Raw genomic sequence first — 63,527 nt, 5'->3', positions numbered from 1 at the left:
TCTGGTCACTAAAAGATATCACAAACCACATCTCTGAAACAGTACTCTTGCTTTTCCTTTCTTCCCCCAGTCTTCTTTGTCTCAGAAATGATACCACCATCTGCCCAATTGCTCAGGCCTAAAAACTAGGGGTCATCCTTGTCTCCTTTCTTTCTCTCAATCTTTACAAACCCCATCCAAACAATCTATAATACCTGTCAATTTTACTTTCAAAATGTATTCTCAATCTATCTCCCTGTGTCCATGTCCACTAACACCACTTTAGACTAAGCCAAATCATGATTCATTCATTCTTTCTTTCTTTCTGGCCGCGTTGGGTCTTCATTGCCGCACGTGGGCTTTCTCTAGTTGTGGTGAGCGGGGACTATGGAGATAAAGAACATCTTTATCAAATACCAAATACACACAGTGTGTGTGTGTGTGTTGTCTATTAAATTGTTGGTCTATTATTATATCCATCTAACATTTGATCCTAGCTTTATAGCACATCTTAATAAATGCAGTACAAGTTATCACTCATTTATTTTTTTCTAAACTTTCTTGGTAGTTATCACCTGTTTATTCTCAGTTGAAGCTTTATAATTTAACTCTACTCCTTTGAGTCCCAGATGTACTTCCTTCAGTTGGATTCTGTGAGGCTTATCCAATCACTTCATAATTCATTCCTTTTTTTAAAATAAATTTATTTTATTTATTTATTTTTGGCTGCATTGGGTCTTCGTTGCTGCACGCGGGCTTTCTCTAATTGTGGCGAGCGGGGGCTACTCTTCGTTGCGGTGCACAGGCTTCTCATTGCAGTGGCTTCTCTTGTGAGCATGGGCTCTAGGTGCGCGGCTTCAGTAGTTGTGGCACATGGGCTCAGTAGTTGTGGCTCTCGGGCTCTAGAGCACAGGCTCAGTAGTTGTGGCGCACGGGCTTAGTTGCTCTGCAGCATGTGGGATCTTCCCGGACCAGGGCTCGAGCCCGTGTCCCCTGCATTGGCAGGCAGATTCTTAACCACTGCGTCACCAGGGAAGTCCCCATGGTCATTTCTTGGTTGGTCAACTGCAACAGCTTCCAAATTGTTACCCCTGTTTATACACTTGATGCCTTATAGTCTATTCTATGCAACATCTGGAGTAAAACTTTTCAGAACTGAGGACACCGCCCCTATAAACACTACAGTGTTGCCCTCTCATACCTAGAATAAAATTCAGTCTTCTTAATAATTGCTTCTGAGGTCATGCAAGATGACGCTCTTGTCTATGTTTCCAACATCATGTCGTTCACTCCCTTCCTAACTTATCATGCTCTCGCCACACTGGAATCTTTTCTATTCCTTGAAGATTTGAAGCTTTTCTACACCAAGCCTTTTGCCTCTGGAGTTCTGGGTCTCAGTTCAAATGTCACTTTCTCATAGAGACCTTCCCTAAATTCCTTATTTATAGGGGACAACCTTAAACCCCTGTGTAGTCCCTACCTCCCACATCAACTTATATATATATATATATATATATATATATATATTTTTTTTTTTTTTTTTTTTTTTTTTGCGGTACGCGGACCTCTCACTGTTGTGGCCTCTCCCGTTGCGGACCACAGGCTCTGGACGCGCAGGCTCAGCAGCCATGGCTCACGGGCGCAGCCGCTCCGCGGCATGTGGGATCTTCCCGGACCAGGGCACGAACCCATGTCCCCTGCATCGGCAGGTGGACTCTCAACCACTGCGCCACCGGGGGAGCCCCAACTTATATATTAACTTGATAGCACATATCAATTTATAATTACCTTGCTTATTTATTTATTTATTTATTTAATATTTCATCAACAGTATACTTTTCAATATTTTTTTTCACTGCTTTTTGTCAAGTGACTCTACTCTGTGTTCAATAGCTACATATGAAAGGAATAAAAACGTATGTATCTGATGTTTACGAGAGATGTCTAAGTTGGAAATACTTAGACTTGTGATAGAGGTAGTATTTAAAATTACAGGAGTGGGGGACTTCCCTGGTGGCACAATGGTTAAGAATCCACCTGCCAATGCAGGGGACATGGGTTCGATCCCTGGTCTGGGAAGATCCCACATGCCACGGAGCAATTAAGCCTGCGAGCCACAACTACTGAGCCCACGTGCCACAACCATGGAAGTCTGTGCGCCTAGAGCCTGTGGTCCACAACAAAAGAAGCCACCACAATGAGAAGCCTTCACACTGCAATGAGGAGTAGCCCCCGCTCGCTGCAACTAGAGAAAGCCCGTGCGCAGCAATGAAGACCCAACGCAGCCAAAAACAATAAAATAAAATAAAATTACGGGGGTGGGATCGGGCCAACTCACCTCTTCTCACGGGCACATCAAAATTACAATGATTTACAGAACACCTATCAATGAAAAAGACCAGAACCTACAAGAAAACATCTTCTACAACTAAAGATATAAATAAGAAACCACAACAAGATGGGTAGGAGGGGCAGAGTCACAATACAATCAAGTCCCATACCCCCGGGTGGGCGACACACAAAAGGGAGAATAATTACAACTGCAGAGGTTCTCCCCAAGGAGCGAGAGGTCTGAGCCCCAAATTGGGCTCCCCAGCCCAGGGGTCCTGCACCAGGAAGATGAGCCCCCAGAACATTTGGCTTTGAAGCCCAGTGGGGCTTACTTTCAGGAGAGCCAGAGGGCTGTGGGAAATAGAGACTCCACTCTTAAAAGGTGCACACAAAATCTCACATGCTCCAGGACCCAGGGCAGAAGCAGTAATTTGAAAGGAGCCTGGGTCAGACCTACCTGCTGATCTGAAGAATCTCCTGGAGAGGCAAGAGGCAACTACAGCTCACCCTGGGGACATAGACACTGGTGGCAGCCATTTCTGAGAGCTCTTTCTACCATGTTGACACTGGTGCTGGCAAGCACCATTTTGGAATCCTCCCTCTAGCTTATTAGCCTCAGGACCCAGTCCCGCCCATGCCCACCAGCCTGTAGGCCCAGTACTGGGACACCTCAGGCCAAGCAACTAACTGGGAGGGGACACAGCCCTACCAACTAGCAGACAGGTTGCCTTAAGACGCCCTAAGCCCACAACCACCCCTAGACAAGGCCCTGCCCACTAGAGGGCCCAGAAGCAGGCCCCACACACCAGCACATGCAGCAGATCTGGGACCACCAGGTTCCTGTGGCCAGAGACCCTGGGACCAAGCTCCACCCAACAGTGGGCAGACACCGGCCTCAGAATCCCAGGCCCTGCCCACCAGCAAGCATGCTGTAGCCCAGGGAACAGCCTCACCCACCAGCAAGAGGACACCAGCCCCACTAAAACCAAAGCCCCACAACCTGTATACCCAAGTCACTCACCAGCAGGCCAGCTCCAGCCCTAGTACTAGCTGGGGCCTGGCCCTGCCCACCAGCAAACTTCCTCTAGCCTCAAGACAAGCCTCACCCTCCAGCAGGTGGACACTAGCCCCAGGAAAACCACAGCCCTGCAGCCTGCAGACCCAGACCAACCACCAGCAGGACAACACCAGCCCTGGGACCAGCTGGGCCCTGGTCCCACCCACAAGCAGGTCAATACAAGCTTCAGGGCACTCTGGGACCTGCTGCTAGCTCTGTCAGGAACCAGCTCTGGGACCTGAGGCCCTGCAGCCAGATGCCAGGACCTGGCTTTACCCACCAATGGGCTGGCGCTAGCTCCAGGACCTTGCTTCATGCACTGGTGGGTGAGCACCAGCCCCAGGATCTCCTGGACCCCAACTCCACCCACCAGTGAGCCAGCACTAGCCCCAGGGGCCCACAGGGTTCTGCAGCCAGCCACCTTGTGACCTAGCCCCACCAAGCAATGGCCAGCAGCCTCTACAAAAGGCAGGGTCTGGCAACCAACTGGATCAGGGGCCAGCCAAGCCTACTGGACCACCCACAGTAGCCACAACAGAAGGACCCAAGCAGCCCCACATAGGGGGCGCCCCTAGAACATATAGCTCTAGTGACCAGAGGGAAGTGTGCTGCTGGGATGCATAAGACATCTCCTATAAAAGGCCACTTCTCCAAGGTAAGGAAACATAACCAACGTAACAGGCACATAGAAATAAAAATGCAAGTTAGGCAAAATAAAGCAACAGAGGAACATGTCCCAAATGAAGGAACAAGATAAAACCCCAGAAGAAGAACTAAGTGAAGTAGAGACAGCCAATCTACCTGAGAAAGTTCAAGGTAATGATCATATAGATGATCAAAGAACTCAGAAGAATGGATGCACAGAGTGAGAAGTTAGAAGTTTTTAACAAAGAGTTAGAAAATATAAAGAACAACCAAACAGAGATGAAGAATACAATAACTGAAATGAAAAATACACTAGAAGGAATCAACAATAGACTAAATGATACAGAGGAACAGATCAGCGAGCTGGAAGACAGAGTAGTGGAAATCACTGAAGGTGAACAGAAAAAAGAAAAAAAAGAATCAAAGGAAATGAGGAGAGTTTAAGAGACCTCTGAGACAATGAGACAACATCACTGTTTGCAGATGACATGATACTACACGTATAAAATCCTAAAGATGCCACCAAAAAATTACTACAGCTAATCAATGAATTCAGTAAAGTTGCAGGATACAAAACTAATATACAGAAATCTGTTTCATCTCTATACACTAACAACAAACTATCAGAAAGAGAAATTAAGGAAACAATCCCGTTTACAATTGCATCAAAAAGAATAAAATACCTAGGAATAAACCTACCTAAGGAGGTAAAAGACCTGTACATGGAAAACTATAAGACACTGATGAAAAAAATTGAAGATGACACAAACAGATGGAAAGATACTATGTTCTTAGATTGGGAGAATTAATATTGTTAAAATAACCATACTACCCAAGACAATCTACAGATTCAATGTAATCCCTATCAAAATACCAAGGGCATTTTTCACAGAAAAAGAACAAAGAATTTCAAAATTTGTATGAAAACACAAAAGACCTCAAATAGCCAAAACAACCTTGAGAAAGAAGAACAGAACTGGAGGTATCATGCTCCCTGACTTCAGACTATACTACAAAGCTACAGTAATCAAAAGAGCATGGTACTGGCACAAAAACAGATACTTAGATCAATGGAACAGAATAGAGAGCTCAGAAATAAACCCACAAACTTATGGCCAATTAATCTACAACAAAGGAGGCAAGAATATACAATAGAGAAAAGACAGTCTCTTCAGTAAGTGGTGCTGGGAAAACTAGACAGCTACATCTAAAACAATGAGATTAGAACATTTTCTCACACATATATAAAAATAAACTCAAAATGGATTAAAGACCTAAATGCAAGACCTAAAACCATAAAACTCCTAGAAGAAAACATAGGTGGAACACTCTTTGACATAAATCATAGCATTATTTTGAATCTGTCTCCTAATGCAAAAGAACAGAAAGCAAAATAAATAAATGGGACCTAATTAAACTTAAAAGCTTTTTCACAGCAAAGGAAACCACTAGCAAAATGAAAAGACAACCTACTGAATGGGAGAAAATATTTGCAAATGATATGACTGATAAGGGGTTAATACCCAAAATATATAAATAGCTCATACAACTCAATATCAAAAAAACAAACAACTTGATTTAAAAATGGGCAGAAAACCTGAACAGACATTTTTCCAGAGGAGACATACAGATGGCAAACAGGCACATGAAAAGATGTTCAACAGCACTCATCATCAGAGAAATGCAAATCAAAACAACAATGAGATATCACCTCACACCTGTCAGAATGGCCATCATCAAAAAGGCCACAAATAACAAGTGTTGGTGAGGATGTGGAGCAAAAGGAACCCTTGTACACTGTTGGTGGGAATGTAAATTGGTGCAGCTACTGTGGAAAACAGTATAGAGGTTTCTCAACTAAAAATGGAACTGCCATATGATCCAGCAACTCCACTCCTTGGTATATATCTGAAGAAAATGAAAACACTAATTTGAAAAGATACATGCACCTCAATGTTCACAGCAGCATTATTTAAAATTATTTACAATAGCCAAGATACTGTAGCAACGTAAGTGTCCATCAACAGACAAATGGATAAAGAAGGTCTGAGATGGACTTCCCTGGTGGTCCAGTGGTTAAGACTTTGCCTTCCAATGCAGGGGGTGCAGGTTCAACCCCTGGTCAGGGAGCTAAGATCCCACATGCCTCAGGGCCCAAAAACCAAAACATAAAACAGAAGCAATACTGTAACTAATTCAGTAAAGACTTTAAAAATGGTCCACATCAAACAAACAAACAAAATCTTAAAAAATAAAGAAGATCTGAGATACACATACACACACACACACACACACACACACACACAGGAATATGACTCACTTATAAAAAAGAATGAAATTTTGTCATCTGCAACAACATAGGTGAACCTGGAGGGTATCACGCTTAGTGAAATAAGTCAGACAGAGAAAGGCAAATACTGCATATTATCACTTATATGTGGAATCTAAAAAATAAGACAAACTAGTGAATATAACAATAAAGAAACAGACTCACAGATATAGACCACAAACTAGTGTTTACCAGTGGGGAGAGGGAAGGGGGAAAGGAAAGATATGAGTAGGGGATCAAGAGGTACAAACTACTATGTATAAAATAAGCTATAAGGATATATTGTACAGTACAGGGAACATAGCCAATATTTTATAACTATAAATGGAGTATAATCTATAGAAATTTTGAATCACTATGTTGTACACCTGAAACTAATATAGTTTTGTAAATTAACTCTCTCTCTACATATATATGTATGTGTGTGTGTGTGTGTGTGTGTGTGTGTGTGTGTGTGTGTGTGTGTGTGTATAATATAACCAGACAGGATCTGGGGCTGTGATTGGGCACAGACTGTTAGAACTATGACTCCACACCACCACTATTATGACTTCTCTTAGCAGCAACTATCTAATCATTGCAATAAGAATTAACATATTATAAACACTTTATAGATTACCATATTTAATCTTCACAACCCTATAAAGTAGGTCCTATATTCCCATTTTACAGCTGATGGAATTGAAGCCCAGAGGAAAAAAGTAAAAGTAAAATAAAATTATAGGAGTGAATAAGCTCATCCAAGGAGAACATATAGAATGAAAAGAGGAGGGGTCTGAAGACAAAACTGGGAAAATACTAACTTTGGAGCTGTGGGAAGAAGAAGAATAAATAGTTCAAAGAAACAGAAAGATAAGCCAGAGGAATAGGAGGAACATCAGAAGAATTTGATGTCACAGAAACCAAGACAGTATTGAGTGTCAAGGACGGAATGGGAAAGAGAATCAAACCCTACTGAAAAATCACGTGAAAACTAACTTTCAAAGTATCCACTCGCTTTTGTACTGAGGTAGGGACTGCTGGTGACCTTATCAGAGAATTTTCACTGAAGTTTTGGGGGATGAAAACCAAAGTGCAGCAGGTTGAAGGGTTAAGGGAGCACAGTAAAGTGGACATAGTGTAGACTATTCTCTAATGAGAAGAGAGAAAGGCCAGGACTTGGGTTAGAGGGAGGAAATTATTCCAAGTACAGAGAGAACTTGAACAGGTTTACCCTCTGGGAGAAAAATATCCAGTAGCACAGGAGGGGGGAGGGGCGGCAGAGAGGCAGGAAATACAGGGGAAATAAGATGTAATGAAGTCCCTGAGGAAATGGAATAGGAGGGACTGGGATCTAGAGCATGAAGGTAGGGTTTAGCAAGGAAAACTGAGGGGCTTCATGGCTCAGCAACTTGATTTTCTTGATGAGACGAACTCCAAGGTTGTCTGCTTTAGGATGAGGTAAGAGAGCAGACAGCTTGAGACCATATAGAAAGTTTGAGATAGCAGCTGACAGTTAAGCGAGAGGGAGCTGAACCAAAAGAACCCCCCCACGCCCACTCACCTGACTTCCGGGTTTGAAATTTGTTGCGCCGTATCCAGGTGCCGTCCTTCAGAAGCTCTTGGAAACGAGAATCATTGTGAGGCGCACTGCGGTCCCTGGGAGCACAGTCACCAGCCAGCCTGCCCTGTAGGAGGTTCTGTGCCAAGGAGAGCGCGTCCCAGGTGGACCCTGGAGCAGTCACCCAACTTGCCCGCCCAACAGGGGCCGCTGGGTAGAGTACGGTGGTTCCCAACATGCTTTGCGGCGTGAGTCGGAGCCCACATCTCAGAAGTGCTAGCTCATCGCCCTGAGGGGGTTTGGTATGGCGAGTGGGTGGCTTCACTCTTTGTTAGGAGAACTCACGGGTGAGAGGGGAAGGAGGCTGAGGAGGAGGCCAGGACTGAGCTAGGGCTGAAGGAGGACTGAGTGAGGAGCAGAGAGGCGGATCGGTTGAGGGCCACCGCTCACCACAGAGGCAGTGGCTCTGCCGACGAGGCCACGGCGGCCATGGCCGTGGACTTCAGAGACCCCAGCAGCGGTTTCCGCCACAACGAGGTAGTTATGTTCATCAACGAAGAGGTGCTCAGTAATGGAGGCGGCCCAGACTTCTACTTGACCTTCCGCTCACGGCCCTGGAACGAGATCGAGGACGAGCTGCAGTCCATCCTGGCCAACCTGTAGGTACCACTGGCCATCAAGAGGGCCTGCGCCTGGAGTGTGCTGGCCTTGAGCGTGCGTGTGGCCACGAGGCACCAGGATCAGCAGGCCCGCCAGGTCCAGCGGCTGCAGGAGCAGGTGGGGCAGCGGGAGACGGCCACCTGGGCTCTGACCTCTCAGCTGCAGCGCCTGCGCGAGCGCGAGGCGCGCGAGGCGCGCGAGGCACGCGAGGCGATTGTCAGGCGGTTGCGTTGCACCCGCAGCTACCTGCAGCAGATGCTGAAAGAGCACGAGGCCCTGCGTAAGCAGCTGCTCCAGGCCGAGATGCAGCCTCAGGAGTTCGTATCCCGGTCTGAAGCCCAGCAGCTCTGGGCTGACATGTGGCCCCTGACCCCAGAGGAGCGAAACACGTTGCTGGTCTCGATGTCGCAGCGCAGGCAGATGGAGGAGGCCCAGAATGCCTCGGCAGGTGGTGTGCTTTACGTGCCGCTACCCCCGAGTTCCTGGCCCCACGTTGTTCAGCCCCCTCCTCCCATGCCGTTACACATGCCATTCCCATACCCACCACCTCCCGCACCTAGGGTAGTCTCAAAAGCAGAAGCAGCAGCCGCAGCAGCAGCATTCCCACACCAGATGCCTGCTGGGGGGATCTACCAACCTGGCATGCAGCCTGCAGTCGTGTCCCAGGAGGAGGTAGCCCTGCAGTGGGACCTGAGGATCCAAGGCCAAGAGGAAGGTCCTGTGAGGCCCCCACTTCGTAAATCCCTCGGGGCACAGCTGGAGCCAAGAAGACCCAATGAAGCAACAACCTCAGGAACAGACGCCCAGGCCACCAGAGGTAAGAAAGCCTTTAAACCCCAGCAAGAGGAGAAACCTGCCCCAGACCTCAGGAGGAGGGATTGGGACTGCCTAAGGTATAGAGTGGGATTAATTTTTCCTGATACTTGCCTTGCAATAAATGCCAGAAAATCTAGATACTAAGTGAGGTGGAAAGTCTTGGCCAAAACAAGCTCCTCATTAAATTCAGGGATGGGATGTAGAAAAAGAATGGACACATAGTCTAAAGAGAAATCAATTTCTGGAGGCCCTCTTCTGCTCAAAAACTAACTCTTTTATTTACATCATAAAAAATTTGAAAATCCATCAAACAAAAATTTTCATTATCCTACCATCAAGCAATAACAGATATAACATAATATATCTGTTTCTACATATGGATCTCTTTCTCCCACTTTCATATTATACATGTATATGTATATGTGTGTATACAATGTGTATTGTTTTAAAGGAAGATGAGATTCTATTGAATATGTTAATTAATCCTTTAAAGGAAAATTTCTCCAATTGCATTTAAGTTCACAGGTTGGTAGACTTTGGATGGCTGCTACCGATTGGTTGACACCCTCGAGAGGCTGATGTGATTAAACCTTCTCTTTTTCTCCTTTCTGTATTCTTCTAACTTCCTCTCTCCCATAATACCAGGTCTTTGGCTGAGAATAACCATGCTCTTAGAACATAAGATACACTTTATTCTAGGAACACTGCTTTTCCTTGAGAACGCTATTGTTATGCTGTATTCTGCGGCAGTGTTCATATTTGTTTCTTGATTTGTTTTTATAACATTCATTGGTTTGGGCCTGTTCTTTGTGTCTCTAAGCTCCAGGAACTTCGTGTGAAGCTGAAGGAGGTCCAGCTCCCAGTGTGTGAATCCTTAGGAAATACCCTTCTGGCTCTCAGCAACCTTCACCTCAGTGAGATCTCAACTGGCTGGAGGTAAAGAGTATCAGAGAAAAGGAAACATTCTGGCACACATCTTGCAACACGGGAGGGCAGACAAATTTTGTTAAACTTAATGCTTCTGTTGGGGACAAGAGATAGACATAGCAGATTTTCAAAGAGGGGGGTGGGAGGGTAGTATTAAACTGTAGGGGTTACAGAAAGTTTGTCAAATTGCATTCATTAATTCATCGAACAAATAGTGACTGATTGTCTATTATGTGCTAGGAACTACTATTGTATGTTATTATCTGGTACACACATTTTAACTCAGTTGGATAAGTTTGGTTAGATGACAGGAGAGAGCCTAATTTGGCGTACAAATTATATCAGGAGTGACTTCTTTGCCTTACACATAGTATGGCTTTAGGGTAAACCCAATTGAAATAAAGTCAAGATCCATTTCTACGATTCTGGGGGCAATGTCAAAGAGACTTTCATGGAAGGATTTGAATGACTGAACTGCTCATCACATTAATCCCCGTGGAAATGAATGAGCAGGGGCATATATTGGGAATGTAGCCTCACAAAAGTACAGGAGGACTTTTCTCATACTCCTGCTGATTTCCCCCCTTGAGAGGGACAGCTATTTTCTCAGTTGTCTGAAAGACGACTGCACTGTCTTTAAGAAAGACAATGCTTTGGGAGAGTGTTGGCTACACACTCGAACCCTCAGCTTCAGGCTGCCCCCATCCCGAGCCCCTTTCCAATCAAGAGTAGATGAAGAATGAAATGGATTCCAAGGACAGGCATTATGCTATGGATGGTGCTTCCCTTGGGAGTACCTACTGGATTAAAAATAGAACTGGACTGGGACAAGCACCCTAAGTCTTGACAATGCCCCTGGGCCTTTCTCTTCCACTTGGTGTGTTCTCTGCAGGCTCTCTGCTCCCCCGAGGCAGCTGCTGCAAGCCACGGGGAGCCAGGGTCGAGCCCAGGGGCTGAGAAGTTAGGTCAGCCTCCAGGCTGAACAAAAAGTGTCCTTGAGTTCCCCCAGGAGATCCCCATTCACCAAGCTCAACATTTGTCAGAGGTTTTCTGATCCTAACTAGTAATAAAGAGTGTGCACTTACTTGCTGTGTCTTCTGTGTAGTGTGTACCTCGGGGCAGGTTTGCTCAGAAGCGGCAGTTTGAATCTGCATCTTCCCTCCATCCCACTGAGGTGACAGAAAATCCAATCTCATTCACTATTGAAGGGGCCCTCCTCTTCCTGTGAGTTACTCAAGAATGGGAGGGCAGAGGGTATTCTACAGGGTCGTCAATCCATTGATTGTCCCTGCTCCCCTCACTGTCCAAGTCCCCATGGTTCCTTGAAGGTGGGCATCTCAGCTACTCCTGGGCCCGTGGGGCACGAGAGGTGAGGTGAGGAGGGGGCTTCTGCCTAGGCTGGGAGCCCTAATGCCTGGTGTCCAGCCTCCCTACAGGCACCAAGAAGCCATTTCCCTGAGGCCCTGTATCCCAGAGGTCCCTTGAGCAGAAATTTCCCCCCTGCATTTCTGCCCTGCAAGGCACTGCCCCCTCCCTCCTATGCATAATCCCATCAAGGTGCTCAGGATTCTGGAGAACAGCCAGGCTTAGACAGTCAGCTAACAAGACAAATGTTCCCTGAGGCAAAGGCGGGTAGAGTCTGGCTACCTGCTTGGTGTAGAGACAGGGAAGGGGCAGAGAACAGACGTGAACCTGACCCACCAGCATTCTCTCTTCCCTCGGAGTCCTGATTACCAGGAGGCCTGGGTAACTCGGGAGGGCGCTGGGTAGGAAGGGGACCATCAGGGACTTCAACCCAAAGCTAGGCTTTCTGGGTTGGAGAATGGCTTTGTGATACACTTGTGTATGCTGATAGCTCCCTGGAATTTTGGGAGGATGGGACACAGATGAGACTTGGGAATATTATAGTACATTTTAATCTGGCAGTTCTCAATGCATGGTTTCTGAGCCAGCAGCATCAGGATCACCTGGAAACTTATTACAAATGCAAATTCTCAAGCTCCACCTCAGACCTCCTGACTCGGGAAGTTGTGGGAGGTGAGGCCTAACAGGTGTTTCTGGTGCTTACTAAAGTTTGAGGACCTTTGTAACCCCTAGTGTAGTGTGAACAAATCACCCTGGATCTCGGTATGGTTGGTTCATTTAGGGCTTCACAACACACTCTGATGTCCATTGGAACGTCTGTAGACCTGTATGAAAGCAGACAGCCCAGGCACAACTCTTCCATAGCTCAGTGTGATCACCTAATATTTCAGGGCTGACTTTTTTCATAGCAACCTGCATGAATCTTTGGCCAGAATCACTGAGGTTGGCTGTCAGTCATCCCTTTGTTCTAGGCTGGGCACATGCAGGTAAAGGCAGCAAGTTGTTTAAGAGCCTGGGCTTTGGAGCCAGAGAGACTGGCTTCATACATCTGCTCTACCATTCACTAGCTGTGTGACCGAAAACAAACTAGTGAATTTCTCGGATTCCCCAAAAGTATTGGCTCCCCTCCCCCACCGTTAGGGTTCTTCTCTGTGATGATGGGGTAATGGGTATAAAGGATGCCCACTGTGTGCCTTCTCATACCACTGAGTACGTACTATGTGACACTGTATGGCCATTATCCCATTGGTGACCATCACAGCTCTGGAAAGTATAAGTATAATAGATAGCTATCAATAGTTCTTCAAGGAGGATATTTTACTCCCATTTTTACAAATGTGGCAACTCAATAAGTTACCCAGAGTCATTCAGTTGGGAGTCGGTGAAGCCTGGGTTCTAACCCCAGTCTGCCTGACACCAAACTCCATGCCCTTTCTACTATATCACAGAGCCTCAACCTTGTACCCTTACCAATTAACAGCAGTTAACAGGGTCTGTCAATACCTTGGTGGATATAATTGACGATAATGGAAGGACTCTGAATCATAGGCCGTCTGGTGGAGAGGGAAGTTGAGTGGAGATGGCAAAAGAGTCAGGCTTGGTCGCTGTGGAGTGTTGGTGCTAGAAAAGAAGGTGCTGGAAGGAGTGTGGACATGGCTTCTAGGGGTGTCAGCCTGGTGAAAGCTGCAGAGACAGAGATGCAGAAGGCTGAGGCAGCATGCGGTGGCTGCCACGTTCCCTGCCCCACCTCCACCGAGCCCCTTTCCATCAACACTTCCACTCCCATTCGTCTCACTCAGCTGCAGAAGTAGTGGGCTCCAAGCTGACCCTTCCTGCGGGGGCCTCTGCAGGCAGCAAGTGTAAAGTTTAGGGATTGGGAGAAGCACCTCAGGTGTCACAGGAGGCAACAAAAGACCGATCGATAATAGGTGTGCCTCTGCATCCCTCTGTGGGTGAGAGAGCTGTGCCTGATGCATGGCAAAGGGCAGCTAACCAGACTAATGAGCAGTGTCAAATAAAAAGTTTCCTTTGATAAAAACAAGTTTCAAATGAGGGCAGAGCCCTGATATATGGTAGGAGTGGAGGCTTTGTCTTCTCACAGAGCCAACTCTTATTTATAAGCAGGATGCAAGAGAGAACCAAGGAGATTAAAACCCACTCTCTTGGGAAATCATTTTCCTGAGGGCCTTTCTGACTGTCAAAGTAAACTAGATTCACCAAAACAAGAAGTAGGAAAAGCAATTAAAACCATGCACAATCCCAAAACCTGGAGGCAACTGCTGTTTATATTTTAATGTATTTACTTTATATACACACACATATGCATATATATACCCACATACATATATACCAAGACACAATATGGTACATACTTTTTTGTAGCCTCCTCAACTGTGAAAGTAGTGGCTCAAATCTGGATCCTTTCTGTGGTGGGCTCCGCACCCCGCATGGGGGAAAGTATAGGGATTGGGAGAAGCACTTCTTGGATGGCGGAGGAGCAGTTATAGATATAGATACATAGATATAGATTTATTTACCAAAACAGAAAAATGGTACATACTTCTTTCCTACATTTGTTTCTCACTTAACAGTAAGACACGAATATTGTCTCATATTTGAATTATTTGAAAATGTGACTTTAAATGGCCGTGTAACGTGCTGTCATGTCAATGTTTCAATTTATTTAAGCTGTTCTATCTCATTGGGCATTTAGATTGTTTCCAAATTTTCATTTCATACTCAACACTGGGTTAGTGTGCAGAGTTTTCTGTACTGTGCCCAAGAGTAAATATAATCATTTAAAATATCTTTAACCAATTTGAAAGATATCTTGTTTTGATTTATATTTCTTTGCTGATTAGAAAGATGGAGTATTTTTTCAAATTGCTTATCCATTTGTATTTCTTCTGTCATGACTTAGCTATTCATGTCCTTATTCCAGTGTACTCATGGAATATTCATCTTCTTTTGTATTTATTTGATAGTAACGATATTAACCTAACCCTTTGTCATACTTAAGATGCAAGTATTTTCCCTTGTTTGTTGTTTATCTTTAAATTTGTGTGTGGTGGCATTTTGATAGTCAGAAGTATTAACTTCTTATATATTGAAATCTTTTCCCTGTCATTTCTTCTTTTTCTTTTATTAGGAAGGCCTTTATTCTGAGATAAGATACAACCATCTATATTTGATTCTGTATCTTTTACAGTTTTTAAAAATTTAACTCCTTAATCATCCTTGAATTTATTTTGGTATTTATGAGGTAAGTCTCAATGTATTTTTTCCCCTAAATAATCAACCTAGTATCTCAGCATCATTTTTCAATGTTCCATTCTTTCCCCATTGATCTGAAAAGAACATCTTTATCAAATACCAAATACACACACACTGTGTGTGTGTGTTGTCCATTAAATTGTTGGTCTATTATTATATCCATCTAACATTTGATCCTAGCTTTATAGCACATCTTAATAAATGCAGTACAAGTTATCACTCATTTATTTTTTTCTAAACTTTCTTGGTAGTTATCACCTGTTTATTCTCAGTTGAAGCTTTATAATTTAACTCTACTCCTTTGAGTCCCAGATGTACTTCCTTCAGTTGGATTCTGTGAGGCTTATCCAATCACTTCATAATTCATTCCTTTTTTAAAAATAAATTTATTTATTTATTTTTGGCTGCATTGGGTCTTCGTTGCTGCACGCGGGCTTTCTCTAATTGTGGCGAGCGGGGGCTACTCTTCGTTGTGGTGCACAGGCTTCTCATTGCGGTGGCTTCTCTTGTGAGCACCTGCTCCTGGCACGCGGCTTCAGCAGTTGTGGCACGTGGGCTCAGTAGTTGTGGCTCTCAGGCTCTAGAGCGCAGGCTCAGTAGTTGTGGCGCACGGGCTTAGTTGCTCTGTGACATGTGGGATCTTCCCGGACCAGGGATCAAACCCATGTCCCCTGCATTGGCAGGCGGATTCTTAACCACTGTGCCACCAGGGAAGTCCCATTCCTCTTTTTTTTTTAACCTAGTTTGAGTAGGTTTCTGTTCCTTAAGTCTTTAATCTCAGCCCTATTCTTTCTCTTCACTTCCTCCTTCCATGATCTTATCTAAACATTTGACACCTATCATCTTTAGGAAGAAGATTCCAATCTATATAATAAAAAAAAGCTCACGCTTATTGCTTACTATGTATATTTGGTGGCATTATCTTATTTAATTCCCTTTAAAACCCTACAAGATAGGTAGTAGTACCACCTTCATCTTACAGATGTAGAAACCTAGGCTTAGAGAAGTTAAGTAACTTGTGCTGCGTGTTAAGAGCCAGGATTCAAATTCTTTTCTGATATACCTGCCATCCTAAGCTATGTAGCATTTAAAAGAAGGAAACGTGACTATTAAAAATTCTGTCTGCTTTAAAACTGAAAATCATAGCCACCACAGATACAGACTTCTGTTTTTGGAATTGAAAATGACACAAGAAGCAGTATGTCATACTAAAAGGAGGTTGTAATGGTAGCGTGCTGAAAGGCATTGGCTCTGACCACTTGGGTCTGAATCCCAAATGCATTCAATGGATTAATGGTGTTATAATCCACATACAGCACTCTCCACAGTGCCTGGTACATATCAACTCTAAGACATACATTTTTGGGAGTTCCCTGGTGGCCTAGTGGTTAGGATTCCAGGCTTTCACTGCCGTGGCCCGGGTTCAATCCCTGGCTGGGGAACTGAGATGCTGCGTGGTGTGGCCAAAAAGGAAAAAAAAAAAGATGTACTTTTTTCACATTTTTGAAACCAGTAGGTCTCTCACAGTTTAATTGGCAGTATTTATCTTACAACTGATGGCATCTTAGATTTGATGAAATAAGGTAGAAAGTGCTTAATAAGTGTTTAGCTATTACACAAGATGACCACTCATCCATCAGCAAATATTTCTTCAGTGTGAACTATGTGCCAGGCACTGTTCTAGGGACTGGGACGGACTAGTAAACACAGCAAAGATTCTTGCTCTCATGAAGTTTACCTTCTAGTAGGAGACAAACATGAAATACAGATTAACAAGTATATAGTATGTCAGATGGTAAGAGGTGGTAAGTAACAGAAGTGAAACAGAGTAAGGGGGATGGGAAGTGGTGGGGGCAGGGAGTGCTCTATTAGACAGAGTGCACAGGGAATGCTGCCCTGACTAGGTGACATTTGAAGAGACCTGCATGGGATTAGAGGGTGAGCCATGAGGATAGCTGGGGGAATATCTTTCCAGGTAGAAGGCAGAGCAAGCGCAAGGGCCTTGAAGTGAGGGCACCCTTAGGGTCTTTGAGGGGTAGCAAGAGGGCCATTATGGCTGGAGAGAAGCGAGTACAGGAGGGTAAATGAGGTGGGAGGGGGAAGTGCTGCAGATTATAGTTGGAAACTTTAAGTATGTGGATAAGGATTTCTTGAAATCCTCTCAAAAAGGCTCTAGATCTAAGAGTAGGAACTGCGTATTGGGGCTCACAACCACCTAGCAAGGATTGCCGAGTGTCATGGCTACACTGCACTTAAGGCTGGGGGACGGCTGGGGGGTAGAGATGGCATTAATTTAGGTAAAGTGAGGAGAGAGACAGTTCCATTTAGTCTCTTAAACACACTAATGCACAGTCAAAATGATTCATGGTGCAGAACAGTTTGAGGGCAGAATGATAATGATACGTGATCAGAATAACTAGATGAAGCTACTCTGAAAAAAAGAGTGACATTCAGGGCTTAACATTACTAATGAGGTACAGCACAAACTGGCCTTGGTTTGATCTTTCAGAAGGCATGCTGCCACAGCATCCGTCCTTGCTTCAAGTGGGCTGGACAAAACTAAAGTTATTTTAAGAATACGGAAGAACATTTACAGGGTAACTACATGTAGGACAGAAGAGTACAGAAGTCAGATTTCTGTAACCATTTAATGTAAGGTACACGGTTTTTTAAAAATCTTTTGCTTCTTAGCAGCCAGGATGCATAGTGGTTAAGAGTATGGTCCTTGAAGGCAGACGGAGCTGGGCTCAAATGTCAGTTTTGTTACTTACTCTTTGTGGGACTTTTGTTAAGTAACCAACTCAAGCCTCAGTTACCTCCTCTGTAAACTGGGAATGATACTGCCCAACCTCAGAGAGTTGCTATGAGGATTAAATGAAATGTGTGTAAAGTGCACAGCATTGTAACTGCTCAATAAAACTATAGGGCTTCCCTGGTGGCACAGTGGTTAAGAATCCGCCTGCCAATGCAGGGGACAAGGGTTCAAGCCCTGGTCCGGGAAGATCCCTCAAGCTGCGGAGCAACTAAGCCCGTGCGCCACAACTACTGAGACTGCGCTCTAGAGCCCGCGAGCCACAACTACTGAAGCCCGCACACCTAGAGCCCGTGCTCCGCAACAAGAGAAGCCACTGCAATGAGAAGCCCGCACACCGCAACAAAGAGTAGGCCCCGCTCGCCGCAACTAGAGAAAGTCCGCGCGCAGCAACGAAGACCCAACGCAGCCAAAGATAATAATAAATAAAAAATGATAAAATAAACAAATAAAACTATAGCTGCATTTTCCTACTAAAAATGTATTGTATACCAAGATTTCTCCTGTTCATTATCTCTTGAAAGAGAGGAACTCAAATTTACAACTGCCATCAAAATACATACAGACAATAAAAGCAAAGAGAAAGCGCAACGTTTCCTTAGAATTAGGCAGTTCTAGCATTACAGTGTACACACTGAATTTAAAAAGATGGACCTCCAAGTTGACTTTTTAGATACATGGCAACATACATAGAACCACTCTACTTGCTATCAATAATCTTAAAGTGCTTCTTTCAGAGGCTCTATGAGGTGCAGAGTTGCGCAATATATTCAGCAAAGCTGAGACAAGACAGGTTCTATTGAGAACCCCCTCCCCAGTCCCACAAACGCAAGGTAAGGCCATTTTTGGACTGAATTAGAAGCCACTAAACATTTATCAGAAAATGAAACCCTGTTACTCAGGAACTGTGGAGAGATCCAAAGTTCAATTCCTTCTCCCACCAAAAATGTCTCTTATGTAAAAAGGAATGTATGTCATTTAATCCAATCATATAACATTTAAGCATTAGGCTGGGTTATAAGGAATTTTCAGAAAATGGATAGCTCCTTCTCAGCCCGTCATATCCCTGAGGTGTATCTTGCTCAGAATGGAATGAACTTCAACAGTGAGTACATTATATCAATGCAGACATAATATGCTCAAAGTACATTTATTATGAAGCTCTTAAATTTGATTTCCATATTTTATTTTCAATACTTTCTTGTAATTTTCATGACTACATAGGCCCCCATATTTGAAATGTCTGCATTAAAGGTTCTAATGCCTTCTTAATGACGGCACTTGGTTAATTTGCAGACCTATGAGATCATATGAGTCCTACTGACAATTCAAAAGACAATAATTTGAGGAACTTAGATTTTATAAATCAATCCAAGCTCTTAAGACTGAGAACATGGAATAAAAATGAAGTTATCCATAGTGATATAGATTGTATGATCTTTATTATATTTTAATCCATCAATCTAAAATTCACACACATCAGATCAAACAGGAGTACCACAGTATTTATTTTGTAGGTATTAATTAGTTTACTATATTGATATATACAAAACTTTAGGTAGCAGCAGGCATCAGTTCTTCCAAAGAAGCTTAGGTAAAAACAATTCTTTATGAGTTCAAAGTCCTACTATTTGACCCCCCTGTTGTACTGACAATAAAAATGAACTCAGTGAGCAAAGCTTATTGAACACTCAGTTCATAGATTTTGGGCTTCCTGTATTTTATTGGAGTTGAAGCAGTTATTGTTTGAACCCTCTGTTAATATTTTATATTTCAATTAATCTTAATTCTCAAAGAATTAAAACATGTTTGCTAATTATCTAAGATAAAACCATGATACCCAATGAAGAATTAGTGATGTTAGTCTCCTACCCCAAAAGTAGAAAACTTTTAAATGAACCCATAATTTTGAATGTATCTGAATTTTCCAATCCATATACCTAGCAAGGTCACAAGCTGATTTAAATAATCTGGCTTTTAGACAATCATCTCAAAAATATTTTTTGAAACAAAGCCACTGTTCTTTATGATGCCATCATTTTGACCAAATAACAAATAAGCAATTGTTTTCAAAGGAGAACATTTTAAAAGGAAACATTCTTTATATACTTAGCAAAGAGAGGAGAGCTTGAGTCTACAAGTCAGAACCAGAGAGTTCTAAGGGAAATGTAGTTGAGCAATCTATTTCTACTCCAGTTTGGAATATATGCTTTTGAGATGCACTGCATATAAAGATAGTAAAGAAAGATGTTGATGAATTTTCTTTTTTTAAAAAAAAACAAAAATTTCCAACTTCACTTATCGGCAAAGAGTTCTGGCATCAGTTAATGGCAGCAATACAGTGGTGAGCATCTGCATTGTGCTAAGAGGTAGATGGGGACCTAATCCTTGGATGCAATAACTAACTTTATTTAAGGTTTAGGCTTAATTTTTTAATCCAAGGAACATTTTAAAATTTATTTATTTTTGGCTGTGTTGGGTCTTTGTTGCTGCGCACAGGCCTTCACTAGTTGCGGTGAGCGGGAGCTACTCTTCTTGAGGTGCAGTAGCTTCTCTTGTTGTGGAGTACAGGCTCTAAGCACATGGGCTTCAGTAGTTGTGGCCTACGGGCTTAGTTGCTCCGCGGCATGTGGGATCTTCCCGGACCAGGGCTCGAACCCATGTTCCCTGCATTGGCAGGCGGATTCTTAACCACTGCGCCACCAGGGAAGTCCCAATCCAAGGAACATTTTAAAAGTGAAGGCAGATCTTTGGGAAACTTTTCTTTTTTAGTTATATAGAGATAAAATAGTTTGATAAAATAAACATCTGCCTTATGCTAATAACAGGAGTGCAAAGCAGCCATTTGGACACTAGAGAAATACAACAGTGTGCTTCCAAATCAAAGGACAATTCAATAGCCTAGCCAATCAAGCAGACACTGGGAGGAGTGGCCTCTAGTACCTTACTCCAGTAGCCAGAGCCATTAGAGGTCCCTACAGGGATATAAGTCTGTATCAAGATCAACAAATTTACAGAACAATCCTGGTCCAGCTCTGGCCAGGCAGCCATCTGACTGATGATACTTCAGGGCCACTAGCCTCTAAAGTTAGCACATGCTGCTGTGAGAAAAAAGAAACCAATACATTAAAATTATCAATTAGAACTTATTCATACAGGGGATGAGAGAGTACAGGAGGCACACAAAATAGAGAAGCTTTGTTTTGTTTTTATAGTGGAAGATGAATTAACTTTGTGAACAAGTTAAGGCTGTAAGGGAAAAAAAATTCTAAATCATAACTCTAAAAAAAAAATAACCCTTTCTGTATCAACACCTTAAAAAAAAACGCCATAGATCTTACTTCATCCTTCAGCATAAATGGAAAGTCTGAGGTAATCAATATATTCCAAACTCCAGTAGGAAAAAAAAAAAGACATCCGTGTTTGTTTGGGGTTTTTAAAAAATATTTATTTATTTATTTTGGCTGCACCGAGTCTTAGTTGCGACATCCTTGTTAAAATATAGTAGCCACTAACAGTAATAAAGAAAACAGCCAGACTTTTGCTATTAAATACAATATTATGAAGACATTCCTTTCTTTCTTTCTTTTTAACTAGCAGGAAAATTAAATCAGAATTTAAATAATCTTGTTTAGGCGGTTCGGAATCTAAGTCTTATTACAAACCAAATTTTATGTTTGCCACCAATGAAAACGAATTCACTATGTTCTTGAGTTTATTTCCTGAAGCAAGTTAAGTTCTCTAACAGCTTTGATTATGCAAATAATGTCAAAGAGGCAAAATACAAGTAACTGCAACATATAAAATTATACTTCAGTAGAAATGCTTTCATAATTGGATCCAGAGGCTTAGAATCATTATTCACTAAAAAAAACATATTCTAAGCCACAATTTTTCTTTCAATTACACTTTTACAAAGGAAGAAAAAAATAGGAAAAAAAGAAGAAATCGGCCCTAATAGTGCTACTCATGCCCAAGTTAGCTAGCAACTCACTGAGGTTAATCTGCGTATCTCAATCAATTGCACAGCATTTCCTGGCTTTTTAGCCAATGGAAAACATAACTTCTAATGGCAAAAAAAACCCCAAAAAGCACTAGATTTAATTGATTACACAGACTGATAACCAGTACGACTTTTCCTTCTTCCAATCATATAAGAGATAAAGACAACAATTATAAGGAAGCCCAAGGCCACACCCACTGCAACAGGAATAAGAAAGTTGAGGTCAGAGTCAGCAGAACATTCTTCAGCTGTTAGAAAAGAACAGACAGAAAGCAAGGAAAGGAAATTAGTAAGGAATGCAATTAAGCAGAAACAAGAAAACAAGAAACAAGCATTTTGAAAGAGTACATAGGTTAGTCTTTTACAGCATTACCCTTATTTTCTTATTTTCCACTATGTCCACCCAAGTATTTCCAAGCAACTGATCCTCCTGTATCTCTCACTGTCACTTCATCTCAAATCACACCTAATTCCTCAGTACGAAAAGCAGAAGTTAAGGGAAGAACGGGAAAGGGTCCAAAACAAAGAATTGTGCTTGCCTAATATGGGAAGATTTTATGTTGAATTGTCTAATGGCACTGCAGGGAAAGAGCGGCACTGCGGGGAAAGGGCAGCACTGCGGGAATCTTCACTTAAAACCACTACCTGCGTATTTCCCCACTCCCTTTCTCCCCTGCCACAGCTATCGTGAAAATACAAATAAGAATTCTGTATGAGTAATAACATCTAAGTTAAAAAGGACTCATGATCAAGAAAAATGCAGTATAATTTTTTTCATACAAGCATTAGGTAGCTATCAGGTTATATGTAATTATTTTTAGCTGAGCAGTGGCCTGGAAGAATAATAGCAGAGTCCAATGGACATTGCAGTCCACTCCACTGGACCACCAGGAAGGCGGTGTGCACATGCAATGTAGCTTCTGAGCTCTGGACTGAGACAGAACTGAGTTTGAATCTTGATTCCTTCAATTACTAGCTAAAGGACCTTGGTCAAGTAATTTAAACTGGGCCTCACTTTCCTCATCTGTAAAAGGGGGAGAAGAATACCTATATTATAAGGTATCTGAGGATTAAATGGTATTTCTAAAGTATATGATACACATCAGGAGGTCAACAAGTGTTCATTCCCTTCTCTTTTCCTCCCATGTTTGTGATCCCATCCAAGGAGGTTTAGGCTTTGAAGTAGCAGAGGTCAAAATAGGAGCCATTGAAAAAGCCAATATTCAGTACTTTTAAAAATACTTAAGCAAACAAAGTTGGTATCATGTGTCATTTATTGAAATTAGTTAGTACAGAAACTCAAAGTGCCCAGTTCTGATCTCCCAGTTTCAAGTTTAAACTATTCTTACTATTGAGTGACTAGACTTCATTGGGACAATTTTTAATCAAAATGCTAATAATGGTTTTGTTGCCCGCTAGATATGTAACCTCAGTGAAGTCACTCCTCTTTCTGAAAAAATTATGGGGTTATAGTAAGGAATCTTTAAGGTCCTTTCCAGTATAAGTCTAATGCAATTAACAAAATGTGATACTTGGTGTGATTTATGATTGAATAATAACTTGCATTTTTCCTCTAATTTTATCTCTTCCTCCTCTTGCACTTTTGTCATTCATAAAAAAATGCTGCTGAGGTTCTGAGTATATAGAACAGATTTTAGTAATGACATTAGCTTTTATTAAAAAGATTTACTGTATTTTACTGAAAGCCTTCAGAGACTGATAGCTGGGTACCAAAATGCTGTAATCAGTGAGTTACAAAAATTCTGAACAAGCCAATACATACACAGAATGAATTAATAAAATAATCACTTCCATGTGAAATTCTCGAGTCTACTGATTAAGCTTCCTTCTTATTTATTTGTCTATACATTCAATATCTGTGCTGCACTTCTAACATGGAGCGTGCCTCAACAGGGGCTGAATATCTAGCTCATTTTCATGCCAACAGCTTCTGTCTACACCCCATCTATGCTCTGCCCCACAGGGGCCGTCTTGGAAAAGGCAGGAGCCGAGTTGCTGCTTTGCTTCGCTGCCTCCCTTCTGAGATTGCTGCTGCTTACAGCTCATAAGTACCAGTCTGATGACAACACTAAATAGATTTTAATGCTCTAGAGACCAACAAGATGAGGTAGAGAAACACAACGCAATCTCTCCTAATTAGTTCATAGAATATTTCTATCTTGCAATGCTAATCAGGCATCCAAGGAAGAGAAAAACATTTTTAAAAAGGCAACTGGTTAAATATGCTTGAATCCTTTCTGTCTATTATTGCTGAAAAAGAAACAGTTTTTTGAAAACTCTAATTCTGAAGCCAGTTGAAGTTCTGCTGCAGCCTCTTGGGTCTGTTTTTTACCTAGGGAAAAATCACAAGCCAAAGATACTGACTTCATCTTCAAAGAAAGTCACATAACCTAAAAAATGCTGATGGTCCTGAGGACATTCAACTGAAAACCAAGTTTAAGCATCTGATGGGCATTTATGCCACATCAACATTTATTTAATGAACTATATGCAAAGGCACTGCGATGAGCTTAAATCAGGATAATTCTTATATACTGAAACAGAACACCGGTAGTGAAACAATATTTATTAATTCCATTAGGAGACAACTACATATTTTATCTTCATAATGGCCATGTTAATAAGTTTAAGGCATCTTGGGTTAGAATCAAAATTTGGCCAAGGCTTCTTAAGATAGACCTTAAAACACTGCACACCGATGTTCTTTTCAACAAGTTTGTCTTCAGGACCAGTAAATACAACATTTAAAAAAAAATTATGCTGTTCTATTAACAGTTTTTATTAATAAAGAATTATCTCAAAATGCTGGGACTGATTTAAGAATTAAAGTTTCAATATATCAATCTTAAAGAACAAAGTATTTCAAAACTGAAAGGGAAGAAAATCTTGTTATGTGCATGTATTTTTATATAATCAATCAGACTGCAGGTTCTAAAATTGCTCATATCCAGCATGATGGCGCTTGAGACCAATAAAGTAAGCCAGCAACACTAGAATAAGCACTCCTGCCAAGGCTGCTCCCACCGCTATGGGCACAAGGAAGTTGTCGTCATCTGCACTGCAGTCTTGAGCTAGATGTGGAGAAAGCACAATTGAGAACAGAAACAGTGACAAAATTTCAGATCTGTACATTTTAAGTTAAAATGACAGTACTTCCCAACACACATATTTGTTTTTTACACCAAGGCAACAAGTCATTGGAATTCATTACCAGCAAATGAGATGTTCCACAAAAGTGATTTTCCAAATAACCAAATCATATACTTTTAAGTACCCCCAAAAATGCAGTCATTTTGGATGAAAGATATATAAAATGATCACATACTTCACAGATTTTTCAAATGGAAGATAATGGATAAATATAATTAGCCTTTCCTTGATGATCAGGCTGTGAGCTTTCAGAGGCAAATTGTTATGATGTTGAAGAAGCACAGTGCCTGGAACACTGCAGATTGGGAAGTATTAATGAAATGAACCAAATGAACAACTACATAAAGCAGATGTAAGAACTCAATGCATAGGAATATGGGGCCATTTAGTAGTAATAAAAAGTATAAACTGGCCCTGATTGCATAACTGTTTGCCTCAAGATTTCAGTCTGGTGTAGGAGTCAGATAAGAAAATCAGCGGTTATAATTTCAAAATGTGCTGTAATAGGGGCAGGGAACACACAGTGTCATCGAAATATTTCAGAGGCACACTCAACTCAGTCTTGTTACACAAGACACAGTTTGAAAGAGGTGACACCAGAGCTGAATTTTTAAGAATGAGTAGGAATTAGCCATGCAGGTAATGGGTGAAGGGTGTTCCAGGTATAGAAAGCACAGACAAAACTATGGAGGGTAAGAAAACAGCACTTCGGGTGAAATGCAAGCAGGTTGGCATAGCTAGAACAATGGATTAAGAGGTACTCTTGGGGCTTCCCTGGTGGCGCAGTGGTTGAGAGTCCGCCTGCCGATGTAGGGGACACGGGTTCGTGCCCCGGTCCGGGAAGATCCCACATGCCGCGGAGCGGCTGCGCCCGTGAGCCATGGCCGCCGAGCCTGCGCGTCCAGAGCCTGTGCTCCGCAATGGGAGAGGCCACAACAGTGAGAGGCCCGCGTACCGCAAAAAAAATAAATAAATAAATAAATAAAAGAGGTACTCTTGGAAAAGAGATGGAAAACGGTACTAGGATCAGCTCACAAAGGCACCGTATGCTCTAGGTAGTTTGGCCTTATACTGATGGCCTCCCCAAAAAAAATTTCTGCAGAATTTTAAGGATATTTTTTTCAGAAGTTATGGCAGATGGAAGACTGGAGGTATTAAGTTAGGAAGCAACTCTACTGCTAGAAGTCAGATGACGAATAATATGGTCCTGAACTTGGTTAATGAAGTGCAGATGCAGAAGGGATGGACTAGAGATCCACTTAGAAGACAGAACTGACCAAACAGATGTAGGAGGAGACAATATTGTAGAATGGCTTCCAATCCCTTGATTATGTAGACACTGGTCCCATTCATAGTGATAGGGAATACAGGGGGAATATATGCATTTCAGTTTTATTTGTAGTTATTTTTGTGTGGGTTTTTTTAAATTTAATTTTTAAAATTTGCATGTCGGGGGAGGGTGGAGAGGGATATGTGGAAGAGGAAGACATTCCGTTTTAGATCTGCTGAGTTTAAGATACCTACGTCCTAACCAAGTGGTTGACGTGCTAGTTCAAACCAGGGACAAAGATATTTCTCAGCAAGGGCAGATAAGAGTAATAAGAGGATCAGAGATAAAACCCTTGGGAACACCAATATGTGAAGAATCAAGGAGCAGGAAAAAGTAGGAAAGGCAGGTAGAAAATGGTGCCACAGAAGCCAAGGAAGGAAACAGTTTCAATTATCATGGGAGAACAGTGTAAAATATTAGAGACGCCTGAGAAATGTCCACTGGATGTAGCAATACGGAGGGTGGGGGCTAGGAGTCAAATTGTTGCAGGTTTAGGAGTGAATGGGAAATGATTGACTGGTTAGGAGATCAAGAACTTGGGATGGGGAACACACAGTACTCGTTATGAGACGTTTAGAAGAAAGGTAGGTAGGTAGAAGGGGGACACAGGGTCAAGAAAGGATACCTTCAGGGTGGAAGAGACTTGTGGTTACAGGATGTGGGAAAGAGCCATGAGCATTTTACAGGTTGAAGACGATGGTACAAAGTCTCCTGGGAGGCAGGGGAAATGGGATTCCAGAAGCACTGACCAGAAGAAAACCTACTGAGACTGGAGAAGAAAGGGATAGTGCAGATGGAGATATGTTTGCAGAGAGAGGAGGTGGCTAGCGTGTTGAACCACCGCTTCTATTTTCCATTTCCTTGCCTCTTATTGCCCTAGTTCTCCTCCTAGCTTGCAATTTACCAGGGATTGATAAATCAGATAATTAAACTTATTAGAACTGTGCCGAAAATAAAAATGAATAGCTGCAAGGCACATCTGATTGTGTTTGCATGTAAGAAATGTGCCAGCCTTTTGCTAGTCTCTGGGGCAATAACTGGGAACAAGATGCAATCCTAGAGTTTATGGACTTTATGACATCAATTTTGGCTGCCAGCTCAATGATCTTTTTTACTTGCTTCTTGGTTTTGTTAAAAATCCAGATAGCTGAGGTTGCCAGATGTGACTTGTGAATATATGGTGTTAAGAGCACCCAGTTAGCTCCTCCCCTTCAATTTCCCAAATTACCACCCAGCATATAAACTATTAGGTGACATGACCATAAAGTATTATGTCTTGGATTTAATATAACTTGGTTTTTAAAAAATTCATTAGATTAATTTCTTAGTCTGGCAACGAATTCATAGTCCTCTTTCCCAAATTGGGTATTTGACCTAGTACTGAAACGACTTTCATAAATACTGCCAATAAGGCTTTCTTAAGGCTTTCATGCAAGACAAATATTCCCAGAGTAGATCAAAAAGGCAATTCGGCTAATACAAAGATCTTTCTAGATGCTGTCATTTACTTAAAATGCTCTCAGTATGTGAAGTATTAATTTATAATAATTGATTTTTATGAATTCGGCCTTTAAAAATTCTTTAGGTAATGAAAGAAATTTTGGTAAAACAGTAATTTTAATAAAATCACATCCAAGAAAAGAAAACCTCATTCTATAAGTCATTTTGACCTGATCTATTTGCCTAATGTACACTTGAGACCTTTCTGGGGAAAGGAAAAGTATATTTGTAGAAGAGTTTAATAGTCACGGAGGCAATGAAGATTTTTAAAGACAAAGTTTCATTGACCATTGAAATTTCAATGGAAAGGTTCATGTAGATTTTTTAAATGCTGTTAATCTTCAATTTTCTGTTAGTTCAGAAATTTTTCAAATCCAGTTTTCAGTGTGAGGGCTGAAAAGCCAAGATGTACATTTATAATAAAGTATAAAACAAACACCTCTTCAAAACCAATGTGTCAAAAATTCTCTTTGGAAGAATCAGCATTTAGAAGCACATCCTTATGTGACATCTTATCTATTATATACCTTTTAGATCTATAGTCAAACTGTTTGAAATATATTACATGAATCTGAAAAGAAACTTGAAGCTACTCTATACTAGTTTCAAAAATAAGATATGGTAATTATTGATGCAGAAAGTTATATACCAGGGTAAAAGATCAGGAGATAGGTAGGAGAGAGCTGAGCCCAAGACAATGTAACATTATCTATCTAAATAAACAGAGATAAAAGGCTATAATCCTAAAAATATCTGAGTCTCATAATAATTCCTCCTAAAAAAACGCAAGAAACTTCAGATGGTGTGTTTTAACACTGTATGTAAATATGTTCTTGATGCCTAAGATGTAGCTTCTAATCAGGTTCCTTCTAAAAATACTCAAATGTATATTTTTCTTCATTGAAATGAAAAACTATCACTCAAAGAAATAAGAGTAACAGGATTTAACAGCCCTCAGTCCCCAGATGAAAAAACGAGAGAGACCCCAGTTGAGTAGCTTGACCAAGTCACATGGTAGCTAGTAGAGCTGGGAGCTCTGATGAGTAACTGGCAGTCACGTGGCTTAACTGGGTAATCCAGAGGAAAGCGACTAGCCAGGCTGCTAAATTTGTGTGTGTGACATACTAAGGTGGACTGGGAAGCTATCTGGAAATTGGAAGGTTCAAGAATTTTAAGGTGATCTGAGAGAAAGATTAGGGCTTCCCTGGTGGCGCAGTGGTTGAGAGTCCGCCTGCCGATGCAGGGGACACGGGTTCGTGCCCCGGTCCGGGAAGATCCCACATGCCGCGGAGCGGCTGCGCCCGTGAGCCATGGCCGCTGAGCCTGCGCATCCGGAGCCTGTGCTCCGCAATGGGAGAGGCCACAACAGTGAGAGGCCCGAGTACCACCAAAAAAAAAAAAAAAAAAAAAAAAAATTACACACAATCCTATTTTGGCTCGGATCAATAAGTCAGTTTGTGTGGCTGACCTAGTACAGATACTAAATATCAGCCTCAATTTAGGACCTGAGAAAAGTGTACAGAGATATTCTGTCACTTTTACTATGAAATAAATATTCTAGATCACTGGTTTCCTAATTGCCTAAACATTAGATTCAGCTGGGGAGTTTACACACACACACACACACACACACACACACACACACAAGTGCGCGCCACACACGTCTCATCCCAGACCTGATTCTTACTCTGTAGCCACTCCAACATCGGTAGGGACCTATGTATGGGACCACTCTTCCAGACAGCAATACACAGAACATTCTGGAAATAATTAATTCTACTTCTAAGCATTTCTTAAGTTTTTCCTTTTGGAAGAAATTGCCATTATGTAGTATACAAAATCTAGACTTTAGCCAATGGGAAAGAAATGTGAGCAAATTTCCTTAAGAAATAAAAGAATCTTTATTGTTTGTTTTAGAAGCAATATGTTGAGCAAATGGACAGGCAAATATCTGAAGAGAAATACCATACATCAACTAGTGGTTTAAACATCTGAGGAAAAAACATGGAAAGTATTTACATGGACCAGTTTCTTTATACAAATGCTAACCCATGAAAAACACCCAGAAACCAAATAGAGTGTTAGATCATCAAGGTGTAAATCCGTTAAAGCAAAACTACAAAAGGTACAAAGAACACATGGCTATAGGAAATGATAGTGTAAATGATAGCATATAAACTGGCCCATGTAAAATACAAAAATATTCAATTAGGTCAGATTTTCTATAAAACAGTACTAATTAGAGGTATTTTAATATAAATCAGATATATAATCTAAAGGTAGAAACTTTTAGAAACATTAACAGCATTAAGCCAGTGTGCCACCCACTTGTGCTTCCAATTTTTATTTTTTAAAAAAGCTGCTTTGTTTTGACTCATGAGAAATATCTAAGGCTCACATTCTTGCAAGCATTATCCATTCTGACAACGTTAACAATCTTACACTAAAACACTATTTAAATAAAAATTTTTTTTTAAAAATCAGATTTATATTTAGCCTTTAAAAAGTGCCTTAAGCTGGCAATGCAGCTCAATGTAGCTTTTAGAGAGGGGCTTAGTCAGGAATCTTATTCTGAGCCAGTAAGATTTTCAGGCTACTCTAAACAGAGAGCAAATTTAGGTGGGAGAAAATATTTATCATGCCAATATAACTCCAAAGGTAGTTATAGACATACACATGCTAACATGCAATTGCCTCTGCGTGTGTGTCACTAGACTACCAAATTTATTCAACGCAAACAACATTTTGGAACCCAGATATCTCATTTTCTAGTGAATGGGAGGCACACATAATCTCCCATCCCCCCAAACACGGAACCTGCCATATATTGCTGCATGTTAACAATTTTTTAATATTTGCTCAGCCATCTCAATACCAAAAAAAAAAAGGAAGAAAGACAAAAGCAGCAAGAAATACTTGATGTGCTAACTATCAAGCAGAAATGTTTTGCTTTCTCATATAAACATTAGGTGGTGCAGGTTAAATGGACAATTGGTGCAACTCCCCAGAGCACAGAGCTGAACACAAAGTACATGAATTAATGATGATGCTACCATAATGAAAAATAATAATGTAAGTTTTGATTAGCACAGAACTATTTAAATGTGAAAGCCAAATTAGTAAATGTTGTAGCAATCAACACAAGCTGGAAACAAAGAACAGCTTTTTCATGAACAAAGAGAAGGCCAAGACTTTTGGGTTAGGTGCAAGTTCTTTATCTAGGTTCTAGGACATACTGGCATTTCTTCTTTAAGGAAAAGAAAAGAAGAGAATAAAACAAACCATCACCAACAAGGATACTAGAAAGCTAAAGAGAAATCTACATTAATTTTAGCACTGCATGTAGAAGCCAATTTACGGGTACAAGGGACTAACACCCCAAATTGGCACTGCCTAGCAATTATCTCTAAAACATCTAGAAAATGGATTGAAATGCCCAGTTGGAATAGTCTTGTGTCTTACAATTTAAAAGACGGAAATATCCAGTTTTTTTCTTAAAAAGATTAAACAATAAGATTAACACCTATTCCAAAATTTTAAAGCTTTTGTATCTTTTGTCACTACAGCCACATTAAATACAAATGGATTCAAAAGGCATTAGAAAAGCATGCATTGCTAAGAACATAATAATACTAGACCCTGTTCAAATCTATTGGCATATCTCTCATAGTCAAATACACAGCAATGCCAAAGCAGCTAAGTTAACCTGCAAACAAAATCACCAAAAAATGCAAAGGAGCAAGTACAAATCCACCGTAGAATGTGTTGTCTCAAATCGACTACATGTGGAGGTGCGGTTAACCCTTTCCTAAGCTGTATATTTCTAGTCAGAATGTTTAAAGTGAGAACAATGCAATACTAATTCAAGACAATAAAATAGAATCTATAATCCACGTGATTTTGCACATGTTTTTTGTTGTAGAAATAACTTTTAAATTCCTTAGTTGGGAAAACCAAAATCATGTGACTAATTTATAGTTTATAGTTTTAGGGGTATTTTTATCTATTTAAGTTCAAAATCCTCTGTACCACCTGTTGTTAAGATCAGGACTGCAACTATATATACCTTAAATCGAATAGTATTGCATGTTGGATCTTGGATCTTGTACTTGCTTTATTGTTTTGTAACAGAGTCACATGTGGATTAGTGTTACAGAGTCTGATATCCAGCATAACTTTTTCTTCTGCCAATTAGGTAAGCAATCACTATAACGATAATCAAGCCTGAAAGACCAGCACCAACTATAATTGGTATTAGAATGGTGTCATCATCCAGCGAACACTCTTGGGCTGTAGGTGAGAAAAAGTGTGTAACAAATAATGAGTATAATAAAAAAAATGATGTCCAAAAGTAAAAGATGTTGATATTCAAAATTCAGAAATGCTCTTATAAGATCAACTTAAAGTAATTAAGACAGGTATATTTTAGTGATAAAGCTACATAAAATTATGCAGTGTCCTAGAATTAAAATCCTAAACCTTATTTGTCCTTTCATTCATGTATGTGTATATATATAGATATATATGAATATACACTCATTTATATCTGAGTAAAACACATACATATGTCTGTATTTCTTTGTATATATTCCAAGTGCTTTCCAAAATAGGAGTATTACTTTATCAGAAATGAAGAGAGCTAATCTAGCCACATAGCTACATAGCAGGATTAGACTCTTGGTGGTAGAGTGAATGTCTTTTGGGAAACTCGGAGCAGATCAGGAAGGTTTAACTGTGGGATTAAAACAGCCATGCTGGCTCTGGAATCCTTTAGAGCAAAGATCGGGCAAACTATAGCCCGTGAGCCAAATCTGGCCCAAGGGCTAAAAATGCCTTTTGAACATTTCTAAATGATTGGGAAAAAAACAAAAGATGATGATTTTGTGATTCATGAGAATTATATGAAATTCAAGTTTCAGTATCCACAAGTAAAGCTTTACTGGAACACAGCCTCACTCATTTGTTTATTGCCTGTGGCTGTTTTCATGCTACAACAGCAGAGCTGAATAATTGTGACAGAGACCACATGGCCTCCAAACCCTAACACTTACTGTCTGAGCCTTTACAGAAAAAGTTTGCAGATTCCCGACTTCAAGTATATGCTTTTAGTGGCTGCAAAAGTCAAGAAACTGGGACCTCTTACTAATTTGAGTGTGTTTACCACATTTATCAATCTGGTCAGGGCTGGCAGCCCACAGGGGCTATTTTCCCCATTTCTAGACAGTAGTCTGATCCAGTAAAATCCACTCAACACTCTTACCTTACTGAAAGTCTATTTCCTCTCCTAAACAGTGAATTATTACCAGTGTGTTGTATTTATAGGTACCCACAGTCAAGAACCTAGCTCCACAAATAGATTACGCATTCATTATCAGTACTAAATGTTGTATACTCCTTTGGGTGACATTTCTAATTCTATGTACATAAAAACCAAAGTTTCAAATTAGAGAAAAACCACAGCTCATGTCTATTACAGCTGACTAGACAAACAGGCTTGAGCGGATTTTACACTGCAAATGATTTTAAGTTCTAAACACAAATTTGGACCTAAAATTAAGGTAATAATGTAGGGGAGATCAATAAAGACTCAAAAGTAAAACTATTAAAGGATCAAAATAATTGAAGTTTGTAAGCAAAACTGACAAAGGGGGAAATGAATTCTTGAAAGTACTTTTAAATTGTGATTAACCCTTCTAATCACAAGAATGGTAGGGTGAAGAGCCCAATTTATTCTGGCCTAACCAAGTCAGGCTAGGTGTTCAGCACTACTGCAAAACTGCTGAGCAGCTCACAGCACATTCACTTTAAACACAGCTTCCACATTTCCTTCTAAACCATAGAATTAATTGTTAAAAAGGATGTGGATGACTGGGATGGCTCTGCTGGGCAGAACTGTGATCCACAAACCGTCAATTTTAAGTAATTGGTTTTAAAGGACAAGTCAATTAAGGAATTTTATGTACTTTTTCCTCTTCAAGCAAATTTTAATCTTGTAATGCCAAATGCATCTTTCATATTCATATAAACACACTGTAATAAGCCCTTCACAAAGCTTTCACTAAAAATCTGATAAATACCACCATTAGCCCTGAGGAGACCTTCAAAAAGCCTCATTCACACTGGCACCTGCTTTTAAAACTCTCCAGATCTTTCTGGCTGGCCAAAACATAGGTCATGATATCTGAGGCTTTCCTACTGCAATCTTTTGTCTTAACAAAATGAGACCAAACTGCTTTAATTCTGGTATGAAAATGTTTCCAGCGAGAAGATGGCCCCAAGAAGGCAGAGCAAGATGCTCAAAAACTGCTGCTCCCAAGTGCCACCCTTCCCACAAACTACAACCCATGGAGAAATGTCTACACCTTAAGTAAAGCTCACTTAAATCTCCTCAGTTTTAGCTTTAAAAACTTTGTTGCAAATGGTTTTGAGATCACAAAACAAATCTAATTTGAGCAAAATGATGAGCTAAATATAGTTACACAACTTGCTCAAGGCTATGAGAACTCTACAACAGAGTCGAGAGGTGAATTCATATTCCTGTATTTCAGTGCTTATATTCCCATGACTCAAAGGAAAAGCCACCCAGCAGTCAACCTAAGACCATAAATTATTAATAAAACTTGCTTGATTCTTACCTGTAGAATACTTTCCTTCCATCACATTGAAAGGCTGAACCCTTAGATCAAAGGTATTTATCTGAAATGCTCCAGACACTGAAACAGTCTGCTCTTTGTTGCACATATAAGAACTTCCCAGGGGGGCATCCCAGTAGCTGAGATTGTTATTTGCAATGCTAAAAACTTTAAGGGGAAAAAAAAAACATGTTAGTAACTTCTTATCCCATCAACAACAACAACAAAAAAAAATGGGACAGTCCCCAGGATTTTTCTGTGAAATATGGGGGCTTAGGGTACAGGGTCTGCCCACAAAAAGCCATTCTTAAGATCACTAGGTTCCGTATCTTTCTATAGATGTTTCTACAGTCTAAAACTCACTCACATCGTTAACTATTATCTACCATGCTTTGAAAATATGGGATACTGCAAAAGATAGAACACTCTAGTTCTAAGTTACTGATTTTAAGTTATGGTCAAAGTACAATTTTGACATAGAATCTTCTGGTCCATTAAATAAGGCACTATTTGGTAACAAGATAATTACAGTTTCTATTCTTTCAGTGTAACCCATACATTTTCCCAGAGGCCAATGTTTTGCTTACCAGAGCCGTTAACCAAATACATGCTGACATTCACCTCCTTTAGATAGAATCGGTTTTCATTTTTCTGTGTGAAAAAGAGCTTCCAGTTAATCAATGCATCACAACTGTCTACAGGTACAGTTAATGTCTACAGAAAGAAAGCAATCTAATACTATTACCCAGAAGATAAAACCATGGATTAGACCTGGACCAGTAGAATAAACTGCAACTAAGTAAAGGGACTCAAAATGTGACAGAAACCCTTTCCCTCTTCATTTTGTTTCCAACTTTTGGACCAGAGGTGTGCTCATATGGTTCTTAGACACTCAGCAATTCACTCCCTCCATTCCATTCTTTCTATCACTTTCTGAGCCCTCACCACCTCTAGCCTGGATCACAACAGCCTCTTAACGGGGCTCCTTGCCTTTCAGCCTCTCCAGCTCTAACCTTTCCTTCGCTGCTATTTTCTTTCTGAAGCACTCATCTGATTAGCCAGTCATTCTAATTATTTCAGTGCTTTTAGTATGTACAAGGTAACATATCTAAGTGTTCCAGGGAGCCATCAAAATGGACCAGATATGGTTCCTGCCCCCACCGCGTTTGCAATCTGCCAGGTAAGAGAAGATAGATATAAATAAATAACCATATTACAAAAAAGTGATAGGTTATGAAAATTAAAAGACGAGACGTTACTTCCAACTAAGGGAGGAGCAAAGATAACACAAGCTTAGGGGTGGGCCATTTGAATTGGGTAGGATTCAATTAGGAAACAAGCAGAAATGAGTATTCGAGAAAGCAACCACATGAGTAAAGGTAGTCAGAAAATGAGCATAATCACAAGCACACGAGCATTTGAGAACTTACAAAGTGACAAGCGCTGTTCTTAAAACTTTACATATGAGGCTTCACGGAATGGAAGAATTACAACACCCCATTTTGTAACTGAATTATGGAGGGTGTTGAGTAACTTCCACAAGGCTACACAGTAGTCGGTGAGCTGGGATTTGGCACCAGGAAGTCTGGCTGCAGAGCCTGGGATGTGCACAGGGAACAGGGTAAGGGAAGCATGAGATTCATATAAAGGGAAAGAAGGAATCATAAAGCTGGATATGCAGGTTACATTGCATGGCAGGGAGGGGAGGCGTGAACTACCCTGGCATGGAATTTAGATGTTTTCTTGTCGGCAAAACAGAACCACTGCAGGTTTCTGAGGAAGAGCTGAGCTTCAGGAAGATCAAGCTGATGCCAAAGTACATTGGGGGAGGGGAGGAAGAGATGGGACTAGTTAGGAGGCTGTGTGAAACATCCAGGTAAGAAGTAATGCAGGCCTGAATCAGTAGGGAATGAAAACCAGGGGGCAGACTAAGAGAATTTCAGGAGGAAGCATAAAGAGGACCTGAACAACCTTATCGCATCTCTCCTTGGCTTGGCATTCAAGGCTCTCTACAATTAGTCCCAAGTACTCTTCCAAACTTATCATTCACTAAACATGCTACATGTCTCATTCTCCACCTGGTCTTGATTGTGTTCCTTTATCCAGGGGTAGCTTGTACTTTTTCACTTACTCCCCACCTTCTCCCCCATGTGTACAAATCTGACCCATCCTTGAAGGTCCAGCTTAAATGCCATCTTCTCTGTTAAACCCTCCTGACTCTACCCTAGCTAGAATTAATGGCTCATTCTTCTACACTCTTATAGCACTTTGTATCTTCCTCTAGTCTAGCACTCATCCCACAGCACTCTACTTGCCCAAAGAATCAATTCCAAAAGCCAGCATGACATTCAAGGCCTTCCATAAAAATGGTAATTATTAGTACATTGCTATGTTTACCACTAATCCATGGGCATCTGAAGAATACAGGCCTTCCTCTTTGTATCCCACCATAACATCCTGCATATACACCAAATTCAATAAATTATCCTTAGAAGTAAGGGTCATGATAGGATTGAAGGTGAGATGGGCCCCACTGAACTCTGGTGACACTGCAGACGTTTCTTGATTTTTCAAAGTACCTATATCATGGTTAAAATGTCACTATTTTGAATTACATTTTAGAATAGTCTGCTGGGCAATTAAATATTGTAATCATTAAATATTACATGTTTCCCCATGAGAGTCAGAAGAAACCATGTTCCTGTTAGGATCTTACCTCAGCTAGAAAGATCAAGCTCAATCACTCAAAAGGGGGTGAATCTAAAATATTACTTTCTTCATTCTTATTGACTATAATATAATCTCTGTGAGGTAACTTGGGAAGCCTGCTCTTATCACAATGAAGATGACAAGCTTAACTAGACATTCTTAATAGTAATTCACTGGTCATATATGTACTACAACGGAGTAATTATTTGAATGCTGGAAAGGGGAAGGTTTTTATAAACCTTTCTAAAATATAATCCTCAATTACTCAGCATGTATTCCATAGAGAAAAGAGGCTTTAGACTCAAAATACCAAGTTCAGACACAAAACAAAGACATGCCTAACTTTTCATATATCAGACGTTGAGACTATTTCCCCATCCCTAGATAAGAGTAATCCGATTTGAAAGCAGAACTGTTTTTTAGGCCCTTATACAATAACTTTGGTGGTCCAACATTTTCCCTCATTGATAGCCTCTCTTCCCCATTCCAATCTGCTGTAACATGTGTACATACACATACACACACACACACACACACTTTGAAAAATTATGGGGTAACAACTGCTTCTGAGAAGGTGGAAATAAAGGTCCCCAATGATCAATTTACGCTACCTAGAAGCAGAACATGCATGGAAACTTCTGCTTAGGGTTCAGCCCTTGATGCGATCATGAACAACAAAAACCTGAATGCTGCCATTATAAACTATCCTGACGTAATGCACGTAAAGTACTTGCACAGAGCCTTGTACATAGTTGAGTACTCAATAAGTGTTAGCTATCATTATTACTGATACTATTATAAATATATAGCCTTGAAAAAGCCTAAAATATTATAACAGACAAACATGAGAATTTTCTAACCAATAGTAGAGAAAATATTATGGAACTTACTTTGTCTTTTATAAATAAACTTTATTGTAACATATATCTATATGGATTAGACTTTTTTTTTTAATATGGGTTAATTCTTACTCCTACCCTAAGGTCTACATAAAAACAGAATAGCAGAATTCAAGTCCAGCCCACAGAACATCGAAGTGACCCTGAGGGATTAACAGGGATCAATGGACTGTATACACTTTATAATTGAGTAGTGTTGAAATGGAAAATAGAGGTAATTATCCCTCTCAACAAATACACACACACACACACACACACACACACACACACACACACACACACACACCCTTTTTAGACTTTCAGATGTGCTCCCCTAAGTTTTGATAAACCTGTTACTCACCACAGCAAAGACAAAGTCCAGATACTTGATGCTGCTGCTGCTCAGCCTAAGTAGAGCAGTTTGAGGATGGCAGCTGCCAGTGAAGTTGGTTGTGTTGGGATTGATGTTAATAACCGAAGCAACCTTCAGGGGAAGAAGAGGGAGAGAGGTACAGATGAACCATAAAAATCTACAGCAAAACCTTATACTCTAATAAGACCAAGTTCGTGGAGAACAAAAAAATCCTTTTGTCTCCTAGATATGGATACTTAAGTGTTTGATACCTTACTTTCAAAGCTGGCCCAGGTCCTCAAGCTATGACTCAGAAGACTTAAAAAAAAAAAAGGAAGACAACAGGAAAGCTTCCTCAAATAATGAGCCAAATGAAAACACATTTTTTAATGGAGCACAAGAGCCATCTGTCTAGCTTGTTTAAAATCCCAGGACTCTGAAAATGGGATTGGTTTGCTGGCACGCCCTCTGTAGCCCCAGTAGAGCACTGCAACCAGAAGTGCCATCGTACACCCCTACCTCTATCTGCCTATCTACCTATACCATTCAAGTCACCAAATAGCTGGAGAAACAGCTGCACTGTTCCACACCTAGTGTGGTTCAGGTAAAAGTGTGAAGGAGTTATATTTTAAACTAACTGAAATAAAGATCAACTGCTCGTATTCTGATCTACTGATGGCAAAAAAAATCTACACTCCGAAGAGTCCTTTAAACTACTAGGTTTCCTGCTGGCCAATACAACACCTTGACAGTGACATTAACTCTTCATGGTTATAATAACTCAAATTAATCAAAACTCTACAAGTCAACACAAATCTCTATTTAAAACTGCATCATTCTAATAACACTACTCTTGGGGTGAAGTCTGGACCCACTACATTTGAAAGGAGATACAGAAAGAATGTATCAATAAAAACAGGCAACTATACCTTATCATGAGTAATGTTCAGCTGCAGCCCCATGGTAGCCAGAAGACATGTCCCATTGCTATTTACAACTGAATAGGATCCAACCTCTGGCTTTTCCTTTGGAGAGGGTGTTGTAGTAGGAGATGGCACAGTGGTGGGAACGATGGGCAGCACTGTGGTTAAAGTTTTATCTTTATCACACAAAAACTCTGAAACAAAGGACAAAATAAATTTTTTAATTCATAAGGCCAGGGAAGAGCAAAATATTTCTCACAATAAAAGTCCAAAAGGGTTATATTTAGGGTAGAGAATATCTTAATCGTATTATTTTAAACTAAATGAGGCAGAGGTCCTCAAACTGCTGCTTCATATGCAGACAGTCTTAAGAGTTATGACATGGCAGACAGGCTCCAGACACATACAAATGCATTATCTACTCATGCGTGGCCACACACTCATCTTTTCATACCCTTAAGTCCCTTTGTTCCCCCAAAACTTCATCTGCCTCTGAGGTGAAAATCAGAGGTTTAAGTTTGAAAACAGTTTGCCTCTACCTAGGCCTGCCCTCTTCTTTTCCACATATAACCAGTATAAGGAAAGATACTGTTTTTAACTGAAAAAAGTTTAAAAATCATTGAAGAATTTAAATACAAATGAACCTTTTATTTCAACCTCTTCTTAGGAAGTGTTGGTAGTTTTCCAGAACTGGTGCACGAGAAATTATTGTATTGCCAATAAAGTCACATAAAAGTTACAAAATCAATTTATAAAAGTCAAGATTAGAACACAGAAATCCCATTTCTCAGCCTTCGTCTTGGATCTTCAAAAGCTGAAGAGCTGAGGATCAAATGCTATCTGAGGATTTGTTCAAACAAAGATTAGGTTTTATCCAGTGAAAACACTGCAGGTAGCACATTTTAAAAGACCATTCCACAACATGTACATCAGAAACTTAAAAGTGCAAGTTCCACAAGAATAAGAATTGCTGTTATTTATAAAAACTTTACAGTGCAGAGTAAGGTGTAAGTCTTAACATATAAATACTTTAAGATAACGACTTCAACTAAAGCTACCTGGTATACTCTAATCTTAAGTTAGGACCCAAGTATAGAAATATATATATTTTAAGTGCTCACCTTTTGTGCTCACTGTGCCATTTTGGACAAAAGCTTGTACATGAACATCCCAATAGTGCTGGACAACATCATTCTTTCCTAAGGTTAATAAACTATTGCATCTAAAGATGTCATTCAATGGAACTCTGAATGCCACATGGTCAGAAACAGTAAAAACTCCTGTAAAAGAAGATTAACAGTAGCTATTTCCAAGAAGGTAGGAGGAAAGTGATCATATAAATATACATTAGAATTTCATCTCTTCTGTCTGCCTGCCCCACCCCATTCCTGAAGTGACAAAAGACAAGGCCTGTTCAGGAACTGACAAATTCACTGTGGCTGAAACACAAGGAGTAAGAGGAAAGACGTGATGGGGATTAGGAAGGAAAGGTAAGTTGCAGGTGGTCACACTTTGAAGCATCTTCTATGATCTAAGGACAGGTTGGGCTTTATTTTGTTAGCAATAGCAGGTCAGCTTCAGTTTTTAAAGCTGGGAATAACAAATGTATCATTTATTTTAAGGAACATAGCAAAACTGCAGAGGTTAGGCAGAGCAGAAAACTTATAAGGAAAGTCATTTAAGAGGGAAACTAGTTAGAAGGCCAATGAGCTGGTTAAGGGGAAAGGCGAGGAGGAGTTGCCTAAACCAAGATAGTGAGGGGCAGTAAGAAGAGAGTAAAGAGGCCAAATTGAAGACACAGAGCTAAGGTAGAATCAACAGGACTTAGTGATAAAACAAAGAAGAGAGATGGAATAATCAACGATTATTTTTGTGCTACTATCCCAAAGTAAGTTATAGTAACTAAAATGAGTTTTCGAAACCTTTTCCTGGATAGGATTTAAAGACTTCCATTTCAGGAAAATTTCAGAATATGAAAGCAATAAGTTACCACCTTTCTGTGCAGAGTTATTATAATGCCTATATGGTGAAACTTCAAAAGACTATGATCACATTTATCCACCCAAATGGCTTAGCTTCTTTTGGAGAAGCAAGGAAGGAAGGTATTCAAGGCCCTTAATATAGGCTGCCTTCTGTGCCTCTCCGTCACATAGCAAGGCAGGACTTATGCGCCTTGGCACCCCCTAACGGCCAAAGGAAAAAAATTTTAAACCAATGAACCAGAACATTTTTCTCCAAAACTGTTTCCCACTGTTAACATCAGTGAATAGATGTATGAACTAGCTGTATGTAGATAGGCCTCAAAAACAAAACGAGTGCAAAAACAAGCTGTAGACATACTGGAGTTACACTATAAATCTATGTCATTTTTAGGGCTTCCTTGGTGGCGCAGCAGTTGAGAAACTGCCTGCCAATGCAGGGGACATGGGTTCGATCCCTGGTCCGGGAGGATCCACATGCCGCAGGGCAACTAGGCCCGTGCGCCACAACTACTGAGCCTGCGCTCTTGAGCCTGCGAGCCACAACTACTGAAGCCCGCACGCCTAGAGCCCGAGCTCCACCACCGCAATGAGAAGCCTGTGCACTGCAATGAAGAGTAGCCCCCGCTCACCACAACTAGAGAAAGCTGCACGCAGCAACAAAGACCCAATGCACCCAAAAATAAATAATAAATAAATTTATTTAAAAAAAGAAAAAAACATCATCAACAGTCTATTTAAGGAAACCATTTAAAAATCTCAAATAGTCGCAAATATTACACAGAAGCTAGCAATAAAAATTGCATCTTTCCCTGTTTAAAATAAAAGGGATGAGGAATTCCCTGATGGTCTAGTGGTTACGACTCCATGCTTTCACTGCTGAGGGCACAGGTTCAATCCCTGGTCAGGGAACTAAGATCCCACAAGCTGCACGGCGTGGCCAAAAAAAATTAAATTAAAATAAATAAATAAATAAAGGGGGGAGAGACTGGCATTAACCTTTCAGAGTCCACAGTTTTTCCATCAAATCTGTCAAATTAAACCCCATCTGCTTTTACTGCCACCCCCCTTGGTCTGGCTACTCATTACATCATCACTTGATTCCTATAACAGCCTCTTAAACTGGAATCTCTGCCTGTAGTCTCCTCACTTCCAATTAATCCTGCAGAACATTCTTTATAAACTACTGTCTCTGCTTTTGTTACATCATTCTCCTGCTTAAAAACCTAAAATGGTTCCCCAGTGCCTACCCCATCAAGCTATAAATGCCTTTCCTTGGCTTCCAAGGCCCCCTATAATTTAGACTCACTGCACCTAGCCAACTTGATTTTCCTTCTACTACACACACAGCCTCTACTTTAATCAGGCAGCTCTCCAATTACTGCTGTGCAGACTATGCTTCCCCCTGCTGGAAATATTCTGCTCAAAATTCTCCACTTATTCAAAATCTACCATTAGGCCGAGTTTCAGCTCAGGCCCTCCTTCTCTACACCAAGCTTTCTCACTCCTTCAATGCACGCTGACCTCTGCTCCTCATCAGGACCTCTTGTCCACAGGCATCCACTGATGGGCTCAGGGACTGTGTACCATATGCAGTTTACTCTGTACTTTGAGAGGGTCTAGAGCTTTCCTCACATTGTCAGAAAGATTTATGAACCCTCCATGCCCAAAACACAAACAATAACAAATTCACAAGGATCTCAATGCTTTCCAATTTATCCATGTAACTTGGGTAAACAACTTCACTTTGTCTCTCCAACTAGTTTTTAAGCTCGGTGAAAGTCAGGGGCAAATCCTAATACTAGTTCTGAAAGACAATATATGGCAGAAAGCTAAATACCAAGATACCCAATAATAAACTTTCTTTAGTTATCCTCTCAAGCGAAGATATCAGTAAAAAGAAAACTAGGATTTAATTTCCAAGTCTCAGTTAGTGATACCTCCCAAGTTTTACACGAGCTCATTCACTTCTGGATCTTTAAAGTATGATCTTTTGATATCCCATAAATCCAAATGAATCACTCATCCCCAAGTCCAGGAAACTAAAGCCCATCTACCTGTGCTTCTGGGGTCAGGATGAAATACTATCTGTGAGAAATGCTAAGCTACTACAAACACCGTGTTAATATCCCAATCTCAGTGGAGGGGGTAGAAAGGAGAGAATTATATCCCTAACAAGACTGAAATCTCTGGGGGCTTCCCTGGTGGCACAGTGGTTGAGAGTCCGCCTGCCGATGCAGGGGACACGGGTTCGTGCCCTGGTCCGGGAAGATCCCACATGCTGCGGAGCGGCTGGGCCCATGAGCCATGGCCGCTGAGCCTGTGCGTCCGCAACGGGAGAGGCCACAACAGTGAGAGGCCCGCGTAATGCAAAAAAAAAAAAAAAAAAAGACTGAAATCTCCATTATCCATGCCTTCAAAACATTTTAACACACATTTCAGTTCTAGTAGTCACAACAACGGCCTAATTCCCAATGCCTTCCCAAGTTCATTTTGACCTAAAATTCTCTCAAAATAGCAGCAAATGTTGATTTCAGTCATCTTACATTTTTTTAAAACTTTTTTCCCTTACCCTTTTTACTTTTCAGCCAAAATCCTACCTAAATGGTAAAAAAGATTTGAAGATGAACTATTTCTGCTGGTCTCAGGTTACTAAACTTGTACACATTTAAAATAGTTGCAGCTCTATTTACAATAGCCCAGAGATGGAAACAACCTAAGTGCCCATCATCAGATGAATGGATAAAGAAGATGTGGCACATATATACAATGGAATATTACTCAGCCATAAAAAGAAACGAAATTGAGCTATTTGTAATGAGGTGGATAGACCTAGAGTCTGTCAAACAGAGTGAAGTAAGTCAGAAAGAGAAAGACAAATACCGTATGCTAACACATATATATGGAATTTAAGGAAAAAAATGTCATGAAGAACCTAGGCGTAAGACAGGAATAAAGACACAGACCTACTGGAGAACGGACTTGAGGATATGGGGAGGGGGAAGGGTGAGCTATGACAAAGCGAGAGAGAGGCATAGACATATATACACTACCAAACATAAGGTAGATAGCTAGTGGGAAGCAGCCGCATAGCACAGGAAGATCAGCTCGGATGCTTTGTGACTGCCTGGAGGGGTGGGATAGGGAGGGTGGGAGGGAGGGAGACGCCAGAGGGAAGAGATAAGGGAACATATGTACATGTATAACCGATTCACTTTGTTATAAAGCAGAAACTAACACACCATTGTAAAGCAATTATACCCCAATAAAGATGTTAAAAAGAAAAAAATAAAAAATAAAATAAAATAAAATAGTTATTAGTAAAGGATTTTCTCATTCATTCAACATTTGTTGAATGCCCACTATTGAATGAAATAAATAATAGTAGTTAAGTGCATGGACTCTGTAAGCTCAACACACTTTGGTTCAAACACCAGCTCATGCACTTACTAGCTTGTGTGACCTTTGGGAAAGACATCTAATCTCATCAAGCCTCATTCCCTTTACCTGTAAAATTGAGATAACATCTACTTCCCAGGGTTGCTGTTAAAGATTAAGTGAGATGCTGCTGGCAACACACTTAGGATACTATTGATACATGGTACATAGTAAAGCACCAAGCAATGACAGCAAATATCCTTACTGTGTCCAACACTATGCCATGCAAGGGAATACAAAGACATGATGTTTCCATTACAAACAGGAGGACAGACTTGCATAAGGATGGCTTTTAAATTATTTATATTTCTTTTTATTATTAATCAAGAGCAAGAGAACACAACACAATCCAATTCTTAAGGTTACCTTTTTCTTTCGCATCAGGAAATGTTGTGTTATCATTCGTGTTGTAGGAAAATGAGATACTGTCGATTGAATAAAAAGACTTCTCCTCTGTAAAATTCACAATCCAGGAAAAACCAGATCCAAACTGCACTGCGATTTTGGGACCATTCTGGTCATCCCCACAAGAGCTTCCACTGTACGTTGCAGGACCAAGGTCTGAAATGGTTACAGTTTTCTAAAAGAAAAAAAAATCTGGGAGTTAGGCCCAAACAGGCAGCAATGAGTACAAGCATTTCCAAGTGGGGTGCCACTGCAGTTGACTTCACACCCCCCGTGGCCAGCCTGGCCCGTCTGTGCTGACCAGTCTCATATTCTTCAGCTACACACCAGTCCCTCTGGACAAATCCATGCAAGTCTAAAAGGAAAAGGAAAACCGACCTGAACCTCTGTTATTAAGTTGAGTTTTTTAAAAAAATCAGATTGTAAGCAGGCAGGACCTTAACCAAAAGAAATAAGAAGGCAAAAAGGATTGAGAGGATACCCCACCCCCCCAAAGGAGACTTTAATAGCAAGCTATTAAAAAAAGGACAAGCTTTGATGTTAGTACATGTTACAAACACGATAGAAGTAGTTAGACCATACAGAAACACCATACAGTCTTCAGATTATTTGCCCTTAACCAACTCCAAAAAACCTCTGAAGAACTGATGAATTAAAATATTCATTCCTAAATAAATAAATTAAATAAAAAATATTCATTCCAACACTAAATAGAATACCTTCAAGTGTATATAGCTCTTCAAGTGAAATAGCTCCACAGAATTTACACGTTAAGTCAGTTAACATATGAAATCTTATTTGTATAAATGAATACAAAGGCTAAAAAAAGAGTAGAAGTAAATTCCTACTATAAAACTCAAAGACAAATAAAAATACTTACATTATGTTTGTCTGTGGTCTCATAGCGTATTGTGAAATTCATCTGCCATTTTGCATAAAGGCAAGTGGCGTTTTCTGAATCTGTCAAATTAAGTTCCAATGCATAAGACGAGACAGCTCCTAGATTAAAAAGAGTAAGATTTTTAAATTGGACTACAAAAACATACATAAAATAAAAACAAGCTCTATCCAGCACTGAAGTTCAACCAGCTCTAAAATGAAACAAAGTATTTTTAATATATATGGTAACTTGGTGATTATCTTTTTATCGAAATCCTGTTGATAAAGTTAGCAATACCCCTTCCCCAAAAAGTTTACTCAACATAGGATGCTCAGGTAATGGCACAGACTGGTGACGTTTGCCTTTTACCTCCTAATAATCGTTTCCACACTCTGTGCTTTGCTAGTTTTGTTTTGGGCAATTATAGTTTACTTGTTAGGACTTTTGTTTTTTAAGGTAAATGAGGTGAAGGGGAAGCGTGGGAGGGGTGTTAAACTCCTGCTTTTCTCAAATCAGCTGGTGGAACTTTCTCTACATAAATAATGATAGATCTGATTTCTGTGGTCTTGCTGCTTTAAATCCTGTCACAAGCTATGTGACCTATGACACTTAGAAGTCTTGGCAAACTATTTTATTCCAACGTGAAAAAATGATGATGTGGGCCAGGGCTAAGCGTGTGTACCATATGACCAAAGGAACAGTACTGCAAAGGTTGTTAGATCCATAAGCAAAAGGTTAATTTTTATAAATGCAGCGTTCATCATTTTTGTTTCATAATAAAATCCAATTGATTAGAAAGCCTAATTAATCTTTTGACATGGGACTTCCCTGGTGGCGCAGTGGTTCAGAAATCCACCTGCCAATGCAGGGGACATGGGTTTGAGCCCTGGTCCAGGAAGATCCCACATGCCACGGAGCAACTATGCCTGTGCGCCACAACTACTGAGCCTGCGCTCTAGAGCCGGCAAACCACAACTACTGAGCCCGTGCTCCGCAACAAGAGAAGCCACCGCAATAAGAAGCCCATGCACCACAAGGAAGAGTAGCCCCCTCTCGCCGCAACTAGAGAAAGCCCGCGCGCAGCAATGAAGACTCAACACAGCCAAAACTAATAAGTAAATAAATTAATTGATTAATTAAAAAAATCTTTTGACACGGACTTAAAGTCCCTTCCTACATTCTCAACCTGCTACCTCTCTTTTAGCAGAGAAACCTTTCAGGGACAAAAGAGCCTTGGGACTTTTCAGCTAACTTGACTCTGATCTTCTACACTAGGTTAAACATGGGGACATTACCTATTGCACTGAAGAGCCCAAGGACTCAAAATACGATACGCCAGCACACTTACCAGCAGCAGAAATGATGGGCCATCATCTAAGGATTTTCTTCACTGTCTCACACATATACCCAAGGGGTGAGCTGTTTCCTGTTAAGATAGCTGCATAGCCTTGAATGATACCTGAGCACACCAGCGTCACCTACAAGTGGGGACATGCTATAGACTACAGAGAATAAAGTCCTAAGAGGAATACCAAGAAGGCATGCCTCAGCAACAGCTTTCAAGCTGTACACAAAGCTCCCGTCATGCTCTGCATGCTCTGGAGACCGGGCTGCCTCACCAAGCCTGAATCTGATATGCTAAAGCTTGTGGTTGCTGACAATGCCTAAATGTATTGGCTAAGGCCCCAATAAGACCTTGTGAGGCCCAAGTAGGTTTTACAGGCTTTCTTTTCTCAGAACAATCTGGAATGGAGCTGGCATCACTGATCCAAGGCTACCCTGCAGTGGTGTTGAGAACTGCAGCTTAGAATTCTTCTAATCACCTGGAGGCCTGCTTTCCATACACAATCTCTCTTGGTCTTGTTTAAAGTCCCTCGTTTTAACATATTCTCCTTGTGAATATTCAAAGCATTCAAAACTATCAGAAACAACCAAGAAAAAGCCTGGCACGTATTAATCATTTTCTTTCCAAAGATATTAGAGTAACAAACAAAACAGTGTAAAACAATGATTAGTATCAACGTGTGCTGGGGTGGAGAACTCCACGCCATGGAGCAGAAGGCACAGGTTGTGGTTCACATTTGCCACTACATTAATATCAAAACAGCCTATCTGCCAACCCATAAATGAGAACTGAGAAATGCTCTGAGGGTCCAAAACATTCTGTTCTCATGCCTTCATAGTCCTTGTCGCTGTGAGAGCTATGCCTTCACAGGGCTTCCTTGGCATCCCAGTCTACATCTCCAGCTGCACAGGAGCCACTTTTACTCAATGCCTATCACCTCAAACTCAACAATTCCACAATGAAAATCTACTCTTCGACTTCCTCCAATCGGAGCCCGCCTTCTCAGCCTCACTGGCTTGAAAGGAAAGGCAGGACCTTGTCCCGACACTCAGGCTCAAAAGGTTTTGGGAATTAGCTTCTACTTCATTCTCTTTGTTAAGTCCTATTGATTTTTTTCCCTTCAAATCCCCTCTGAAATCCAATCCCTTGCCTTTTATTTCTTTTTTTTTTTTTTTTTTTGCGGTACGCAGGCCTCTCACTGCTGTGGTCTCTCCTGTTGCGGAGCACAGGCCCCGGACGCGCAGGCTCAGCGGCCATGGCTCATGGGCCCAGCCGCTCCGCGGCATGTGGGATCTTCCCAGACCGGGGCACGAACCCGTGCCCCCTGCATCGGCAGGCGGACTCTCAACCACTGCGCCACCAGGGAAGGCCCCTTGCCTTTTATTTCTATTCCAACTCCACCACCACACCCCTAACTTACTATAGATACCTCCTAGCTACCCCTAGAACTGCTGTCAGATTAATGGTCCTTAAATACCTCTTCCTGGGGCTTCCCTGGTGGCGCAGTGGTTAAGAATCCGCCTGCCAATGCAGGGGACAGGGGTTCGAGCCCTAGTCCGGGAAGATCCCACATGCCACGAAGCAACTAAGCCCATGCGCCACAACTACTGAGCCTGTGCTCTAGAGCCCACGAGCCACAACTACTGAGATCTGCGTGCCTGGAGCCTGTGCTCCACAACGAGAGGCCACTGCAATGAGAAGCCTGAGCATCGCAACGAACCGCAACTAGAGAAAGCCTGCACATAGCAACGAAGACCCAACATAGCCAAAAATAAATAAAATAAAAACTTTTTTTTAAATTAAATACCTCTTCTCTCAGGATACTTTCTTGATCAAAACCTTTTACTGGCTCCAAAATTCCCACATTAAATTTAAATTCCTCTGCCTGACTTTCAAAGTAATCTTTAATCTTGTCCCAACCTATTCGTTCAACTTCTCTCAAGCCATGTTCCCAGAACACACCCTTTAATTTGCCTGAACTTGTTCCACTGGTCCCATTCGCCATGCTCTAGTCAACCTCCCAGGCTTCTACTGCTCCTAACATTTGAAATCTACTTGTTCACCTCAGGAGGGATTTCACTCTTTCTCGCGGTCCCAAAATCTGAAACACCCGCCACCCTGCCTTTTTGTTACAATTTCTGGCAAATATCCCCACCCACTACAACAGCTGAAAATGTTAGATACTTGCTTTCCCAGCCTCCCTTGTGGTAAGGATGGCACTTACTTATACTAGGCTCCACCCAGCAAAGGCATCCACCCCAGATTCTGAATAAGAGGGCGGTGAAATGCAGCCAAGAAGGGAACTATCACACTCAGATGGAAGTAGCTACAGCAGGATCAGGGTCCCAGGCAACAAGGCCAGAACAGCTAATGGCAGTGGCCAGCAGTGCAAGCTGCAGGTTAATGCTTGGTGATGGCAGTGCAGTTCAGTGGCATGTGTTAGGGTACTGAACTAGGCTTTGGGGTATATAGTCAAGAGCTCCAGTAATTCTGAGTTACCTAACGAACATTTTTTTATAAAGTAAAAATTTACTGATGTGTTACATACAGAAAAGTACACAGCATACATTCGGAAGGGATTTAAAGTGCACAAAGTATACAGCTCAAAGAATTTTCACAAACTGAACCCGCCTGTGTCAGGAAACATTGTGTCAGGAACATTCCAAGTACTCCTCAAAGTCCCCCGGTTCCCCCTTCCAGTTACGATTTCCCTCCCAAGGGCAGCTGCCATCCTGTCTTCTAACAGTATAGTTTACTTTTGCCTGTTTTTCAACTTGGTGTAAATGAAATCATTCACTATGCTCTCTTTTGTATCTGGCTTCTTTCACTCAATATTATGTCTGTGACAGTCACCCATGCTGTTGTGTGTAACTGCAGTTTGTCATTTCTCTCTGTGTATAGCCTTCTTTCACTACTTGTCTATGCTACTGCTGATGGGCATTTGGATAGTTTCCAGTTTGGTTCTATTACAAATGGACACATCGGTGAACACAGGTGAACACAGGTGTATGTGTGTCTATTGGGTATGTGTCTAGGAATGAAATTGCAGGGTCAGAGGGTTTGCACATGTCCCAATATCTTTTTAATAAATTCCTTTTCTGCTTAAAAAAAAACAGTGAGATTTTATTTGTTTCTTACAATTAAGAACCCAAACTGATATGCTGTCCACTTTTCAGCAGCTATTTTCTCCATAAAGATTTCCTTGACTACAAAAGCCCTCAAGGAGCAGTCATAGTGCATAGCCCCACACCTGAGTGTATTTTACACTATCATGAATTATTCATTTATTTTATGCCTGTAAATCCTGTCTCCCCTACAGTCATAAGCTCCAAAACAACAGTTTTCAACTGTTACTTCGCAACAAACTGATGTGCCATGGTAAGTTATAGTATACAGCAAGTAATTTGTTAACTAATAAAAAAGTAACAAAGTCCATGAATGAATGATACACATGGATAGATTCAAGATTCCCTTTTCATAAGGTCTCTGCCACTCATTTGAATTTCAATATGCTCCCTTAAACAGATGATCTTATCTATGCCACAGCCCCCAGGCGTGTGTCTTTTATATGAATGTCATCCATCACAAGTGTCATGTTTATTACCTCCCTCTATCTCCTATCATTCCTAGCAGTGCAGAATACGTATTAGATTCTCAATAAATACTGATTGATTAGATCAAGGTGAAAATACCATGCAATAACGACCCAGAACACAGCTTAATCTAATTACAGGAAGAGCCTTTAGCTCTTCCAAATCATGAACCCAACCTCTATCAGGCTTCTGGGTACTCCCTCAACCCCCATGTCCATTTTTCGCAATAAATTTTGACATGGATTTCAAGCTAGGAATAATCCTTTTCCCAGAAGTTAAGTTTATAGTTGAAACATTTACACTTTGGTAAAAAAATCTTCAGCAAGCCATTTCCATCCTTATTGAAGTGTTTGAGTTTCGAATAGCCAAACCATTTTTGTCTAAAAGGCTTTGACATTAAAAAACCACAGCTGAATATATCCTAGAGTGTGTAATTATAGAGCTGACAGTTTATTCTCCAAAGAGAAGAAAAAGGCAAAATCAACTTTCTCAAATTCAAATATCCTCTTAATCTTGTTTCCAAAGAGATCATTTATAGGTTCTTTTAGAACTCAGAACAAACTCTGTTCTCCAAGCATGGCACACTGCAAAAAGTGGCTAGGTTTTTATAAGTCTATTTGACCCAAAGTGTAGTTGAAAAACATACATTTGTAAATAATACGGGGGTGGGGTGGGAACATAACACTAGTGGTAAAACAAAACCAATAAAAAACAATGATCTAAGAGGCAATATAATGGGACGATTAGGAGTCCCATCACTGGCATTGAAGAGCTAGAATTCAAATCAGGCAGTCCAATTTACTAGCTGTGAGACTCTGGGCAAGTTAACCTTGCTAAGAATTGTAGTGTGTACTTCACTTCTCCAATACATTCTTCGAAAGCATGAAAGCCCTTCAGAGCTAAGAGAACTTTGCCAAGCAAGTTAGAGATTCCAGCTTAAAAGTTTCCCTTCTAGGGGCTTCCCTGGTGGCGCAGTGGTTGAGAGTCCGCCTGCCGATGCAGGGGACACGGGTTCGTGCCCCGGCCCGGGAGGATCCCACATGCCGCGGAGCAGCTGGGCCCGTGAGCCATGGACGCTGGGCCTGCGCGTCGGGAGCCTGTGCTCCACGATGGGAGATGCCACAGCAGGGAGAGGCCCGCGTACCGCAAAAAAAAAAAAGTTTCCCTTCTAGTAAACACAGCACCTAAAGGGATCCTTCCCTAATTTTAGGTATGTCTACTTTCATCATACTTAGTTATGGACTCTTGTCCTCAAACTCATCAATTCAGAATGAGGCTGAGCAAAGGGTCTTAAAAACAAAACAAGCCAAAAAAAAAAAATCAGGACATAGGCAACAATATCTATTTACTCTTTCTTTTCAACTCATAGGTCTGTTAAGTCAAATTGACTGTTCCTCAATTCCTAATATAAGTACGATTACCGTTTCGGTTTCTGATACTCTGGATTTCTGGTAAATCTCTTAAAAACTAAAAGTAATAATAGATTTTAAGCTATGAAATAATTTTTTTAAGGTCAGAGAGTGGGTAAGGAAATAAGACTCAACACCATTCAACTAATGGAAAGGGCTTATTGCTGAGTGCTGTTTGGCAGACCTCCAGAATTCTTTTGCTATGCACAGCAGGATACCAACAAGTACTTATAAAGTACACTTTTGGATCTGATGGGATCTCTGATCATTTTAATCTGAAATTATGATTGGAATGCTTTTGTCACTACAGGAGGAAGAGCAGTCTTCCTGCACCATGGAGCACTGAAGTCAGATGTGAATATCTATAAATCCTATCAGATGTGATAACCAACGACTAATGGATGAATAATAAGCCTGTCCTTTCAAGTATCTTTATTAAAGCTAGAATAATTTCAGCAGAAACTTGAAATCAAAGTTGTCAGTGGTAAGGCTACAGAAAAATCTCAGTGCTTACTTTCTTGCTTTTTGATCACCTCCAAAAGATAGAGATTGGTTCTTTGTGGAAACCTTATTCTCCTTTTCACCTAGGACTTCCTAGCTCCCCAGGTGAACCTCCACTACTATGTAGGTGTATGTGAAGGGGTACAGGTAAGATACTAGCATTATTGTATGGGATTATAGTTTAATAAGTTGCTATCTGTACTGCTTAGCACTGATCTTGAAGTTCTCCAACGGAAAACACACACAAAATATCTTGCAAGACCTAATTTAAGGTTCACAGAAGAAAAAGGAGACTGAGTTGGTCTAGTTCACCGTCATATCCCCAGTGCCCACCAATGAAGACCCTCAACAAAAATTTACTGAGAGGTAACCATGTGCCACCTGGCCCTGTGCTAGGGAGGCAATGGGAAGTAACAGTACAGAAGACAGTCTCCACTCTCAGAGACTAAGACCACAGGGGAGACTTGACTATTACTGGGGGAAAAAAAGAGTGGAAAATAGGCTAGCCTAATAACCTAAGAGTTTGGGAAAGACAAGATTTACTCCTATTCCTCCAAATAAGTCACCTGCTGGCCTCCTTCCAACACTCAGGTCTCTGCTCAAATGTCAGCCAACAGTGAAGGCCTTCTGACCACAAAATGTCAAGGAGGGTCAACCCCACCACCCACTCCCTGTCGTCTGCTCTTCTTCCTCATTACCTGCCTCATTTTCTTCACAGTGCTTATCACTGAAATTCTATTATTTACCTGTTGGGCTGTCTTCCCCCACTAAAATGTAAGCTCCGTGAGAGCAGGAACCTGATCTGTCTTCTCCACTGCTCTATCTATCCCTTTCACCTAGTGGCTGGTACACAAAAGTCATTCCTTAAACAACTGTGGAAAGGAGGGACTCCTACCAGTGAAGTACACACTCAGGACACTTATATCAGGTTTTTTTCCCACCCAGAAAAGCCTCAACCCTATAAAAACCAGACGTCAGACTAGTTACAGCAATCAATAACCACAGAAATCTGAAATCTATGTCACAAAGGGAACATAAGCAGTGATGCTACGAAAAGTTTTTCATCCACTACTCTCTTTGTAATGCCTCTATACAGCTTTTCTTCATAAAGGTCTCTAGTCAGTTATAATTCATTCAAATAAATACCAGCATAACAATCTCTGTGAAAAAGACAAATACATAAGCTCTGAGAATTCTTTTCTATATTTACTCTAGAGCAACTATTTTTAAAAGCTACCTGCTGCAGCTGGGATAGTGTTATAAAGTTACAAAGTGAAAACGGCCCAGCTGGAAGCGAATGAGACCATAAATTCAGGAACAGATCCTCCTTCGTTGGTACCCTCTGCAGTAGTCAGGAACAGCATGAAATTCATAGCAGGTACTTTACAAATATTTCTTGACTTTTCAAAAAACTATTCTTGGTATCCATTTTGATATATAAAAGTAACATGCAAAACCCACCACGCAACTGAAGAATTGCTAAATTCTTAAGGAAAAAAAGAACACATGGAAGGAGTTTTGAGCTCCACATTGAACCAATAGCTGGGAGCACAAGCAGCTGTAGAGAAAAGGGAGTTTCCATTTCATCCCGGTACCTCTGAAAAATCTGACCTACCTACATTATTAACTTTTACTTCTCCAAACCCTGTTCTGAACTTGAAAGTGGAGGGAATCAATCTTGGAAATCTTCCAAGAGAATGAATCTAGTTAGTCCCAATCAATAAATGGCAAACTATCAGATGAGCTGATGGCTTCTTTTATGTGCTTCTTTTTGCCTGTTTATTTTCTGCAATGAGCAAGCACTGCTTTTGTAAAAACAAAACAAAAAAAAGCTTTCATTAAAAAAAAATTTAATGACATGAAAGCCAACAAGACAATGATTATTTTTTTTCACTTTCTCTAAACAATAACAGTGTTGTTTGTGCAGATCCAATTGGCAGTGAACTACTGATTACCAGATGCCTTGGTCAGATGTGTTCTAGTCAGTGATAAGGTGCTTTTCGTTGTAAACAATCCTCTCTTAGGGTCGCTTGGCCCTCACTGAGTACTTCACAGGGGAGTTAAGGCTTCGAACTGTGTTTGAGCAAAGCCTCTGTGGCCCACTTTCAAGAAGGGCTACAGAAGAGTTTCCTGCACTGTGTGCACAGCTGGACCCTCTTTTGGCATCAGGACCCCTTTACTCTATCTACTGAAGAACTCAAAGAGCTTTGGTTTATGTGAGTTACATCTATTGGTATTTGCTGTACTAGAAATTAAAACTAAGAAGTGAATAAAACACATCAGACCCATGAGAGTGGTGATGTCATCACACATTCATTCTATAGCCTCTGGAAAACTCCACTGTACTGATGAGAGGATGAAAGTGAAAAAGACAAATGTCTTAATATTATTCTAGAAATAGTTTTGACCTGACAGAACCCCCTCCCCCGGAAAGATCCTTGAGAATCACTAGATTAGATCATCAAGACCCCTTCCAACGCCATGGATCTGGAGCGAGATTTCTCATCTTTTGGCACTACTGACGTTTTGAGGTGGATAATACTTTGACGGGGGTGGGGGAGTGCTGTCCTGTGCATTGTGGGATGTTTAGAAGCACCCCTGGCCTCTTCCCACTAGATGCCAAAAGCAATCCCCAATTGTGACAACCAAAAATGTCTCCAGATATTGCCAAATGTCCCCTGGTTGAGAATCCACCATTCCAGGGTGTTGATTTTATTCTACTGAAATGTGAATTACAAAATGTGCACCTCTCACTGCCTTCTCAAGCCCCTAATATATCTACTTCCTCTCTACTCCCATCTGGATCTATTCCTTCTGATCTTTTATTAGGTCACAAACAGCAAGAGTCAGTGGTAGCAACAAGCACAGGATTTATCAGTTCAGGAAGAGATATTCTGGTCAAAGTTCACCTTTCAGGCATTAAAAGGCCTCAGGGACCCAATGCTTGGGGGTGGGGTGCATCATAGCACCATCAGCCAACATTCAGCCAGTCATTCTTAGGACCTGGTAACAACCCAATCCTTAGGAAATTACCTACCCTCCTCCTCCTCCGAAAACGAGGTAATAGGCCAGTTGTGTGAGAGGGAAGAAGAAATGGAGCTTCTGAAGGCAAAGAGGCAGTATACAAGACTCAGATATAGCATCCCTCTAAAACCTCAACATCTGGGGACATTTTTGTCAGGGTCTAGCTGGGAGGAAGTAACAAAACTGGTAAAAAAAAAAAAAAAAAGGGAAGAAGAAAAAAAACCCCACGATGTCTTCAGCACCTCCAAGTCAGATATTCACTCCCCACCAAAGTTCCTACTCATCCCTTTTAGTCTCCAGAGGTTGGGTCCAAGTTTTCTCCCCTGGAAACTGCCCCAGCCACCTTAGATCCCTTCCCCATCAAAACCCCAAGTACCAAACTCCAATCCATCATCATTCTTCACCTCTTTAATCACCCTTCCTCCACAGCGTCAAATTCCTACCCCCCACCACCCAAGCCTCTCACTGCCTCTCAGAATCTACTCGTATCTGTTCCCCCCACTTACCCCAAGCTTTTCTCCACGCAGGCAGTCTCTTCGCTCAGTTTTCTCTCCCGCCCCACAGTTTTCCACCATCTTCAAAACTCTTGCCTGATACTAGGACCAAGATTCTAAATGTCTATGACACCCAGAATCTGCACGTACCGCCCTCCTATGCTCATCACTCCTTAGTATCTCCCCCAAGTTACTCTTTCTAACCCGATGTGCTCCAGTCCTCTCTCTTCCCTACCTACTCCCTCGGCGTCCACCCCCCCCCCCTTACTTGCCCCGTTATGGGCCCTTCTCCCCTGCCATCCCTCGGTCGGGCCTTCTCTAGGTCATCGCTCGTCACCTCGGGCCAAGCGCCGAGGCCCAGTGTCAGTCGTTCAGCTTCTCAACCCCCTCTCCCCGGACCAGTCTTTCAGGTTGTGGCCTCTGAACTGGGCGCCCCGGGCCCAGGCTCAGGGACTAAGCAGGAGGGCCCGACAACTCACCCAGGACGAGGCAGAGCAGAAGGAGCCCGGATCCCGGAACCGGGGCGAGGCGGAAGCACACCATGATCCCGCAGGGCAGGCTGCTGCGGCGAGAAGTGCAGCGACAGCAGAGAAAAGCCTCGCGGAACCGGGTCAAGAGCGCCGCTGACCACCGACCACAACGCTGCAAAACCCAGGACTCGGCGCTTCAGCACCGGTCATAAGACCAGGGGCGGGACTCTTTCTTGCCTTCAGCCAGTCACCGCGCTTGAAGGCGGCCAGAGGGGTGGTGATGCATGGCCCGGTGGGCGGGGTGACCACGCCCTGGCTTTTTGGTTCACACTCATTCTTGCGCTCCTAGGAGATGGGTGCGGACGGCCGTTTCTAAGGCTAAAGAGAAACGAACTTTTTTGGGGGGGCAGGGGGGCTAGATAGCAGAGATTATTTCAGTTCCGACTCCTTGAGGAAGGAGAGGATACTTTTGCTGGAGTAAAAATGGTTGCTAGGCATCGCAACGGAATACATACAAAAATAATACATGATTATTCTCCAAACACTGATGCCCATGCAGTTCATGTCATTAAAAGGACAAGGGAGCTAGAGGGTGATACAGAGTCACTGAACGCCAGAGCAGGGCTTGGCCTTGAAGTTCACCTAGTTACAACACCCTGTTTTTCAGATGGGGAAACTGAACTCAGAAAGAGGAAGAGTCTTATTTAAACATAGAAAGAAAGAAAATGAGAAAGAGAGAAATAAAATAGAAGGACAAAGGGAAAAAAACAAAGATCATCCATATTCCTACTACACAGAAAGACACTGTTATCTATCTGTCCATCCTTCAGGTTGTTTTTCCTCTGCCTATACACATGTAAATATTCTTTAATTATAATTCATACTAAACATACTACTTGGTATAGTTGACAATTGGACAGATGAAACCTAAAATATTCAACAAACGAAAGCATTCAAAAACTATAAAAATCTCAAGTTGGGATAAAGCACTGATTCTCAAATATTAGTTTCCAAAAGAATTATATGGGGATTTTTAATAACATATTAACTCCTCAACCTCATTCCCCAGAGATTCTGAAACAGTAGATCTTTGGCAGTCCTAGGAATCTGTTTTTATTTTTTTAACAGGAACCCCAAGTAATTCTGATTCCTATGGTCCCCAGACTACATTTTGAGCAACACTAAAATAGAGCTTCAAAATCACCTAGTCCAGGAGATCTTAATCTGGTTCCAATGGATGAACTTGGGGTCGGGGGGTGTCTGTGAATCCCCAAAAATTACATGCTAGGTTTCTGTATGTGTATTTTTCTGGGGAAGTTTATAGCTTTTACTGGTTCTTAAGTGGGACCTGTGACTCCTCACCCTAACACCGGCCCCTGCTCAAATATTAAGATCTACCCCCCACTGTCTTTTGCTTTAATGTGATTAATTCCTGAAAGTGAGAACACTTAGCAATGAATGTGTTCTGTCGTGGGTGAAACTGAGTCATGAGCAAGTGACTTCCTCTAAGAGGGACTGACATACACTACAGTATTAGGCACTACCTTTAGCAAAACAAGGTCATTTGACTGCCACACCATCAATAAGCCTAGGCAACAGCTATGTCCTGAAGAACCCACAATTGAGTTGAGCACTCAGAAGTTGCCCCCCCATTCTTAATGAAGCAACTCTCTCCCTTCTCCCTCAGCTGTAAACTGCCTAACTTTAATGTTCAGTGAAACTGTAAGTTCCAGAAGAAGAGACAAAAGAGGATGATGGAAAGAACATTGGATGGGCAGTCAGAAGAGTTGGGTATGAGATACAACTTACTGGCAGCATGACTTTGGGTGAGTCAATTCATCTCTTTGAGCTTCTATATCTTTATCCAAAAATAACATAGTGTGACTAGAGCTGTTTCTCAATCCTGGCTGCACATTGGGATCACTTGTAGGGCTTAAAAACTAGAGATGCCCCTTGGTCCCGCCCCTTGAGATTCTGATTCAGTTGATATGGAGTTGGGCCTGGGCATTATGTTTTTCTCAAAACTCCCCAAGGCAATATTAATGGGCCAGACATGATCTCTCTAAGGTAGCCCCAGCTTTACAATTCTAGGATTCTATGAGAGTAAAAAGAAAACAAAGTGTCCCAATGAGTCAAACATTCCATTTAACAAATTGTTGTCCTGAACTTCTTGCAGATGTCATCAAATGAAAGCATGGAACACAGAGAGATATCAGCGGCCTTACAAGCGAAATCCACCACCATCACCACCTTTTCCCCTGACAAAAACAAATGCTCATTCCTTGACTGGGACAGCCTCCTTCAGGAGACAGAACAATGTTTTGGGGGTGGTGAGTAAAGGTTGGGTTATTTTGTCAGAAGAAACAAGCAAAAAATTCTCAAACCTTTGTTTGGTCTGAGTGTCCATACTTCCAGTTGTTTAATGTCCCCTCCTCCAACACTGTGAGAACTACTCCCTTTTTTGTGCACTGTCTCCCATCACCCCCACCCAGTTGAAAGAATTTGACCAGAGCTCTTCTGCAGGAGAGGCAGATCCGTATGTGGGACTAGGGTCCATGGTTTGAGGAACTTTGTGAGATCCCCTGGGATCTGAGCTTCACATCTGTGGACTTGATTATTGATACTGCTGTAAACAGAGCGCTTTTACGTGCACTTCCTCTCCTACCCGACCTCGTACCCCCACCTAGGGCAAAACTCCTCAGTCCCCCACCACCATACGTAGATTCTGACTCTTTGGAGCAGCTCTGAGAGCTCATGACTTTTTAGCCAGGCAGCAGGGAGTCACCGGCAAACACTGCCCTAAATGTGAACACACTGAATGGTGGCAGAAATAATGACCCTCTCAGAGTTGGTAAATGACAAAACAATGAGATGTGTGGGTCCGAGGGAGGAAATGAACAAAAAGATACAGATTTAGAATGAAAAAAATGACAAATGCTTATTAAATAAACGAGCGACCCTGAGGTACTGGTGCCATCTGTTGAACGAAGAAAAACCCACTGTCTAAAAGTTGGGAGTTCTGTTTTATTGGGGGAGTTTACTGAGCACTATAGCCCGCACCTGAGACAGCCTCTCAGAGAGCTCTGAGGAAGTGTTCCAAAGAGGCAAGGGAGGAGCCGCGATATAGAGGAGTTTCTTGCTGGAAAAAAAAAAATGTGGTCGAACATGAAAAATTACTGCTAATCACAAAAAAAACCAGACATCTCAAGTTAATGATTTTAGTGCTTTTCTCTGTATGGGAAGATGCAAGAATCTGGGCTCATTGCAATTATTCCTTAGATATGCATCTTCCCTATCTAGGACCACTATCCTGTTTTCCTCCATCCTGAATGCCCCTGGGGCGCACTGTCGGGGGTGGCTGCGGAGGCTGCTGGCTTGGTGGCGGGCGACATTCTTTGTTTACTGAAATGGCAGGCTACATTTTTTTCTCCCCACATCATGCAATTATTTTATTTGCATTCTTTCTCTGCCATTTTTCCTTTCCCTACTCATTTTTTTTTAGTTTCTCCTACACTCCTTTTTCCTTTCCCCTCTGGCATGGCCCCCTTTTCTGGATAAGCCTCCAAAATGTGACTGTACGGTCATCACTCAGCCCCAACGGAAAGGTCACAGTGGGCTCAAAGGGCTGCCAGCCTCGAGCTAGAGTGCGCTGGGTGAGTGGAAACAGGCCATTGGAGTTATTTGTTTCCCCCAGCAGGATTCTTCTCGACCTGTCCCCCAAAGATCTGGTCTAACCTGCTAATGATTCTCAACTTGCAGCATGCATCACAATCACCAAAAAGGCTTCTGAAAACACAGATTACTGGGCCCTACTGTGGAGTTTGAGCCAGTCTGGGGTGGGGCACGAGAATCTGCATTTCTGGCAACTTCCCAGGTGATCCTGATGTTGCCATTCTGGAAACCACACTCTGAGTAAAGAGACCCCAAACCGAGGTCACCTGTCCTCTGGGGAATGGGGTTAAGAGGTGGGGGAGAAGAGACTTTCATTAACTTCTACAGTATTTCAATTTTTACAGCAATCAGATTTTTTTGTAATAATGGTTTTTAAATTAATGAGTGCAAATCATTTTAAGAAATCAAATAATTTTTTAAAGTATGAAATTTAAGGGAAACACACTTTCTAAAAAAATTTTTAACATCTTTATTGGAGTATAATTGCTTTACAGTGGTGTGTTAGTTTCTGCTTTATAACAAAGTGAATCAGCTATACATATACATATATCCCCATATCTCCTCCCTCTTGCGTCTCCCTCCCACCCTCCCTATCCCACCCCTCTAGGTGGTCACAAAGCACCGGGCTGATCTCCCTGTGCTATGCGGCTGCTTCCCACTAGCTCCTGGACTCCAGTCCCACTCCTCGAAGTAATAACTGGTAACAGTCTCTTTTTCTCAACTCTCGGGAAAAAATTATGCATGTACCTGCATATATATTTACATTTTTTAAATTAGATAAATATGAGCATGCTCTACATATTGTTTACTGACTTGCTTTTCTCACTTAGTGGCATATCTTGAAGATGGTCTTTAAAAGTCGTATAGCTTTGCCTCATTCTTCTAACTAGCTTTCATTGCGTAGCTGTACCATAATTTATATTTATTTATTTAATTTTGTCTGTGTTGGGTTTTTGTTGCTGCATGCGGGCTTTCTCTAGTTGCAGCGAGTGGGGGCTACACTTCATTGCGGTGCACGGGCGTCTCATTGCGGTGGCTTCTCTTTGTTGTTGTGCACGGGCTCTACGTGCACAGGCTTCAGTAGTAGTGGCACGCAGGCTCAGTAGTTGTGGCACACAGGCTCAGTAGTTGTGGCTTGTGGGCTCTAGAGCGCAGGCTCAGTAGTTGTGTTGAATGGGCTTAGTTGCTCCGCGACATGTGGGATCTTCATGGACCAGGGCTCGAACCCATGTACCCTGCATTGGCAGGCGTATTCTTAACCACTGCGCCCCCAGGGAAGTTCCTGTACCATAATTTATAAAACGCGAATATTCTTAAACCCCTCTTCCCCAAACAAATCCCTAGATCTGTCTGCAGCATCACCCTGTGGTTAACATAGGAATTGCATCACATAACAACACCATTAATAATAAGGGAATTTTAATAAATTACTTAGACTTATGTCACTGTTTTGAAAAGTGGAAACTTGCCGCAAGGTAAGCACCGCTGGTGTGGCCGGAGCAGAGTGAGGTCCAGCCATTGTGATGCTGAAGTGGATCTTTGGAACCCATTCAGCCATCTGATTATCATGCAACATTAGGAAGGTCATTCCATGCTCTGTGTGCATCTGATATTCCTCGCCACACACCCCCCTCCCGACTTGGAGGAGAAGGGACATAGCTGATGGAAGGAAGTTACTTCTTAGAAGAGGGACAACTTTAAACACTAGTTGGTCTCGTTTGTGTGTGTGTGTGTGTGTGTTTCACTTTAATCATTTAAAGAGGGGTGGTATAGTGCAGTAGTTGAGAGCGGGGCTCTGGCATTGTACTGCATCGATTTGACTCCTGCCTCTACTACTTATTAATTGTGTGACCTCTGGGCCTCAGTTTCCTCATCCATAAAATGGAGACAATAATAGTAGTACCTATGACGTAGGATTATGGCAAGGATTGAATGAGGTACATGAAAAACGCTGACAAGTAGTAAGCACTTGACAAACATTCCTGTTACTGTTATTAGTCGTAGTAATTGTAGGGTTCCCTTCTCTCTGCCAGTGTGTCATAGACCTAATGACTTCTCACTGGTGCTCACTGATTAAGGAAGGGCCATTGCTATCCTTCATATTTAAAACTTTTTTCTATATAAATGCATACATGTCCAATGAAGAACGCTTGTAAAACATTGCTAAACACCAAGAGGAAGATTAAAATAACCTGTGGTCCTACTTCTGCCTAGAACATTCCTTCTCCTCCCACCTCCTCCAACACCAGGCTGGCTTCTGCTTCTCCTTCAGGTGACATGACTCTCTCCCAAGAAATCTACTTTAACCAGTCAAGGCTGAGTTAAGGGGGTTTCACCAACGTGCTCCCCTAAAGCTCTGGACTTCCCTCATCATGGCGTTCAGCACACTGTAATTGTCTGTTCACTGGCCCAGACCCCACCGGAGCCTGTGAGCTTCTTTAGGGCAGAGGCCTAAAGACATGGCCATTTTTTGTTTAATTTATTTTTTATTGAAATATAGTTGATTTACAATGTCGCAATAATTTATGCTGTACAGCAAGTGGGACATGGCCATTTTTTTCACCAATCTATGCTCATAGTAAGTGCTCAGTAAATGCTTATCAAATTCACGAATGAATGGCAAGTCTCAGAATAGGTTCTCGCTTTTGGAGATCATATGGCCTAAGTGCTGAGCTGGCGGAATGGTCTCCCCAGCAGAATATTTCCCAAGTTTTTTCCATCTGTGTCACATCAGGGAAAGTGGCAAGATACATGCCTTCTTTCCACTAGACCAGCCCGCTGACCGAGGACAAACTGCTAACTTCCACTTCTACCACTTTCTCTTCGTCTATATGTCTCTCTGTCGCACTCTCTCTTTCTTTCTTTCTTTCTGTCTCTCTGTCTCTGTCTCGCTCTCTCTCTCACACACACACACACACCCCTCCCTTAGCTCTTCACTGGAATCTCCACATTCTCTTTCAACTGAATAGATTATGAAGGAGAGGGATCCCAGGACATTAGGACCCACAAAACTGTGAGACTGCGTGTTGCTTAGGCAATAATGTCATATCATTCCCTTCCTTTGCAGTTGGGGTTTGGAGGAGAG

The 63,527-nt window shown here is 41.5% G+C and overlaps 1 protein-coding gene across 2 annotated transcripts; it reads right to left on the bottom strand.

The window, feature by feature from the left end:
• Window positions 1–22,993: 22,993 nt before the first annotated feature.
• LAMP2 (lysosomal associated membrane protein 2) lies at window positions 22,994–56,975 on the bottom strand. 2 transcript variants are annotated; one of them, XM_060136895.1, is made up of 9 exons: window positions 56,780–56,975; window positions 45,935–46,053; window positions 45,016–45,229; window positions 40,354–40,512; window positions 39,239–39,426; window positions 38,319–38,441; window positions 34,958–35,021; window positions 34,374–34,538; window positions 22,994–24,829 (listed from the first exon to the last, which is right to left on the bottom strand). In XM_060136895.1, exons 1-9 carry the CDS (start codon window positions 56,841–56,843, stop codon window positions 24,690–24,692), a joined length of 1,236 nt encoding a protein of 411 aa, XP_059992878.1. In that variant the 5' UTR covers window positions 56,844–56,975; the 3' UTR covers window positions 22,994–24,689. The 2 variants fall into 2 exon arrangements, with proteins under 2 accessions (XP_059992878.1, XP_059992879.1); XM_060136896.1 differs by lacking the exon at window positions 22,994–24,829 and adding an exon at window positions 29,616–32,034 and having other exon boundaries at window positions 34,380–34,538.
• Between the last annotated feature and the right edge of the window lie 6,552 nt (window positions 56,976–63,527).

Source organism: Lagenorhynchus albirostris, chromosome X (genome assembly GCF_949774975.1).
Source record: "Lagenorhynchus albirostris chromosome X, mLagAlb1.1, whole genome shotgun sequence".
Lineage (NCBI taxonomy): Eukaryota > Metazoa > Chordata > Mammalia > Artiodactyla > Delphinidae > Lagenorhynchus > Lagenorhynchus albirostris.
The sequence above is the reverse complement of the archived record's forward strand: the minus strand, read 5'-3'. Positions and strand labels throughout refer to the sequence as shown.

Coding starts and splice junctions, on each gene's coding strand:
- LAMP2 (XM_060136895.1), bottom strand. CDS start 56,843: ATGGTGTGCTTCCGCCTCGCCCCGGTTCCGGGATCCGGGCTCCTTCTG. Junction 38,442..39,238: donor TGAACATTACTCATGATAAG/GTATAGTTGCCT, acceptor CTTCCCCTGAAG/GTTGCTTCGGTTATTAACAT. Junction 34,539..34,957: donor GTATTTGGTTAACGGCTCTG/GTAAGCAAAACA, acceptor TTCCCCTTAAAG/TTTTTAGCATTGCAAATAAC.